Here is a 71,359-nt window from a genome sequence, read left to right as displayed (position 1 = left end):
AGACGGGCGAGAGACGGGGCGAAGAGACGGGGACGGAGACGAAGAGACGGGGCGAAGAGACGGGGCGAAGAGACGGGGCGAAGAGACGGGCGAGAGACGGGGCGAAGAGACGGGGACGGAGACGGGCGAGAGACGGGGACGGAGACGGGCGAGAGACGGGGCGAAGAGACGGGGACGGAGACGGGCGAGAGACGGGGCGAAGAGACGGGCGAGAGACGGGGCGAAGAGACGGGCGAGAGACGGGGCGAAGAGACGGGGACGGAGACGGGCGAGAGACGGGGCGAAGAGACGGGGCCAGGGCGAGGGGCAGAGACGGGGACGGAGACGGGCGAGAGACGGGGCGAAGAGACGGGGACGGAGACGGGCGAGAGACGGGGCGAAGAGACGGGGACGGAGACGGGCGAGAGACGGGGCGAAGAGACGGGGACGGAGACGGGCGAGAGACGGGGCGAAGAGACGGGGACGGAGACGGGCGAGAGACGGGGCGAAGAGACGGGGACGGAGACGGTGACGGGGCGAGAGACGGTGACGGGGCGAGAGACGGTGACGGGGCGAGAGACGGTGACGGGGCGAGAGACGGTGACGGGGCGAGAGACGGTGACGGGGCGAGAGACGGTGACGGGGCGAGAGACGGTGACGGGGCGAGAGACGGTGACGGGGCGAGAGACGGGGACGGAGACGGTGACGGGGCGAGAGACGGGGACGGAGACGGTGACGGGGCGAGAGACGGGGACGGAGACGGTGACGGAGACGGTGACGGGGCGAGAGACGGGGACGGAGACGGTGACGGGGCGAGAGACGGGGACGGAGACGGTGACGGGGCGAGAGACGGGGACGGAGACGGTGACGGGGCGAGAGACGGGGACGTGGCAAGAGACGGTGACGGGGCGAGAGACGGGGAGGGTGACGGTGACGGGGCGAGAGACGGGGAGGGTGACTGTGACGGGGCGAGAGACGGGGAGGGTGACTGTGACGGGGCGAGAGACGGGGAGGGTGACTGTGACGGGGCGAGAGACGGGGAGGGTGACTGACGGGGCGAGAGACGGGGACGGTGACGGTGACGGTGACGGGGACGGTGACGGGGCGAGAGACGGGGACGGTGACGGGGCGAGAGACGGTGACGGGGCGAGAGACGGGGACGGAGACGGTGACGGGGCGAGAGACGGGGAAGGTGACGGTGACGGAGACGGTGACGGGGCGAGGGACGGTGACGGGGCGAGAGACGGTGACGGGGCGAGAGACGGTGACGGGGCGAGAGACGGGGACGGAGACGGTGACGGGGCGAGAGACGGGGACGGGGCGAGAGACGGGGACGGAGACGGTGACGGGGCGAGAGACGGTGACGGGGCGAGAGACGGTGACGGGGCGAGAGACGGTGACGGGGCGAGAGACGGTGACGGGGCGAGAGACGGTGACGGGGCGAGAGACGGTGACGGGGCGAGAGACGGTGACGGGGCGAGAGAGGGGGACGGGGCGAGAGACGGTGACGGGGCGAGACGGTGACGGGCGAGAGACGGTGACGGGGCGAGAGACGGTGACGGGGCGAGAGACGGTGACGGGGCGAGAGACGGTGACGGGGCGAGAGACGGTGACGGGGCGAGAGACGGTGACGGGGCGAGAGACGGTGACGGGGCGAGAGACGGTGACGGGGCGAGAGACGGGGACGGGGCGAGAGACGGTGACGGGGCGAGAGACGGGGACGGAGACGGTGACGGGGCGAGAGACGGGGACGGAGACGGTGACGGGGCGAGAGACTGGGACGGAGACGGTGACGGGGCGAGAGACGGGGAGGGTGACGGTGACGGGGCGAGAGACGGGGACGGTGACGGTGACGGGGCGAGAGACGGGGACGGTGACGGGGACTGTGACGGTGACGGGGCGAGAGACGGAGACGGAGACGGAGACGGGGTGAGAGACGGGGACGGAGACGGTGACGGAGCGAGAGACGGAGACGGTGACGGGGCGAGAGACGGAGACGGTGACGGGGCGAGAGACGGAGACGGTGACGGGGCGAGAGACGGGGACGGAGACGGTGACGGGGCGAGAGACGGGGACGGAGACGGTGACGGGGCGAGAGACGGGGACGGAGACGGTGACGTGGCAAGAGACGGTGACGTGGCAAGAGACGGGGAGGGTGACGGTGACGGGGCGAGAGACGGGAGGGTGACTGTGACGGGGCGAGAGACGGGGAGGGTGACTGTGACGGGGCGAGAGACGGGGAGGTTGACTGTGACGGGGCGAGAGACGGGGAGGGTGACTGTGACGGGGCGAGAGACGGGGAGGGTGACTGTGACGGGGCGAGAGACGGGGAGGGTGACTGTGACGGGGCGAGAGACGGGGACGGTGACGGGGCGAGAGACGGGGACGGTGACGGGGACGGTGACGGGGACGGTGACGGGGCGAGAGACGGGGACGGTGACGGTGACGGGGCGAGAGACGGGGACGGAGACGGTGACGGGGCGAGAGACGGGGACGGAGACGGTGACGGGGCGAGAGACGGGGAAGGTGACGGTGACGGAGACGGTGACGGGGCGAGGGACGGTGACGGGGCGAGAGTCGGTGACGGGGCGAGAGACGGGGACGGAGACGGTGACGGGGCGAGAGACGGGGACGGGGCGAGAGACGGGGACGGGGCGAGAGACGGGGACGGGGCGAGAGACGGGGACGGGGCGAGAGACGGGGACGGAGACGGTGACGGTGACGGGGCGAGAGACGGGGACGGAGACGGTGACGGGGCGAGAGACGGTGACGGGGCGAGAGACGGTGACGGGGCGAGAGACGGTGACGGGGCGAGAGACGGCGACGGGGCGAGAGACGGTGACGGGGCGAGAGACGGGGACGGGGCGAGAGACGGTGACGGGGCGAGAGACGGGGACGGGGCGAGAGACGGGGACGGAGACGGTGACGGGGCGAGAGACGGGGACGGAGACGGTGACGGGGCGAGAGACGGGGACGGAGACGGTGACGGGGCGAGAGACGGGGACGGAGACGGTGACGGGGCGAGAGACGGGGACGGAGACGGTGACGGGGCGAGAGACGGGGACGGAGACGGTGACGGGGCGAGAGACGGGGACGGAGACGGTGACGGGGCGAGAGACGGGGACGGAGACGGTGACGGGGCGAGAGACGGGGACGGGGCGAGAGACGGGGACGGAGACGGTGACGGGGCGAGAGACGGGGACGGAGACGGTGACGGGGCGAGAGACGGGGACGGAGACGGTGACGGGGCGAGAGACGGGGACGGAGACGGTGACGGGGCGAGAGACGGTGACGGAGACGGTGACGGGGCGAGAGACGGGGACGGAGACGGTGACGGGGAGAGAGACGGGGACGGAGACGGGCGAGAGACGGGGCGAAGAGACGGGGACGGAGACGGGCGAGAGACGGGGCGAAGAGACGGGGACGGAGACGGGCGAGAGACGGGGCGAAGAGACGGGGACGGAGACGGGCGAGAGACGGGGCGAAGAGACGGGGACGGAGACGGGCGAGAGACGGGGCGAAGAGACGGGGCGAAGAGACAGGGACGGAGACGGGCGAGAGACGGGGCGAAGAGACGGGGACGGAGACGGGCGAGAGACGGGGCGAAGAGACGGGACGGAGGCCGGCGAGAGACGGGTCGAAGAGACGGGCGAGAGACGGGGCGAAGAGACGGGGACGGAGACGGGCGAGAGACGGGGCGAAGAGACGGGCGAGAGACGGGGCGAAGAGACGGGGACGGAGACGGGCGAGAGACGGGGCGAAGAGACGGGGACGGAGACGGGCGAGAGACGGGGCGAAGAGACGGGGACGGAGACGGGCGAGAGACGGGGCGAAGAGACGGGGCGAAGAGACGGGGACGGAGACGGGCGAGAGACGGGGCGAAGAGACGGGGACGGAGACGGGCGAGAGACGGGGCGAAGAGACGGGGACGGAGACGGGCGAGAGACGGGGCGAAGAGACGGGGACGGAGACGGGCGAGAGACGGGCGAGAGACGGGGCGAAGAGACGGGGCGAAGAGACGGGGCGAAGAGACGGGCGAGAGACGGGGCGAAGAGACGGGGACGGAGACGGGCGAGAGACGGGGCGAAGAGACGGGGACGGAGACGGGCGAGAGACGGGGCGAAGAGACGGGGACGGAGACGGGCGAGAGACGGGGCGAAGAGACGGGGACGGAGACGGGCGAGAGACGGGGCGAAGAGACGGGGACGGAGACGGGCGAGAGACGGGGCGAAGAGACGGGGACGGAGACGGGCGAGAGACGGGGCGAAGAGACGGGGACGGAGACGGGCGAGAGACGGGGCGAAGAGACGGGGACGGAGACGGGCGAGAGACGGGGCGAAGAGACGGGGACGGAGACGGGCGAGAGACGGGGCGAAGAGACGGGGACGGAGACGGGCGAGAGACGGGGCGAAGAGACGGGGACGGAGACGAAGAGACGGGGCGAAGAGACGGGGCGAAGAGACGGGCGAGAGACGGGGCGAAGAGACGGGGACGGAGACGGGCGAGAGACGGGGACGGAGACGGGCGAGAGACGGGGCGAAGAGACGGGGACGGAGACGGGCGAGAGACGGGGCGAAGAGACGGGCGAGAGACGGGGCGAAGAGACGGGCGAGAGACGGGGCGAAGAGACGGGGACGGAGACGGGCGAGAGACGGGGCGAAGAGACGGGGCCAGGGCGAGGGGCAGAGACGGGGACGGAGACGGGCGAGAGACGGGGCGAAGAGACGGGGACGGAGACGGGCGAGAGACGGGGCGAAGAGACGGGGACGGAGACGGGCGAGAGACGGGGCGAAGAGACGGGGACGGAGACGGGCGAGAGACGGGGCGAAGAGACGGGGACGGAGACGGGCGAGAGACGGGGCGAAGAGACGGGGACGGAGACGGTGACGGGGCGAGAGACGGTGACGGGGACGGAGACGGTGACGGGGACGAGAGACGGTGACGGGGCGAGAGACGGTGACGGGGCGAGAGACGGTGACGGGGCGAGAGACGGTGACGGGGCGAGAGACGGTGACGGGGCGAGAGACGGTGACGGGGCGAGAGACGGTGACGGGGCGAGAGACGGGGACGGAGACGGTGACGGGGCGAGAGACGGGGACGGAGACGGTGACGGGGCGAGAGACGGGGACGGAGACGGTGACGGGGCGAGAGACGGGGACGGAGACGGTGACGGGGCGAGAGACGGGGACGGAGACGGGGACGGGCGAGAGACGAGGACGGAGACGGTGACGGGGCGAGAGACGGGGACGGAGACGGTGACGGGGCGAGAGACGGGGACGGAGACGGTGACGGGGCGAGAGACGGGGACGGAGACGGTGACGGGGCGAGAGACGGGGACGGAGACGGTGACGGGGCGAGAGACGGGGACGGAGACGGTGACGGGGCGAGAGACGGGGACGGAGACGGTGACGGGGCGAGAGACGGGGACGGAGACGTGACGGGGCGAGAGACGGGGACGGAGACGGTGACGGGGACGGAGACGGTGACGGAGACGGTGACGGGGACGGAGACGGTGACGGGGCGAGAGACGGGGACGGAGACGGTGACGGGGCGAGAGACGGGGACGGAGACGGTGACGGGGCGAGAGACGGGGACGGGGACGGTGACGGGGACGGAGACGGTGACGGGGACGGAGACGGTGACGGGGACGGAGACGGTGACGGGGCGAGAGACGGGGACGGAGACGGTGACGGGGCGAGAGACGGGGACGGAGACGGTGACGGGGCGAGAGACGGGGACGGAGACGGTGACGGGGCGAGAGACGGGGACGGAGACGGTGACGGGGCGAGAGACGGGGACGGAGACGGTGACGGGGCGAGAGACGGAGACGGTGACGGGGCGAGAGACGGAGACGGTGACGGGGCGAGAGACGGGGACGGAGACGGGCGAGAGACGGGGCGAAGAGACGGGGACGGAGACGGGCGAGAGACGGGGCGAAGAGACGGGGACGGAGACGGGCGAAGAGACGGGGACGGAGACGGGCGAGAGACGGGGCGAAGAGACGGGGACGGAGACGGGCGAGAGACGGGGCGAAGAGACGGGGACGGAGACGGGCGAGAGACGGGGCGAAGAGACGGGGACGGAGACGGGCGAGAGACGGGGCGAAGAGACGGGGACGGAGACGGGCGAGAGACGGGGCGAAGAGACGGGGACGGAGACGGGCGAGAGACGGGGCGAAGAGACGGGGACGGAGACGGGCGAGAGACGGGGCGAAGAGACGGGGACGGAGACGGGCGAGAGACGGGGCGAAGAGACGGGGACGGAGACGGGCGAGAGACGGGGCGAAGAGACGGGGACGGAGACGGGCGAGAGACGGGGCGAAGAGACTGGGACGGAGACGGGCGAGAGACAGGGACGGAGACGGGCGAGAGACGGGGCGAAGAGACGGGGACGGAGACGGTGACGGTGACGGGGCGAGAGACGGGGACGGAGACGGTGACGGGGCGAGAGACGGGGACGGAGACGGTGACGGGGCGAGAGACGGGGACGGAGACGGTGACGGGGCGAGAGACGGGGACGGAGACGGAGACGGGGCGAGAGACGGGGACGGAGACGGGGCGAGAGACGGGGACGGAGACGGGGATGGAGACGGGGATGGAGACGGTGACGGGGCGAGAGACGGGGACGGAGACGGTGACGGGGCGAGAGACGGGGACGGAGACGGGCGAGAGACGGGGACGGAGACGGGCGAGAGACGGGGACGGAGACGGGCGAGAGACGGGGACGGAGACGGGCGAGAGACGGGGCGAAGAGACGGGGACGGAGACGGTGACGGGGCGAGAGACGGGGACGGAGACGGTGACGGGGCGAGAGACGGGGACGGAGACGGTGACGGGGCGAGAGACGGGGACGGAGACGGTGACGGGGCGAGAGACGGGGACGGAGACGGTGACGGGGCGAGAGACGGGGACGGAGACGGTGACGGGGCGAGAGACGGGGACGGAGACGGTGACGGGGCGAGAGACGGGGACGGAGACGGAGACGGGGCGAGAGACGGGGACGGAGACGGGGCGAGAGACGGTGACGATGCGAGAGACGGTGACGATGCGAGAGACGGTGACGGGGCGAGAGACGGTGACGGTGACGTGGCGAGAGACGGTGACGGGGCGAGAGACGGGGAGGGTGACGGTGACGGGGCGAGAGACGGGGACGGTGACGGTGACGGGGCGAGAGACGGGGACGGTGACGGGGACTGTGACGGTGACGGGGCGAGAGACGGGGACGGAGACGGAGACGGAGACGGGGTGAGAGACGGGGACGGAGACGGTGACGGAGCGAGAGACGGAGACGGTGACGGGGCGAGAGACGGAGACGGTGACGGGGCGAGAGACGGGGACGGAGACGGTGACGGGGCGAGAGACGGGGACGGAGACGGTGACGGGGCGAGAGACGGGGACGGAGACGGTGACGGGGCGAGAGACGGGGACGGAGACGGTGACGGGGCGAGAGACGGGGACGGAGACGGTGACGGGGCGAGAGACGGTGACGGTGACGGGGCGAGAGACGGTGACGTGGCAAGAGACGGTGACGGGGCGAGAGACGGGGAGGGTGACGGTGACGGGGCGAGAGACGGGGAGGGTGACTGTGAAGGGGCGAGAGACGGGGAGGGTGACTGACGGGGCGAGAGATGGGGAGGGTGACTGACGGGGCGAGAGACGGGGACGGTGACGGGGACGGTGACGGGGCGAGAGACGGGGACGGTGACGGGGACGATGACGGTGACGGTGACGGGGCGAGAGACGGTGACGGTGACGGGGCGAGAGACGGTGACGGGGCGAGAGACGGGGACGGAGACGGTGACGGGGCGAGAGACGGGGAAGGTGACGGTGACGGAGACGGTGACGGGGCGAGGGACGGTGACGGGGCGAGAGACGGTGACTGGGCGAGAGACGGGGACGGAGACGGTGACGGGGCGAGAGACGGGGACGGGGCGAGAGACGGGGACGGAGACGGTGACGGGGCGAGAGACGGTGACGGGGCGAGAGACGGTGACGGGGCGAGAGACGGTGACGGGGCGAGAGACGGTGACGGGGCGAGAGACGGTGACGGGGCGAGAGACGGTGACGGGGCGAGAGACGGTGACGGGGCGAGAGACGGTGACGGGGCGAGAGACGGTGACGGGGCGAGAGACGGTGACGGGGCGAGAGACGGTGACGGGGCGAGAGACGGTGACGGGGCGAGAGACGGTGACGGGGCGAGAGACGGTGACGGGGCGAGAGACGGTGACGGGGCGAGAGACGGTGACGGGGCGAGAGACGGGGACGGGGCGAGAGACGGTGACGGGGCGAGAGACGGGGACGGAGACGGTGACGGGGCGAGAGACGGGGACGGAGACGGTGACGGGGCGAGAGACGGGGACGGAGACGGTGACGGGGCGAGAGACGGGGACGGAGACGGTGACGGGGCGAGAGACGGGGACGGAGACGGTGACGGGGCGAGAGACGGGGACGGAGACGGGGACGGGCGAGAGACGGGGACGGGGCGAGAGACGGGGACGGAGACGGTGACGGGGCGAGAGACGGGGACGGAGACGGTGACGGGGCGAGAGACGGTGACGGGGCGAGAGACGGGGACGGAGACGGTGACGGGGCGAGAGACGGGGACGGAGACGGTGACGGGGCGAGAGACGGGGACAGAGACGGTGACGGGGCGAGAGACGGGGACAGAGACGGTGACGGGGCGAGAGACGGTGACGGAGACGGTGACGGGGCGAGAGACGGGGACGGAGACGGTGACGGGGCGAGAGACGGGGACGGAGACGGTGACGGGGAGAGAGACTGGGACGGAGACGGGCGAGAGACGGGGCGAAGAGACGGGGACGGAGACGGGCGAGAGACGGGGCGAAGAGACGGGGACGGAGACGGGCGAGAGACGGGGACGGAGACGGGCGAGAGACGGGGCGAAGAGACGGGGACGGAGACGGGCGAGAGACGGGGCGAAGAGACGGGGACGGAGACGGGCGAGAGACGGGGACGGAGACGGGCGAGAGACGGGGCGAAGAGACGGGGACGGAGACGGGCGAGAGACGGGGCGAAGAGACGGGGCGAAGAGACGGGGACGGAGACGGGCGAGAGACGGGGCGAAGAGACGGGGACGGAGACGGGCGAGAGACGGGGCGAAGAGACGGGGACGGAGACGGAGACGGGCGAGAGACGGGGCGAAGAGACGGGGACGGAGACGGGCGAGAGACGGGGCGAAGAGACGGGCGAGAGACGGGGGGAAGAGACGGGGACGGAGACGGGCGAGAGACGGGGCGAAGAGACGGGGACGGAGACGGGCGAGAGACGGGGCGAAGAGACGGGGACGGAGACGGGCGAGAGACGGGGACGGAGACGGGCGAGAGACGGGGCGAAGAGACGGGGCGAAGAGACGGGGCGAAGAGACGGGGACGGAGACGGGCGAGAGACGGGGCGAAGAGACGGGGACGGAGACGGGCGAGAGACGGGGCGAAGAGACGGGGACGGAGACGGGCGAGAGACGGGGCGAAGAGACGGGGACGGAGACGGGCGAGAGACGGGGCGAAGAGACGGGGACGGAGAGGGGCGAGAGACGGGGCGAAGAGACGGGGACGGAGACGGGCGAGAGACGGGGCGAAGAGACGGGGACGGAGACGGGCGAGAGACGGGGACGGTGACGGTGACGGGGCGAGAGACGGTGACGATGCGAGAGACGGTGACGGGGCGAGAGACGGTGACGGGGCGAGAGACGGTGACGGGGCGAGAGACGGTGACGGTGACGTGGCGAGAGACGGTGACGGGGCGAGAGACGGGGAGGGTGACGGTGACGGGGCGAGAGACGGGGACGGTGACGGTGACGGGGCGAGAGACGGGGACGGTGACGGGGACTGTGACGGTGACGGGGCGAGAGACGGGGACGGAGACGGAGACGGAGACGGGGTGAGAGACGGGGACGGAGACGGTGACGGAGCGAGAGACGGAGACGGTGACGGGGCGAGAGACGGAGACGGTGACGGGGCGAGAGACGGGGACGGAGACGGTGACGGGGCGAGAGACGGGGACGGAGACGGTGACGGGGCGAGAGACGGGGACGGAGACGGTGACGGGGCGAGAGACGGGGACGGAGACGGTGACGGGGCGAGAGACGGTGACGTGGCAAGAGACGGTGACGGGGCGAGAGACGGGGAGGGTGACGGTGACGGGGCGAGAGACGGGGAGGGTGACTGTGACGGGGCGAGAGACGGGGAGGGTGACTGTGACGGGGCGAGAGACGGGGAGGGTGACTGTGACGGGGCGAGAGACGGGGACGGTGACGGGGACGGTGACGGGGCGAGAGACGGGGACGGTGACGGTGACGGGGCGAGAGACGGGGACGGAGACGGTGAGGGGGGGAGGGGCGGGGGCGGAGACGGTGACGGGGCGAGAGACGGGGACGGAGACGGTGACGGGGCGCGAGAGGGGGACGGAGAGACGGTGACGGGGCGAGAGACGGTGACGGGCGAGAGACGGTGACGGGGCGAGAGACGGTGACGGAGACGGGACGGGGCGAGAGACGGAGAGACGGGACGGGGCGAGAGACGGGACGGACGGGGAGACGGTGACGGGCGAGACGGGACGGAGACGGAGACGGTGAGACGGGACGGGACGAGAGACGGTGACGGAGACGGAGACGGGCGAGAGACGGTGACGGGCGAGAGACGGGACGGAGACGGTGACGGGGCGAGAGACGGTGACGGGGCGAGAGACGGTGACGGGGCGAGAGACGGTGACGGGGCGAGAGACGGTGACGGGGCGAGACGGTGACGGGGCGAGAGACGGGGACGGTGACGGGGCGAGAGACGGTGACGGGGCGAGAGACGGTGACGGGGCGAGAGACGGTGACGGGGCGAGAGACGGTGACGGGGCGAGAGACGGGACGGACGTGACGGTGACGGGCGAGAGACGGGGACGGAGAGACGGTGACGGGGCGAGAGACGGTGACGGGGCGAGAGAGAGACGGTGACGGGGCGAGAGACGGGGACGGGGCGAGAGACGGTGACGGGCGAGAGACGGGACGGAGACGGTGACGGGGCGAGAGACGGGACGGTGACGGAGAGACGGTGACGGGGCGAGAGACGGGGACGGAGACGGTGACGGGGCGAGAGACGGGGACGGAGACGGTGACGGGGCGAGAGACGGGGACGGAGACGGTGACGGGAGAGACGGTGACGGAGACGGGAGAGACGGGAGGGTGACTGTGACGGGGCGAGAGACGGGATGACTGTGACGGGGCGAGAGACGGGGAGGTGACTGTGACGGGGCGAGAGACGGGGAGGGTGACGTGACGGGCGAGAGACGGGGAGGGTGACGACGGGCGAGAGACGGGGATGGTGACGGGGCGAGAGACGGGACGGTGACGGGGCGAGAGACGGGGACGGAGACGGTGACGGGGCGAGAGACGGGGTGACGGCGAGAGACGGGGACGGAGACGGTGACGGGGCGAGAGACGGGGACGGAGACGGTGACGGGCGACGGAGACGGTGACGGGGCGAGGGACGGTGACGGGGCGAGAGACGGTGACGGGGCGAGAGACGGTGACGGGGCGAGAGACGGTGACGGGCGAGAGACGGTGACGGGGCGAGAGACGGTGACGGGGCGAGAGACGGTGACGGGGCGAGAGACGGTGACGGGGCGAGAGACGGTGACGGGGCGAGAGACGGTGACGGGGCGAGAGACGGTGACGGGGCGAGAGACGGTGACGGGCGAGAGACGGTGACGGGGCGAGAGACGGTGACGGGGCGAGAGACGGTGACGGGGCGAGAGACGGGACGGAGACGGTGACGGGGCGAGAGACGGGACGGAGACGGAGACGGTGACGGGGCGAGAGACGGGAGGGTGACGGTGACGGGGCGAGAGACGGGGACGGTGACGGGCGAGAGACGGGACGGTGACGGAGAGACGGTGACGGGGCGAGAGACGGGACGGAGACGGAGACGGAGACGGTGCGAGAGACGGGGATGGAGACGGTGACGGAGCGAGAGACGGAGACGGTGACGGGGCGAGAGACGGAGACGGTGACGGGGCGAGAGACGGAGACGGTGACGGGGCGAGAGACGGGGACGGAGACGGTGACGGGGCGAGAGACGGGGACGGAGACGGTGACGGGGCGAGAGACGGGGACGGAGACGGTGACGGGGCGAGAGACGGTGACGTGGCAAGAGACGGTGACGGGGCGAGAGACGGGGAGGGTGACGGTGACGGGGCGAGAGACGGGGAGGGTGACTGTGACGGGGCGAGAGACGGGGAGGGTGACTGTGACGGGGCGAGAGACGGGAGGGTGACTGTGACGGGGCGAGAGACGGGGAGGGTGACTGACGGGGCGAGAGACGGGGAGGGTGACTGTGACGGGGCGAGAGACGGGGACGGGTGACGGGGCGAGAGACGGGGACGGAGACGGTGACGGGGCGAGAGACGGGGACGGAGACGGTGACGGGGCGAGAGACGGGGACGGAGACGGTGACGGGGCGAGAGACGGGGAAGGTGACGGTGAGGGAGACGGTGACGGGGCGAGGGACGGTGACGGGGCGAGAGACGGTGACGGGGCGAGAGACGGAGACGGGGACGGGGCGAGAGACGGGGACGGGGCGAGAGACGGGGACGGAGACGGTGACGGGGCGAGAGACGGGGACGGAGACGGTGACGGGGCGAGAGACGGTGACGGGGCGAGAGACGGTGACGGGGCGAGAGACGGTGACGGGGCGAGAGACGGTGACGGGGCGAGAGACGGTGACGGGGCGAGAGACGGTGACGGGGCGAGAGACGGTGACGGGGCGAGAGACGGTGACGGGGCGAGAGACGGTGACGGGGCGAGAGACGGTGACGGGGCGAGAGACGGTGACGGGGCGAGAGACGGTGACGGGGCGAGAGACGGTGACGGGGCGAGAGACGGTGACGGGGCGAGAGACGGTGACGGGGCGAGAGACGGGGACGGGGCGAGAGACGGGGACGGGGCGAGAGACGGTGACGGGGCGAGAGACGGGGACGGAGACGGTGACGGGGCGAGAGACGGGGACGGAGACGGAGACGGTGACGGGGCGAGAGACGGGGAGGGTGACGGGGCGAGAGACGGGGACGGTGACGGGGCGAGAGACGGGGACGGTGACGGGGACTGTGACGGTGACGGGGCGAGAGACGGGGACGGAGACGGAGACGGAGACGGGGTGAGAGACGGGGATGGAGACGGTGACGGAGCGAGAGACGGAGACGGTGACGGGGCGAGAGACGGAGACGGTGACGGGGCGAGAGACGGAGACGGTGACGGGGCGAGAGACGGGGACGGAGACGGTGACGGGGCGAGAGACGGGGACGGAGACGGTGACGGGGCGAGAGACGGGGACGGAGACGGTGACGGGGCGAGAGACGGGGACGGAGACGGTGACGGGGCGAGAGACGGGGACGTGGCAAGAGACGGTGACGGGGCGAGAGACGGGAGGGTGACGGTGACGGGCGAGAGACGGGGAGGGTGACTGTGACGGGGCGAGAGACGGGGAGGGTGACTGTGACGGGGAGAGAGACGGGGAGGGTGACTGTGACGGGGCGAGAGACGGGGAGGGTGACTGTGACGGGGCGAGAGACGGGGAGGGTGACTGTGACGGGGCGAGAGACGGGGAGGGTGACTGACGGGGCGAGAGACGGGGACGGTGACGGGGCGAGAGACGGGGACGGTGACGGTGACGGGGCGAGAGACGGGGACGGAGACGGTGACGGGGCGAGAGACGGGGACGGAGACGGTGACGGGGCGAGAGACGGGGACGGAGACGGTGACGGGGCGAGAGACGGGGAAGGTGACGGTGACGGAGACGGTGACGGGGCGAGGGACGGTGACGGGGCGAGAGTCGGTGACGGGGCGAGAGACGGGGACGGAGACGGTGACGGGGCGAGAGACGGGGACGGGGCGAGAGACGGGGACGGAGACGGTGACGGGGCGAGAGACGGGGACGGAGACGGTGACGGGGCGAGAGACGGTGACGGGGCGAGAGACGGTGACGGGGCGAGAGACGGTGACGGGGCGAGAGACGGTGACGGGGCGAGAGACGGTGACGGGGCGAGAGACGGTGACGGGGCGAGAGACGGTGACGGGGCGAGAGACGGTGACGGGGCGAGAGACGGTGACGGGGCGAGAGACGGTGACGGGGCGAGAGACGGTGACGGGGCGAGAGACGGTGACGGGGCGAGAGACGGTGACGGGGCGAGAGACGGTGACGGGGCGAGAGACGGTGACGGGGCGAGAGACGGGGACGGGGCGAGAGACGGGGACGGGGCGAGAGACGGGGACGGGGCGAGAGACGGGGACGGGGCGAGAGACGGGGACGGAGACGGTGACGGGGCGAGAGACGGGGACGGAGACGGTGACGGGGCGAGAGACGGGGACGGAGACGGTGACGGGGCGAGAGACGGGGACGGAGACGGTGACGGGGCGAGAGACGGGGACGGAGACGGTGACGGGGCGAGAGACGGGGACGGAGACGGTGACGGGGCGAGAGACGGGGACGGAGACGGTGACGGGGCGAGAGACGGGGACGGAGACGGTGACGGGGCGAGAGACGGGGACGGAGACGGTGACGGGGCGAGAGACGGGGACGGAGACGGTGACGGGGCGAGAGACGGGGACGGGGCGAGAGACGGGGACGGAGACGGTGACGGGGCGAGAGACGGGGACAGAGACGGTGACGGGGCGAGAGACGGGGACGGAGACGGTGACGGGGCGAGAGACGGTGACGGGGCGAGAGACGGGGACGGAGACGGTGACGGGGCGAGAGACGGGGACGGAGACGGTGACGGGGCGAGAGACGGGGACGGAGACGGTGACGGGGCGAGAGACGGGGACGGAGACGGTGACGGGGCGAGAGACGGGGACGTGGCAAGAGACGGTGACGGGGCGAGAGACGGGGAGGGTGACGGTGACGGGGCGAGAGACGGGGAGGGTGACTGTGACGGGGCGAGAGACGGGGAGGGTGACTGTGACGGGGCGAGAGACGGGGAGGGTGACTGTGACGGGGCGAGAGACGGGGAGGGTGACTGACGGGGCGAGAGACGGGGACGGTGACGGTGACGGGGACGGTGACGGGGCGAGAGACGGGGACGGAGACGGTGACGGGGTGAGAGACGGTGACGGGGCGAGAGACGGGGAAGGTGACGGTGACGGAGACGGTGACGGGGCGAGGGACGGTGACGGGGCGAGAGACGGTGACGGGGCGAGAGACGGGGACGGAGACGGTGACGGGGCGAGAGACGGGGACGGGGCGAGAGACGGGGACGGAGACGGTGACGGGGCGAGAGACGGGGACGGAGACGGGGACGGGGCGAGAGACGGTGACGGGGCGAGAGACGGTGACGGGGCGAGAGACGGTGACGGGGCGAGAGACGGTGACGGGGCGAGAGACGGTGACGGGGCGAGAGACGGTGACGGGGCGAGAGACGGTGACGGGGCGAGAGACGGTGACGGGGCGAGAGACGGTGACGGGGCGAGAGACGGTGGCGGGGCGAGAGAAGGTGACGGGCGAGAGACGGTGACGGGGCGAGAGACGGTGACGGGGCGAGAGACGGTGACGGGGCGAGAGACGGTGACGGGGCGAGAGACGGTGACGGGGCGAGAGACGGTGACGGGGCGAGAGACGGGGACGGGGCGAGAGACGGTGACGGGGCGAGAGACGGGGACGGAGACGGTGACGGGGCGAGAGACGGGGACGGAGACGGAGACGGTGACGGGGCGAGAGACGGGGAGGGTGACGGTGACGGGGCGAGAGACGGGGACGGTGACGGGGCGAGAGACGGGGACGGTGACGGGGACTGTGACGGTGACGGGGCGAGAGACGGGGACGGAGACGGAGACGGAGACGGGGTGAGAGACGGGGACGGAGACGGTGACGGAGCGAGAGACGGAGACGGTGACGGGGCGAGAGACGGAGACGGTGACGGGGCGAGAGACGGAGACGGTGACGGGGCGAGAGACGGGGACGGAGACGGTGACGGGGCGAGAGACGGGGACGGAGACGGTGACGGGGCGAGAGACGGGGACGGAGACGGTGACGGGGCGAGAGACGGTGACGTGGCAAGAGACGGTGACGGGGCGAGAGACGGTGACGTGGCAAGAGACGGTGACGGGGCGAGAGACGGGGAGGGTGACGGTGACGGGGCGAGAGACGGGGAGGGTGACTGTGACGGGGCGAGAGACGGGGAGGGTGACTGTGACGGGGAGAGAGACGGGGAGGGTGACTGTGACGGGGCGAGAGACGGGGAGGGTGACTGTGACGGGGCGAGAGACGGGGAGGGTGACTGTGACGGGGCGAGAGACGGGGAGGGTGACTGACGGGGCGAGAGACGGGGACGGTGACGGGGCGAGAGACGGGGACGGAGACGGTGACGGGGCGAGAGACGGGGACGGAGACGGTGACGGGGCGAGAGACGGGGACGGAGACGGTGACGGGGCGAGAGACGGGGAAGGTGACGGTGACGGAGACGGTGACGGGGCGAGGGACGGTGACGGGGCGAGAGTCGGTGACGGGGCGAGAGACGGGGACGGAGACGGTGACGGGGCGAGAGACGGGGACGGGGCGAGAGACGGGGGCGAGAGACGGGGACGGGGCGAGAGACGGGGACGGGGACGGTGACGGGGCGAGAGACGGTGACGGGGGGAGAGACGGTGACGGGGCGAGAGACGGTGACGGGGCGAGAGACGGTGACGGGGCGAGAGACGGTGACGGGGCGAGAGACGGTGACGGGGCGAGAGACGGTGACGGGGCGAGAGACGGTGACGGGGCGAGAGACGGTGACGGGGCGAGAGACGGTGACGGGGCGAGGGACGGTGAGGGAGCGACAGACGGTGACGGGGCGAGAGACGGTGACGGGGCGAGAGACGGTGACGGGGCGAGAGACGGTGACGGGGCGAGAGACGGTGACGGGGCGAGAGACGGTGACGGGGCGAGAGACGGTGACGGGGCGAGAGACGGTGACGGGGCGAGAGACGGTGACGGGGCGAGAGACGGTGACGGGGCGAGAGACGGTGACGGGGCGAGAGACGGGGACGGGGCGAGAGACGGGGACGGGGCGAGAGACGGGGACGGGGCGAGAGACGGGGACGGGGCGAGAGACGGGGACGGGGCGAGAGACGGGGACGGGGCGAGAGACGGGGACGGGGCGAGAGACGGGGACGGGGCGAGAGACGGGGACGGAGACGGTGACGGGGCGAGAGACGGGGACGGAGACGGTGACGGGGCGAGAGACGGGGACGGAGACGGTGACGGGGCGAGAGACGGGGACGGAGACGGTGACGGGGCGAGAGACGGGGACGGAGACGGTGACGGGGCGAGAGACGGGGACGGAGACGGTGACGGGGCGAGAGACGGGGACGGAGACGGTGACGGGGCGAGAGACGGGGACGGAGACGGTGACGGGGCGAGAGACGGGGGCGGGGACGGGGACGGAGACGGTGACGGGCGAGAGACGGGGACGGAGACGGTGACGGGGCGAGAGACGGGGACGGAGACGGTGACGGGGCGAGAGACGGTGACGGGGCGAGAGACGGGGACGGAGACGGTGACGGGGCGAGAGACGGGGACGGAGACGGTGACGGGGCGAGAGACGGGGACGGAGACGGTGACGGGGCGAGAGACGGGGACGGAGACGGTGACGGGGCGAGAGACGGTGACGGAGACGGTGACGGAGACGGTGACGGGGCGAGAGACAGGGACGGAGACGGTGACGGGGCGAGAGACGGGGACGGTGACGGGGCGAGGGACGGAGACGGTGACGGGGAGAGAGACGGGGACGGAGACGGGCGAGAGACGGGGCGAAGAGACGGGGACGGAGACGGGCGAGAGACGGGGCGAAGAGACGGGGACGGAGACGGGCGAGAGACGGGGACGGAGACGGGCGAGAGACGGGGCGAAGAGACGGGGACGGAGACGGGCGAGAGACGGGGCGAAGAGACGGGGACGGAGACGGGCGAGAGACGGGGCGAAGAGACGGGGACGGAGACGGGCGAGAGACGGGGCGAAGAGACGGGGACGGAGACGGGCGAGAGACGGGGCGAAGAGACGGGGCGAAGAGACGGGGACGGAGACGGGCGAGAGACGGGGCGAAGAGACGGGGACGGAGACGGGCGAGAGACGGGGCGAAGAGACGGGGACGGAGACGGGCGAGAGACGGGGCGAAGAGACGGGGACGGAGACGGGCGAGAGACGGGGCGAAGAGACGGGCGAGAGACGGGGCGAAGAGACGGGGACGGAGACGGGCGAGAGACGGGGCGAAGAGACGGGGACGGAGACGGGCGAGAGACGGGGCGAAGAGACGGGGACGGAGACGGGCGAGAGACGGGGCGAAGAGACGGGGCGAAGAGACGGGGACGGAGACGGGGCGAAGAGACGGGGCGAAGAGACGGGGACGGAGACGGGCGAGAGACGGGGCGAAGAGACGGGGACGGAGACGGGCGAGAGACGGGGCGAAGAGACGGGGACGGAGACGGGCGAGAGACGGGGCGAAGAGACGGGGACGGAGACGGGCGAGAGACGGGGCGAAGAGACGGGGACGGAGACGGGCGAGAGACGGGGCGAAGAGACGGGGACGGAGACGGGCGAGAGACGGGCGAGAGACGGGGCGAAGAGACGGGCGAGAGACGGGGCGAAGAGACGGGCGAGAGACGGGGCGAAGAGACGGGGACGGAGACGGGCGAGAGACGGGGCGAAGAGACGGGGACGGAGACGGGCGAGAGACGGGGCGAAGAGACGGGGACGGAGACGGGCGAGAGACGGGGCGAAGAGACGGGGACGGAGACGGGCGAGAGACGGGGCGAAGAGACGGGGACGGAGACGGGCGAGAGACGGGGCGAAGAGACGGGGACGGAGACGGGCGAGAGACGGGGCGAAGAGACGGGACGGAGACGGGCGAGAGACGGGGCGAAGAGACGGGGACGGAGACGGGCGAGAGACGGGGCGAAGAGACGGGGACGGAGACGGGCGAGAGACGGGGCGAAGAGACGGGGACGGAGACGGGCGAGAGACGGGGCGAAGAGACGGGGACGGAGACGGGCGAGAGACGGGGCGAAGAGACGGGGACGGAGACGGGCGAGAGACGGGGCGAAGAGACGGGGACGGAGACGGGCGAGAGACGGGGCGAAGAGACGGGCGAGAGACGGGGCGAAGAGACGGGGCGAAGAGACGGGCGAGAGACGGGGCGAAGAGACGGGGACGGAGACGGGCGAGAGACGGGGCGAAGAGACGGGGACGGAGACGGGCGAGAGACGGGGCGAAGAGACGGGCGAGAGACGGGGCGAAGAGACGGGGACGGAGACGGGCGAGAGACGGGGCGAAGAGACGGGGCCAGGGCGAGGGGCAGAGACGGGGCCAGGGCGAGGGGCAGAGACGGGGACGGAGACGGGCGAGAGACGGGGCGAAGAGACGGGGACGGAGACGGGCGAGAGACGGGGCGAAGAGACGGGGACGGAGACGGGCGAGAGACGGGGCGAAGAGACGGGGACGGAGACGGGCGAGAGACGGGGCGAAGAGACGGGGACGGAGACGGGCGAGAGACGGGGCGAAGAGACGGGGACGGAGACGGGCGAGAGACGGGGCGAAGAGACGGGGACGGAGACGGGCGAGAGACGGGGACGGAGACGGGCGAGAGACGGGGACGGAGACGGGCGAGAGACGGGGCGAAGAGACGGGGACGGAGACGGGCGAGAGACGGGGCGAAGAGACGGGGACGGAGACGGGCGAGAGACGGGGCGAAGAGACGGGGACGGAGACGGGCGAGAGACGGGGCGAAGAGACGGGGACGGAGACGGGCGAGAGACGGGGCGAAGAGACGGGGACGGAGACGGGCGAGAGACGGGGCGAAGAGACGGGGCCAGGGCGAGGGGCAGAGACGGGGCCAGGGCGAGGGGCAGAGACGGGGCCAGGGCGAAGGGCAGAGACGGGGCCAGGGCGAGGGGCAGAGACGGAGCCAGGGCGAGGGGCAGAGACGGAGCCAGGGCGAGGGGCAGAGACGGGGCCAGGGCGAGGGGCAGAGACGGGGCCAGGGCGAGGGGCAGAGACGGGGCCAGGGCGAGGGGCAGAGACGGGGCCAGGGCGAGGGGCAGAGACGGGGCCAGGGCGAGGGGCAGAGACGGGGCCAGGGCGAGGGGCAGAGACGGGGCCAGGGCGAGGGGCAGAGACGGGGCCAGGGCGAGGGGCAGAGACGGGGCCAGGGCGAGGGGCAGAGACGGGGCCAGGGCGAGGGGCAGGGCGAGAGAGGGAGCGAGCGAGCGAGAGACAGACAGAGAGACAGACAGAGAGACAGACAGAGAGACAGACAGAGACACAGACAGAGAGACAGACAGAGAGACAGACAGAGAGACAGACAGAGAGACAGACAGAGAGACAGAGAGAAACATATTGATGAGAAAATGGACACATGGTGCTTCACACACACAACAGGCACAGAGTCGGTGTGCCATGGTCAATGGAAACAAAATCACTTCTAAATGGAAGTTGTCGCAACTATTTTATACAGTTACTCTCGTGGAAGGGCAGATGGTAGGGGAGGGAAATAACGAGGCAGGGGTAGAGTGGGAACAGGAGCTTGGGAGTGGTGGACATGAAGCGAGGGTGGTGGTAGAAGAGGAAAAAGTAACTCGAGAGTGGTGAGAGCAAGAGCTATGATGGTGGTAGGGGTTGTGGGATGTCAATTGTGGTGGGAGCAAGAGCGAGGGAGTGGTAAGTTGGAGGTAGCAATTTTATGTTTTCTCCTTTTTAAAGAAACAGACAACTGTGTTGTTCAATTTGTTCACAACAGACACTTCAGAAGCTTCTCACCCATGCGTTTAAACTTCTGGATGATTGTACATCCAAAGTTTTAGAATTCAACATCAACATCTCAAGTACACAATGCAATTATGTGGGCTGGCTTCTCAGATTAACCATTTGGAATCCAATGTTTTTCTCCCTCGAAGTGAGAAGCACAGATCACCCCACAGGCAACTGTCAAGGTTAAAGAAGCATGCCCATGGCAGTGACTCATTTCGAGTGGTTTCTGACCCTGCCATTATTGGATGGATGTGAAGCTGGGCGTCCCATCTGCAAGCATTAGGGAGCGAGCATTAAAGATCCAGCGGTATCTTCCGTGAAGAGTCGGCAAGTTATATCTGGCACCTCAAACAAATTACAAATTCCTGTTCGTTTGTGGAAGACTTGAAGCAAAAATTTTCCACAACTGACCCCACAAGAAGAAGGGGGGGGGAGGAGGTCGAGGGCTATCTGGCTCACAGTCAAGTGGGCAACTTATCAAGATATTGTTCAGGATACTGAACAAAATGACCAAGGAGGACATAAGGGTTGTTGGTGGAACTAAACAATCAACTTGTAACTCATTTTCACATCCAGAATCAAATGTAGATTAAAGGATTGATCCCATATAACAAGGACTTTCAAAGAATCACCCCCACCTCATGAGAAATTTAATAATTACACCTTTAAAAAGAGATGCAGCTCAAGTTGGCGGTGTAATGGCAAACCAAATGCAAAATAAGCAAGTCGTGACGTCAAAATTTAATTTTGTCTACAAGTACAGCATGTGTGTTTGTCATGCAAACAGCAAGTACCAGGCACCGTACGATACAACACTTATAAAGCGAGAGTGTGACCGATCGAACACCTACAGAGCGCGAGTGCAATGGATTGAACACCGACACAAGGCCATAATTGATTGCACATCAACAGAAAGTTCCCATTCCCATCAAATCCTTTCCGTATAAAACCTGTGATCCAAGTCGCTGAGCAGACCAGGAAAATGCCATTGTACGAGCACGGGTACAATTCCAACAAGGAATCCTTGGGGGGGGGGAAGGGGGTGGTGGTGAGAGCAATCATCACTAAAGGGGAAACAATAGATAATCACAGGCCCAAACTCAGCTCACAATGGCACTCATCTTGAGATGAGGTCACGAGACCCCCGTGGCAACAGGCTCATATTTTATAATGCTGATAAATCTCACTCTCTCCAACAGTCGATTTGTCAATCTTCCTTTACCTCATCATGTGACACAACCATTTCTTTCCACAAGTCTTATGACAAAACAAACAAAAAAAAAGGATAAAAACCTCAAACTCCACTCCAGATTTGGTGCCTTCCAAATATATTTTTCGGACACCATCCATGGCCATGCCCAAGTCTTTCACCACATCCATCACCCCAAACCCTACTCCCACTCTGTTACGAAGCTTAAAAAGCATTGTTAGCACAACGCCTCCATTATCGGTCCCTTTCTCCAAAACAGAACTCGAGGTGAACACAGCTTAACGGAAATGCACCAGTGAGTGGGTTTAAAGTTACGACTTCTTTGCTCGAAGATCGATTTTAAAATTCATTTGAAAACATGGTGATCAATCACCATGGACACCACATTCAAAATGCACAGTTCAGAAAACAACCTCCATCCAATTTGGCCTCAGCCATGGTGATATGGTTATAACATCAGACATGTACCACGTTGTCCTGGATATTCAACTATCACAATGATGTCGACTGGGAGGAGGCAGAAGAGAAGGATCCACAGATTGTGACCTCACTTGAATGGTTCCACCCTCCGTCCAACCTTGCTCCGCCTGCCCAGAGTACAATGTCGTTTCATAGGAGCCACGCTTCAACAGCGGCACCTTGTCGCGTAAAAACCGCCGACCAAAGCAGCCCCATGCATGGCAAGAAGCAAGGCCAAAAGGGTTAGCTACGGCCGGGAGGCTGCGGAAGGCCTCGGCATTCGCGAGCGTGTCGGGAAGTGGACGCAGACGGCTTTCGGGCAGGAACATTACGCTGAGTAAGCCGACGAGGGAAAGAGCTGCAAAGATGAGGCGTTGGAGGAAGGTTCCTTGGTGGGGGAGAAGTTGAATGAATGGAGAAGTCGCTTTGCCAAGACATGTGCTGGCCAACACCAGACCAAGCACTGCTGCCCTGCAATGGGGGAGGGGGGGAGTGGGTTACAGACAGTGTGATGATCATAAACGTTAATCTGCGTGGTACGGGGTTAATGGAAAGTGACTGTGATGCTCAGCTCTGAAATACTTTTGAAGCAAAGGGAAAGGTTTTGATTGAAACAGGGCGAGGGGAAGCTTGAAGCAACAACATATTGTTTTTAACTATGGGGAAGAAAGGGAAACCATTGATCAATTTAGATCAGGGCCCTTCCTGTAAACCACAAAGTGGAGAAATTTTCACAACTGGTATGTACTGGACAAAGTGGAGAGTCATTTTACAAAGAATGAAGAACTCGTCTTGCTGGTGAAGGCCCAGTGTCGATCTGTGCCGGACGGGTAGACCGATGGATGCAATCAAAAGGACATTGATCGAGGTATGCTAACCACCATGGGAAGCGAGGAGAAGCTGACGTTTGACATGAACCTTTCGGCGGAGCAATGAAGCAAGCCTTCACCAGCAAGTCCAGTTCTTCATTGTACTCTTATTAGTGATTAGTGGATGTTACACGCACGTGTTCTCAAATCAAACAAACGATAGCATCATTGTGGATTCTCATGCAAAAGCCGACAAATGATATGTAGTGGGAACTCGAGGCCTGCTTGAATAGGGAGGCCCGATAATTCTCCAGCAAATAGGAATCTCACCTGAGTGCCGTGGGAGAAACCTCAGCAGCAATAAAGGCTACCAGGCCACCAGTGGCATGAGTGCCGAGGATCCCAAGCAGAGATAGGGGAACGGATAGTAACACCACTGCTCCTGAAAGGGATAAAAAAATAAGCAAAAGCTATTGATGGACAAAATGAAAGAAATGGGGGGGGGGGGTCAGAAAATGGGAGCAATCTCTTTAATTTTGAAGGAATAAAGTGATGAGCAACAAGAAACTGAGTACCATGGGGCAAAGCAAGCAGGAGAAGGCTGGCCAGGCCAACAACCACCAGCATACAGAGGAGGAAGGGACGGCGTCCGATACGGTCGACGAACAGGCACATGAGCAGGCACCCCACCGTACCAGCTCCAACCGCAGACAGGTAGGAAGCGTGGAAGGCAGGCAGGCCTTGAGAGAGCACCTCACTCAGGTCGACGAGAAGTCCACCGCTCAGAAAGCTGTCTTACAAAGAAATCAGACAGAGATGAAATCGTTCAAGGCCCAAAATCATAAAGCTCACACAAGGAGGCTCCACACCAGGAGCACAGGAAATTCGGATTTGATCCAGAATGTGTGCAACCCAAGGTGACAGAACATGCAACGGCTCACTCGAGTGGTGGCCGGATTTTAAAGATTATGAAGATTCCTGGATAATCGAGGAAATGCTACAAAATGGCCCCTGGTGAAGTGAAGCAATTAATGAGGATGTATAACGTTCTGGTAGATCCACAGCTTTGTCCTTGTGAGATTAGACCTCTGAGCCCTGCGGGAAATTCTCACTATTCCATGGGGCATCGAGGCTTACGTGGGAAATTCTTACAATTCTTGTGAAAGATATGCAAGACAACAATGTCTGTATGAATGAACTCGGCTCCTGTTGTGCGGAGACACCCGAAGTATGTACACAGGTATTACACGACGCTTTCCCACAGCCAAGGATCACCGATCTCGCTCAATCATAGTTGGTATTTTCAAACTTTTCTTTCATGGGGTTTCCATATAAATGACAGAGTTCATTTTGTCCCCAACTATATGACCTAAAAAAGGGCAAGTTTGTAGTTTGTAACCATGTAGCACGTCAATAAAGGGTTCGTGCACTCGAATCATCGTACTTACGCGATGAGGCAGAGAATGGCTGCATTCTTGCCAATATTCCTGCTCGCCAGAAGGTCTGCAAATCCAAAGAACCGAGGGCATGCCAAACACTCCAGGGACTTCTCAATCTCTGGAAGACAAAATTCCATGAAAGATGTTATATTCTGTTTCCTCAGTGCCCACAGGCTGGTAAATATACATGCTCAATACAAAGGGGGTGGGGAAGGGAATGGGGGATGGAGATTCACAAAGCATTTCTATATAAATAAATAAAGCAAGTAATCACAACAGACCATGGAAGACCTCATTGCGTTGGGTACAAAACTCAGGACTGGTAGCACCATTCTCCACAGCAAGGGCCTCGACTGCAGTACGTGCTGCAGCGAGCTGTCGTGTGGAAAGCAACCACCGGGGCACCTCTGGGAGCTTCCTGGAAAGGAAAGGTCGTCAGTGGGGGACGTGGGCAAGGGGGTAGCGAAGGATGACGTACCAGCGAAGGGGTGAGCAAGAGGAAACCTACCATGCAAGGGAAAGGGTGAGTGCAAGTGGCAGATTGAGGATGGCTCGAAGCACGTGCCAGTCGGTCGCAACGTAGGCAAGAACTGGCAGGAACATCTTGCCAGCCATAATCATCAGCATGGTAAACATGGCAGCCATCATTCTGCCCTGAGGTGTGCGAAGCTCCACCTCTAGAAAAAAAATAAACAGGTGAAGGATCGCTCCTCAATCACCGACCTGTTCAGGTTCTTGAGGGAGGAAAAGAATGCGAGGGTCAGTCATCCACAAATGGATAGGATGTGCATGTTCAAAAGGAGATGCATAAACCCTAAATTTCTCCTGAGATCTTATAGAAAATGAATGGAGATTCCAGCACATCAGGGCCATAGTAATAATGCAAGTCATTCTTTCCACAAGCAAGACATCAATAATAATCTGAAACCCAAATTCATTTGAACTCTGGAAACTGCAATGAGCTGCCTTACAAGATGAATACACAATCTTTGGAAGAGGGTCTTCATCGGAACGTCCTTGCCCTTGAAGTAACCTGCTGCGAGTATCGGTTTCATTGCTCTCCAGGTGCAACAGCCATTTCCAATGCTCCCAAAGACTACCAGGAAGTGAGTCTCGAGTACCACTTGACAATGACGTGCAATGCTGCCAAGTCTGCAGTGGACCTTCCTCTTCACATGGACAATGTTGAATGCCTGAAATCGGCAACATATGCAAGACAGGATCTGAAAGCAGGCGAGTCAGCATGATGGAGGATTCGTCGGTGACATTGTCCATTGTGTAATTGATGGCTACTTGATTAAGGTTTTACATAGTAATAGGTTAGTATTCCCTAACGAGTGACACAAGACTTCCAGTGGAAACTCCACGGCGCGGTTGGTATTGAACAGTTTTTCCGCACGACAGTTTCAGCACGCATGTACAGTTTTGAGGGTAATTTGATTCCGGAGGAGAACAACTCCGAGGCATCTTGCTTTAATAAATAATGGGAATGGGACACAGTAAGGAAGAAGAATAAAAAGGTTAGAGAAACCGATTGGCATGCTCAACCTTGACAGTAATAGCTTTCACAGCTATTCTTCATAGTTAAACTCGTCCAGGAACACAGGACGAACGCAAGAGTCGACGGCGGTGTGTGTGGCATAGGCATCTGCGGTCTTCCCTGCAGTGAGCATCGGGAGGCGAGACGCGAGCTGGCCTCACAGGCTGGGCAGAGACACCAAGGCGCTTTGCAGCAGGCTCGCCCTTCAGACCCTTCACCGGTTTTGTGTGTCTTGTCTGGCGTGTCTCAGTCTGTTGCATCTCCCTGGGTTTCTCATGCTCACACTGTGGCATCTCTTGTGCATGCGAGGGTCACTGCCTTATATAGACAGCCCTCCCCGACCCCGAACGCCCATGGAGCTGTCTCTCTCCTGCAGCACTGAAGTGGCACACGTGGATGCGCAATCTCTCCAGAGGATGCGTGGGTGGTCTTACCAAGCTCATATGGACACCATGTTGAAGTGTAGTTGTACGATATGAAGGGATAATTGGATTAGTTGAGCAAACACAGAGGGAAAAAGAGGGAGAAGACAGGTTGGGGGCGGGAGGAGGGAGGGCTGCCTCGACATCAAATTGGGGTTACAAACACTTGTTTCAACATCAAGTGATTACTGATGTGCAATGAACCCCCAAATAATTTTTGAAACAATATATTATTTCTCTGGCTCAATACTTTCCTCTCAAACTTTATTTTCCGTTTAGTCACTTACACAAGGTGTTCACAATTGCATGGTATTTGCTTGCGACAGAACTCATGTTTGAAACCCAGCAGTGGGATGGAAATGAAATTAAATAATCATTATGTCCCAGACTGGAAGAGAGAATGGCAGAGGTGGTGCAGTGCTTACGGTAAAGGTAGAGAGATATGTAGACAGGAGGCAGACAAAGGCCCTCAAGAAGGTGCAGGATTGTAAACATGGTGATGGAAACCGATAGAGAGAGGAATAGGCCCAGAAGGCAAGAAAGCAGCAACGTGATGAGGAGAATCAAACGACGTCCCCATCTGCACTCCAGGGCACAGAGTGCAACAAAAGTGTCAAATGGTGATGTGTCTACACTCCCAGTATCTCAACCATACACGGCGTACCATGTACACACACACCAGACACACACACAGTTCAGTACCACGGTCACATTTCCCTTAACCACATTTCATTCCACACAATTCCTTCTCTTTTCTCAAACTGGCCTCTCCCCAAACCCCGATGCCCTCAATTTGGCCTCCCTGTGTACGCAAATACCCCATCAACAGGTGAGTCACATATTAAATTATTTTTGCAGACACTGTTGTACAAAGCCTGGTGTCGGCTTAGTGGTTAGGGTGGTGGCTTGGGATCCCAGGGTCCTGAGTTCAAGCCCCGTTGGGCCACTGAATTAATACACCAGGGGGTTGACTCAGCCTGTCATCCTTCCGAGGTCGGCGAAATGAGTACCAGTGTACTGGTCCCGGTGTATGCCCCGGTAAGAATAGGTGTACCATATCCCTGTGTGTCGTAAGAGGCGACCAGGGTTGGCGTCAGGAAGGGCATCCGGCCATAAAACATTGCCTCAAGAAAAAGCCAAACCCCTGCACAGCAGGGAAAAATGGCTGTAAAAACGGTCATTTATATATTTAGACACTGTTGTACAAAATCATCACAAATCCATTACTTTCACGGGAAATCACGCTTTCAATCTGAAAGACACAAACACTCCGTTGTTGCCGATTTCAAGAAAAAAAAAATTCAGCAATTTCTTTCATTGGTGGGAATGGATGCCCCCAAAAAAATAAAATAATCATAATCATAAAAATTATAATAATTTTAAAAAGCGACACTTTTAAATTCCTGATTCAATTGCTCGTTACCATCGATGTGGATAAACACAGCGGCCACGTCCCCCGATGGGAATAACTACATGCCATGCTCAGAAACACAACCGAAGTGGCCATCTCGTGACATCATAATGGAGAGGTGACTTCAAACTAAATACGTCATTACAAGGGTTCACAAGATCTCGAGGAACACTGAAGGGTACTTTTGTCATTGGCACAAGATACAGCAAAGCAATCCGGGTATTGAACGGCAGACGGGTGGCAATCTCTACACCTTCCCTCCGTACCTGTCCATTAGGGTTCCGAACGCAATGGCCCCAGCAGCAAAGCCGAGGAAGAAGGAGAGGTGTTGGACTTGCACGTTCCATGCTTCACTGCACACCAAGTCCCACTGGTGGAAACAAGACGACTATCAAAGCCATGCACCGCAACACCGGAGAAACAAACGCAAGGAGCGGGCTTCGGAAGAGGTGGGAGGGTTCAAGTGAAGCATCACGTGGTCGAGAGGAGGAGAACGCATGGCACTGATAAAGAGAAATGTTTGTTGAACACGATGATTTCAACAACTACATGTTTATATACAAGTTGCAATTCGGACTGTAGAGTACGAGTATGGTGTATTTTTTTCTTTACCTCGGTCACAACACTTCCCCGCAAGCCAGTGTGGAGTTTGCTATACACCCAGGCCTTGCACGGTCGGTTTTCAACCCTCAGGTTATCTATAATCTGGCTGTTGTTAACCACAGACTTGTTAGCTGGCCAGTAGTTCAAAGGCCGACAGCGGGCAAGAGCCACATCCTCCGCTTTGACTCCCAGTTCATCCTCTCGAGCGAGCAGCGCGGCCCAGACGTGCTCTTGCGAGGCGTTGCGAAGGAACCGAGGAAGTTGTGCCGGAGTACAGCGGTGGTCGGCTGGCAATGCCACCATAAAGGCATTCGAGGCCAGCAAACAGCCAAGGAAGAAGAATGGCAAGAATGCGAGTCCCAGCAAGTAGCGTAGTGATCGGCCTGGTGGCCCCATGGCTGGCTGCAACAGCAGGTCGTAGGAGATGCCAACATTATCGATGAGTGGGAATTGACTTGCCGGAGGAGTTGGATTGTTTACATTAGCCATGGTCACTGAAAAAAAATTAAAAAAAGACAGGTGGGGTGGGGAAGGTAAACAAGAAATGCCAAAGTAAGTATGTAAAGAGGTGAGGGGAAAAATGGACGTACAAATACAAAGTGAAGGACGAAAGTCATAAACCCAATATTCAGTGAAGCAGCCATCAAGCACAGTGGTCATCAGAGGAAGGGCAGGAGGTCACCACACTGGCACAACTCTTACAATGAATCAAGATGGTGGTCTCTCAATGAACAATTGTGCCTCATAATGGAAATGTGACATCACCATACAGTTTGGGGTCCCCTGTGGACTTCAGGTGTCACCGTACAACTCTGAGGTCCCCTGTGGACACCGGATGTTTCGTCACAAATGACGGGAGGACCCAAGCATAGCAAACAAAGTTATTTTTTTGAACTGCCTGTGCATCTTATTTTGGCTCAAGTCTTTCACAAACCGGCTGGCCAGGTCCAACATATGAATAAAGCTTGGTTGATGAGAAATAAATTTGTTCAGGGTACTGGTGACAAATCGCCAACTCTTCATGAAAGCCAGCTCGGGATCCATAACGGCCACACACAACCATTGCTGGCACATAGGTCCTCAGCCTCAGCATTCCGCCGATGGACGAGGCACACATTGATGTCCTGCTTGGGAAATTCCAGAGTGGTAGTTTACAGCTGGGTTGAGAGTCAAACCAAAGCAAGACGGCTCAGAGTTGAATGCACGCATCTTCTGCCACGACATAAATCACCAAAAGTTGTTGGAACCTCAAATAAAATTCCCAGAATTCCAAGGATCAGCTCAATTTTAAATGGACCTGAATCCAGACCTTACCCATGAATCAGAGGGGGTCGTCACCGACCAAACTCATCCGCAGCCGTTTAAGATATCATGCCATACAAAGGTTTTTGGCCCCATCTCTCAAATGGTGAAGAATCAGTGAGGAAATAATGAAGAAGAAAAAAAAATTATCCTTTACAGATCTTCACCAAAATCTAATCAATCAGTCCTTGGTCACACACATCGTCACAGAAAGACAGACGTGCATGCAGACAGCCGCAGCAACAGAAATACAGGAGGCAGACATAGTTTGACCTGTTCACCAAGTTTTGTCCGAATCCGTCCTTTACCTCGTGAGACATCCCACTCACAGACAGAAACAAACAAACAAGGCTGAAAACATAACCTCCGCCCAGCTTCGGTAAAGGAAATGACGATGACGACGACGACGACTGCTCTTCAGCATTCTTCCATCAAGTGCAGCGTGGACTCGTCACAACACGTGATGCGGGAGCAGTGAAAAGATGCATCACCAAGAGCACGCTGCTTCTACTACACCAACTTCTTCTTTTCATAGCAGCACAAGGCTTTGGGGTGGCATCATTGCCCGAGCGTGCAGCTGTGCCACTGATGCAGTGCCCTCTGGAGGTTCGGGCAGAATTTGTCATTTGTTCATGACCGACGATGGCTCGCCTCCGTTCACAAAGGAACTACACCAACGTAGAAACGCCTTCGGTGGATGAAGGTTGTGTTTTTCACCTGTCTGTTTGTCTGCAGGATATCTCAAAAAGTTATTGATGGGTTCAGATGAAACTTGGTCGACAGGTTGGGTGTGTGACGAGGACGAATCCATGAGATTTTGGTGAAGATCCGAATCCGGATCTGGATTTATCTCAGTTTATCTCCCAACAAAGATAATCTATATGGGGGGGGGCAAGACTCGAGGCTTCATCCCACCCCCCCCCCCCAAATCAGAGAAAATCCAAACGAGACACTTGAGGGTTTATCCGCAGCCAAAGCTTATCCATATGAAACAGACGCGAGGGTCGATCTCCAATCGGAGCTTATCCGTACGAAACGAACAGACCCCCCCCCCCCCGGGAACGGGCCAGGATAAACAGACGCCACGTGAAGCTTGCGGAATAATCTGCTCGGGCAAACACGAGAGAAAGATTCTCAAAGCACATCATCATCAATGCTTGGAACAAACAACCTACTGCAGTAGCTGAAGCAAACACAATGACTGGCTTCAAAAACAATTTGTCAACTACCAATGAATCATCAATGTGTGGGGGTTAACGGAGTTCAGGTTCTCTCCACCATCAACCGCTGAGTTCTGAGTGAGACGACATGGATCACGGTGTGAAAAGGAGTGATGAATACGGACGAGGCTCAGTGAAGAGATCATGAAAATCAAAACCTGACCCGAACACACAAAATAATGAAAAGTTTCCATCCCTTGCTGTTGGACAAACAGCTGAGATGAACATTCACAGATCTGTTGTCCAATACCACAATTTATGTTGCTAAGTGTTCCAGACAGACTGTCCCAGCAAGACAGACAGACAACTAACCCCAGCAACAAACAGACACAGACAGAGGGTGACCGATAGCTCCAGCAGTAGAGACAGAAAGACAGAGGGGGACAGATAGCAGTAGAGACAGAAAGACAGAGGGGGACAGATAGAAGTAGAGACAGAAAGACAGAGGGGGACAGATAGCTCCAGCACTAGTGACAGAAAGACAGAGGGGGACAGATAGCTCCAGCACTAGTGACAGAAAGACAGAGGGGGACAGATAGCTCCAGAAGTAGAGACAGAAAGACAGAGGGGGACTGATAGCTCCAGCAGTCGAGACAGAAAGACAGAGGGGGACAGATAGCTCCAGCAGTGGAGACAGGAAGACAGAGGGGGACAGATAGTTCCAGCAATAGAGACAGAAAGACAGAGGGGGACAGATAGTTCCAGCAATAGAGACAGAAAGACAGAGGGGGACAGATAGTTCCAGCAATAGAGACAGAAAGACAGAGGGGGACAGATAGTTCCAGCAATAGAGACAGAAAGACAGAGGGGGACAGATAGTTCCAGCAATAGAGACAGAAAGACAGAGGGGGACAGATAGTTCCAGCAATAGAGACAGAAAGACAGAGGGGGACAGATAGTTCCAGCAATAGAGACAGAAAGACAGAGGGGGACAGATAGTTCCAGCAATAGAGACAGAAAGTCCCAGCAGTAGAGACAAAGACAGAGGGGGACAGATAGCACCAGCAGTAGAGACAGAAAGATAGAGGGGGACAGATAGCCCCAACAGTGGAGACAGAAAGACAGAGGGGGACAGGCAGCCTCAGCAGCAGAGACAGACAGAGGGGGACAGATAGTTCCAGCAATAGAGACAGAAAGACAGAGGGGGACAGATAGCTCCAGCAGTCGAGACAGAAAGACAGAGGGGGACAGATAGCTCCAGCAGTCGAGACAGAAAGACAGAGGGGGACAGATAGCTCCAGCAGTCGAGACAGAAAGACAGAGGGGGACAGATAGCTCCAGCAATAGAGACAGAAAGACAGAGGGACACAGATAGCTCCAGCAGTAGTGACAGAAAGACAGAGGGGGACAGACAGCTCCAGCAGCGGAGACAGAGGGGGACAGATCGCTCCAGCAGTCGAGACAGAAAGACAGAGGGACACAGATAGCTCCAGCAGTAGTGACAGAAAGACAGAGGGGGACAGATAGTCCCAACAGTAGAGACAGAAAGACAGAGGGGGACAGATAGCTCCAGCAGTCGAGACAAAGACAGAGGGGACAGATAGTTTCAGCAATAGAGACAGAAAGACAGAGGGGACAGATAGCCCCAGCAGTGGAGACAGAAAGATAGAGGGGGAAAGATAACCCCAGCAGTAGAGACAGAAAGACAGAGGGGGACAGATAGCTCCAGCAGTGGAGACAGGAAGACAGAGGGGGACAGATAGCTCCAGCAGTCGAGACAGAAAGATAGAGGGGGACAGATAGCTCCAGCAGTAGAGACTGAAAGACAGAGGGGGACATATAGTTCCAGCAATAGAGACAGAAAGACAGAGGGACACAGATAGCTCCAGCAGTGGTGACAGAAAGACAGAGGGGGACAGACAGCTCCAGCAGCGGAGACAGAGGGGGACAAATCGCTCCAGCAGTCGAGACAGAAAGACAGAGGGGGACAGATAGCTCCAGCAATGGAGAGAAAGACAGAGGGGGACAGATAGCTCCAGCAATGGAGACAAAGACAGAGGGGGACAGGCAGCCCCAGCAGCAGAGACAGAGGGGGACAGGCAGCCCCAGCAGCAGAGACAGAGGGGGACAGGCAGCCCCAGCAGCAGAGACAGAGGGGGACAGGCAGCCCCAGCAGCAGAGACAGAGGGTGACAGGCAGCCCCAGCAGCAGAGACAGAGGGTGACAGGCAGCCCCAGCAGCAGAGACAGAGGGTGACAGATAGCTCCAGCAGTCGAGACAGAAAGACAGAGGGGGACATATAGTTCCAGCAATAGAGACAGAAAGACAGAGGGACACATATAGCTCTAGCAGTAGTGATAGAAAGACAGAGGGGGACATATAGTCCCAGCAGTAGAGACAGAAAGACAGAGGGGGACAGATAGCTCCAGCAGTAGAGACAGAAAGACAGAGGGGGACAGATAGTTTCAGCAATAGAGACAGAAAGACAGAAGGGGACAGATAGCTCCAGCAGTCGTGACAAAGACAGAGGGGGACATACAGTTCCAGCAATAGAGACAGAAAGACAGAGGGACACAGATAGCTCCAGCAGTGGTGACAGAAAGACAGAGGGGGACAGACAGCTCCAGCAGCGGAGACAGATCGCTCCAGCAGTCGAGACAGAAAGACAGAGGGACACAGATAGCTCCAGCAGTAGTGACAGAAAGACAGAGGGGGACATATAGTTCCAGCAATAGAGACAGAAAGACAGAGGGACACAGATAGCTCCAGCAGTCGAGACAGAAAGACAGAGGGGGACAGATAGCTCCAGCAATGGAGACAGAAAGACAGAGGGGGACAGATAGCTCCAGCAGTTGGGACAGAAAGACAGAGGGGGACAGAAAGACAGAGGGGGACAGACAGAGGGGGACAGACAGAGAGACAGAGCGCGTCCTCGCAAGTCCGCTCACCGCTCAGCTGGATCCTCGTGAACAACCATGTGCCAAACACAGCACAAGGATTTATAAACCAAACGTGTCATTGTACCCCCCCCCCCCACCACCAAGGATCCAACACCCATATTTCACCATCCATTCCGTTTAATCCCAGGAAAGTTTTTCAAGAAACGGAAAAGAAACAAAAGCTCTTCAAACCACAAGTCACATGAACAAAACGCATTCCGAGAGCAAACAAGTTGTTGTCCGAGAGAGAAAAATCCAGCGCGGATGTGGTCCGTCCCCGACATGAACACAAATCTTACCCAAAACGATAGCCCGACATTCGACATCAAGGCTTACCTCGAGATCCCGACGCCGACTCGACTCGGCCTCACCTGTTTCACATCACACGTTGCATCTCCGAAGGGTTTTCAAACTGGTGTTTTCAAAGGACCTGCTTAAACATGAGGCGACTCGTCACAACATCGTGTCACTTCAAGTGAAGGGCGGAAGTGTAAACCTGCTCATCATCATCATTTGTTTTTTTTTCTTATGACTCATGGTATTTGTCCATGACGTATATTCCCCTCTTGGGGGTATATTTTAAATGACGAAGGTGGCACTACGCAGTCATATTTAATCGATCATTTGATTTAAATGCCGATTACAAAAAAAAACCATCACCCAGCATATAACCGTGATTTATACACCACCGTCGCAAGTCAATATTAAAGTGAAGAATTGATGAACTCGTATTTGTGGAAGAGAAACGGGAATTGTTTTTTTTTTTTCAGAAGAAACCACGTGAACACCTCGTAGGCTATACACCGCCCAAGCCTAAACGTAATCGTCGCAATTTAAACTTGACTTAAAAAAAAAAAATTATCACCGCGATAAGATATGGACTACGGAAAAGTAGAATGGCGATGGTTAATTAGCATATTATACTTTGTTCATAATTAAATTGATGGAATATTGTAATATATTTTGGGTCGTCGTTTGATATCGAAACAAGGAATCGTTTTTCATTCAATCCTTACCGAAAGGATTTACGGAGCGGTGTTTGTCGCGCTGGTCCTGCAGTTCTGGGCCGATTCCGTCCAAACTCGCTCCGTGAGATCAACATGCCCCCCAAATTATGGAGAGGGACGTGGGTCGAGGTCAATGTGTATCGTGTAGCGCCGCTCCAGGTGGGGGAGGGTATTACAAGTCCCACCCTTTACAGTCCCGTATTCCTGTCCCTTTACAGTCCCGTATTCCTGTCCCTTTGCAGTCCCGTATTCCTGTCCCTTTGCAGTCCCGTATTCCTGTCCCTTTACAGTCCCGTATTCCTGTCCCTTTACAGTCCCGTATTCCTGTCCCTTATTCCTGTCCCTTTGCAGTCCCGTATTCCTGTCCCTTTGCAGTCCCGTATTCCTGTCCCTTTGCAGTCCCGTATTCCTGTCCCTTTGCAGTCCCGTATTCCTGTCCCTTTGCAGTCCCGTATTCCTGTCCCTTTGCAGTCCCGTATTCCTGTCCCTTGCAGTGCCGTATTCCTGTCCCTTGCAGTGCCGTATTCCTGTCCCGTTTTCCAGTGGAATGAGATGTTTTGGATGACACGATTCCATAAGGATTTAATAACATAACCTCCCCCCCCCCCCCAAGGCCGCTCCCTTCGAGAATGGGTGCTCCTAGTTGTTAAAATCTGGAAGCGGTGAGCCGTGAGAGAGATATTGAGATCAGAGGTCTTGATATCACAAGGGTTTAATGACAAGTTGACCTTGAAAAGCAGCAAAAGGCAAACAATAAGATGAAAAGTTCAAAATGTAACCCTCAAAGCACAAGTTCAATGAAACTCCAAACAAAATGAATCCAACCTGCAAACGATGGCCCCCACGTTGTACCTTGCGATGTGGAGCTTTGAAAGATTTCACTTAACACCTGCAATTTGTTTGTCACCTGTCCGACCAGGGTTAGCATATTTTGACTTTCAAAAAAAAAAAAAAAGGGACACTTTTCTTTTCAAGAGTCTCCTTCAATCGTATCGGCAATCTCGTTTGGTGTGTTCGGGACCTCGCCATTCTTCCAGTCGAAATATTGAATGATTACTGGAACCATTGTGCTTGTCTGAGTCCACATGAGCTTATAAATCAATAATACCTTTATTTTTCCACAGAGACATTCGTACCGGCTCAACAATACCAAGCACTCAGCTTCCCATTCTTCTGGACCACTTCGAAAACGCAGGAATTTTGTCTTTAGTTCTGAAGTGAATTGACACTTTCGTTTTGGCATTGTAATGATCGAGCTCTTGTAGAAAGTCAAACAGGTGTGTACGGTACGGACTCAGGAAACACACTGAATCACAGAGTGAGCACCCACAATGGACTCTCTCTTAGTGGGGCAGATAACAGCAATTTTTGAGAGAAATCGTGCAAATGATGATACAAGCATCAAATTTGGCACATTTGTTCTCCAGGGGATTCTAATCAAATCTGCCTGATTGGCCATTTGAAAATCCAAATTTTTCAAAATTTGAAAAAAAAATTAAAAACTTCAAAAAAGTCAAGATCACGAATCAATGTCGGATGCTGGCTGAGATTGGTGAATGTTTCAGAAACATAATCAAAGACGTTCCAAGTCTGCCATGCAGTTTTCTTCCTTTTACCGCGGAAGGCAGACACGACGTCACATCCAGTGAACGCATGGAAGTATGGGATCCCTCGAGCTTTCTCAGGCCCTATTGCAGAAAATACTTCATGGACTGGAATCCATCGCACCTTGGCTCCTTGGCCAAAGGCAATCCACATGTTCTCAAGACCTCGTTCCTGTCAGGATGGCAGTACAGATATTGCTATTACTGGTACGTCCGTGTCATTGGCCTTAATGATAATGGACTTGCTACCATCCGTCGTTGCATCCCTGGCGTGTACAAATATTCGAGTGTCAGCTTCTTCATGACAACATGGAGACACAGCATCCGGTGACTTCCTTGTGGTGCTAATGGCATCTTCTCCTTTTGTGACAATGACTGTGCTTGTCATCTGTGCTTCACACATCTTTTCCACAAGGAAGTGAAACAGCTCAGTCTTGTTGGTGTCATCTCGAAGAAAGCTTCTCCAGTTACTTGGGGTCTTACTGGTTCCTGTCACTCTTCTTCTGATTCCTTGCCCCCTTTTCGACCTTGCCTCGGACTTCAAACTTGACTTCTTGTACACAAACACTACGTCCACCCTCTCGTACCCGGAATCATAGGATTCCAACTTTGGGATGATGTCTTCTTTTGCATAGTCATCAAATATCTTTGAAGTGCGTGGAGGTAGGGCATTGATAAGTGCTGAGCCATCAATGATGACTGCATCTCCCCTTGGTTCTCTGACTGGGATGTTCACTTGTGCTTCAAGAATTTCAGCCAGCTGTGACTTCAAATTTTTTTGAATTTTTTTTTTATTTTCAAATTTTTCAAAATTTGGATTTTCAAATGGCCAATTGGGCAGATTTGATCAGAAAGCCCTGCAGAACAGAAATACCAAATTTGATGCTTGTATCATAATTTGCACGATTTTTCTACTATCTACTACACTATCTGAGGTTGGATAGGAAGAGGATGCGCGAGTGTCGATGTTCGAACACGTCCATTACGCCGTGACGGTTGCAGTGCAGACTTGTACCAAATTGTCCTGATCCAAACATGATGTAAGCCGCATTTTATCACCGTAAGAAAATGTACAAAAATGATTTAACCATTTAAAGAAGATTAAAAAAAAATTTAATCCCTTTTGAAAATGGAAAAGCAAAACAAAAAAAATAAAAATAAATATTCATAAAAACGCAAAATCCTGGCTATTTCTAGATATCTAAAAATCCCGGTCGTACGGAGATTTCAGGACCGAAAGGGAGGACTTCTCCAGAGAAAACAGGATGTATCCCACACATTACCCACAGCGACTTCACCCATACTGGTGAGTCACACTGCTCAGGGATCATCGATTCCCCTACATCGGGTAATGTTGATCAACCCGCATGATGGCATTTGAAAATAAAGCGCGCCGGAATGAACGAAATACTCCTGGACATTCAAAGTGTCATCATTGAGGTGACTTAAAGAAAACGCACCCAGGTAAAACAAAATGATCAATTAATTTGTACTTTATACACAGGTAAATTAAAACTTCTTGACGGTGACAAAAACAAACTTTCACAAACGCACGTGGTTTGGAAGAGTATTTTTGAATTCTCTGTCACACGTGCTGTAGCAATCAGGAAATACATAAAGCTAATTGTTGGCCTCCACCTTGTACTGACCGCGATACTGCTATGGCGTATTGTGCTCTCGACTCGCCCCAACCACCGGCCTGGTGACCGTCAGGCCCGAGGCACGAGTTACCCCAGTTTAACACACTGCTTCAACTGGAGGGGGAGCACTCGGTAGAGTGCAAAACCTCCGCCGCCAATACTGCTCGGTCACTTAAGTGAACCTGATATCCTATTCATTGTAGGTCAAAACGGATCAGACTCTACTGAACCACGATTGAATAAACTAAACTAGATTGACACGCATGTAGAAATGGCAAAAAAAAAAAATCAAAATTTTTTTGAAATAAAAGTTGCAAAATTTGTTTTTTTTCTCTAAAAAAATTTTTGGGGGTTGGAAATCACTGAAAACAGGTAGAAATGCAAAAAAATATATATATTTTTCAAATAAAATCGAATTTTTTTTGAAAAAAAAGTTGCAAAATTTGTTTTTTTTCTCTAAAAAAATTTTTGGGGGTTGGAAATCACTGAAAACAGGTAGAAATGCAAAAAAAAAAAAAAATTAAATATTTTTCAAATAAAATCGAATTTTTTTTGAAAAAAAAGTTGCAAAATTTTGTTTTTTTTCTCTAACAATTTATTTTTTTTTTTTGGTTGGAAATCACTTAAAACATGTAGAAATGCAAAAACAAAACTTCAAATATTTTTTCAAAATGGCCGCCATAGCGGCCATATTGGACTTTTGATCAAGTCCAAAATCTAATGGTATGATCCTTGGACCATACCTCATCTCCCCACCAAGTTTCGTCGAAATCCGTCCAGGAGTTTTTCCGTAATACTGTTTACAAACAAATAAACAAACAGACAGGGGTGAAAACAGTAACCTCCGTCCATCTTCGATGGCGGAGGTTAACAAAAGCTTTCCTGAACAATAACGAGGAGCAATGTTCCAACACTGTATTGATCTTTGTCCAATCAACCAACACACCTGGATATTTATCATTTTACATTTATGTATTTATCAGTGTTCAGAATCATGGCATGTGAACGGTTTGAGCCAAACAGACCAAGAGGCTTTGATCTATTGTGCCAGTAGCTCATTTTCCTCGAGTTCCCCCTCACGGATCAGCAGGACCTCCATCAAATCAGCAAGCGGCGTTTTCCCAAGAATAAACTTTTCTAGGCGCTGTTCCAAAGGCCAAGGCTGCCGAGAGTGCAAGTCACACAGCCGCACCTTCTGTGGAAGAGAAACAGCAGCATTTATAGAAACAAATGTGATGCAAACACATCCGAGGATCTCACCTGAACTGTGATGCAGGAACATCTCGAGTTTCTTACCTGATGCACTTCAGGCAAACTGAAAATACAAACATGATAATTGCACTTTGATAACAAGAATAAACGTTTCACCTTTGGGCACATCAAAGCCACATTGATAATAGGGATTTGGCTCCCCATCTGACCCAACTTTTGCATATGTAATACGAGCAGGGGCTACCGAGGGTAGGGGAAGAGATACCTGGCACTGCCTGGCTGGATGAGCTTTTCCTGGTGGTGGTTTCGGGATGTGTTGGGCATTGAAAAACTATGAAGTCATTGGCCTCATGGTGGTTAACTTTTACCTGTGGGCCGGCGGCAGCATTGCCTGACCCACATCTCAACATGCACTTTTTCGCAGCCCATGGAGGCCTCAAAATGGATGTCAAGGCCAACGGGTGGTAGCTTAAAACCTTGCACAGATTCTGAAATTGCTACACAAGATTTAGGGCATCTATGTAGGTGCTACGATTCGGCTGTGAAAGAATAACGTACCAATTAACAAAAAAACATTCCAAAATATTTATATAGTAGATGTAGAAGGGTCCTTAAGATCCAGTGAAATACTGCATGAAAGACCACAATGAATAAAAAATGCGATTTTATCCATTAAGAGAACCAACTGCATCTGCATCGCCAAAGATGTCAACGTGTTGATCGAATCAAGAAATAACACCGACTTGCCTGTGCACCCAGCAGATGGTTGTCACTGTGGACTTTTGCCGCAGTGATTACAGAGTCCAAAACCTTCCCAACGGTCCAGTACTTTGAGACAAACGCTGGCAACTGGTCATTCCGCCCATCCAGAGCCACGTGTACATTCAGGTAAAACCGCTCTTCCTGGATCCCACACACACAGGTACAACCGCTCTTCCTGAATCCCACACACTCATACAACTGTATGCCCCGGACCCCATGAACAGGTGCAACCATTCATGTTTGTCAAATTCAACAATATTATTTATGTGTATCCAAATCAGTGTGATGCCAAGCAGCTTGCAAAGCGAAGCAAATGGTTGATTAATAAGCCTGGGTGTTTGTTGGTGGACATGTACACCTGTGGTAGTGGGGGTACACACCTCTGGTGGTGGTGAACACACTTTTACAAGGAAATTATGCACAGGAGGAGGCCATTCGGCCCATCATACTTGCGTCAAACCAATAAGAGATTTTAATAAATCCATCAATTCCCCTTCCCTTCGTGTGCAGCCTTTTTTTGGCTGCTGGTTGCATCATTGGTTAGGGGCACGGATATGCCGCTGATGCAGTGCCCCAATTATCAGTACACTGGTGCTCATTTTGCCGACCTCGGAAGGATGACAGGCTGAGTCAACCTCCTGGTGTTAATTCAGCGGCCAATGGGGCTTGAACTCAGGACCCCAGAATCCCAAGCCACCACCATAACAGGTAAACCAACACCAGGGTTAATGTGATTGTGGACCTGTGATAGTGGACATGGTACCTGTGGAATGGACTTGCTTCCCACAGCTTGCTGCTTTACCCGCATCAGTGCCACCTTAGCAGCCACCTGGGGATTCTGTGCACCGCGCCGGCCCGATTTTGTATCTTTAACCTGGATGATGCTGGACTTCTTTACTCGACCATCTTTTGGAAAATAAGGAAATATAAATAAATAAAAAATTGTGTGTTGATCAATTGATAAAACGTCAGTAATATCGTAGAAACAAACCATTATTACTTTTATTATTAAACATTACTGCAGTGCCATTGACTCCAACTGACCAGGAACAACCACTCCTCCTCTGGGAGTACTCCTGCCAAGTGCCTGGTGTAAATGGACACAGTCATGGTCTGAATGGTGACGATGGCTGACAAGATGAAAGAATAAGAATTAATTGAGTGAAGGCAAAGCAGTAAGGGTTAAATGATTAGGATAACGAACAAGAGAAAGAAAGTAAAATTGTAATCACGCCACTTACCGGAGACACAACTGCTGTTGACAGTGAGTGCAGGTGATACAAATGGCAACCTTCTGGCAACACGACTTCACAGAACAGCTGTAGAGCTCTTTAGGCAGCTCAGCAGAGGAGACATGGAGATTTTTCTCTGACTGAGCAAGGGAGGAGTATGGGTACGGGTGGAGGAGAGAGGGGAGTCTTGGATAGGTTTCGGATAAGGGGAAAAATAGAATTAACAGAGGTCAGGTCTGGTCAGGTATGGGAGCTTGCAGCGCCGGAGCAGCACGTCGCTGCGTCCACTTTCTGCCGATACTCCAGGAGGCATCCCATCTGGCCATCCCCCAGGCAGAGGCCTGGCCCATCTCAATCTCCTCGAGATGCTGATCAACCTGCTGTTACCACGACGCACGTGGTCGGCCCATTGGCCTCCTCCACTCACGAGACTCCCTCGCTGAGAGAATCTGGTGAGCAGGATCAGCATCATGAAAACGAGCCACGTGTCCATACAGCCGTAGCTGACGATCACGGACTGGACAGGTAACAAATTTTTTTTTTATTTTTTTATTTTTTGTATACCTTGGTCGAGGCTCATATGAGAGCGAACACACAACTCACAGCAAGGAGGCATGAGACAAGAGGGGCGGGAGTGGAAGGGACAAAACAGTGGGGAACAGACACATTAGGTGAACTGTGGAAGGGAGAGGGATGGGGATGGGACGGGGAACGTGGCGAAGAGAAGATGGACATTTCAGGGACTTTCAGGAAGGAAAGCAGGAGAAATGAAGGAAGTGGGCTTGGGTGGATTATCGGGGGTAGAAAAGATCGAGGATTTGGATGGGGGAAGATAAGAGGTGGTGGTGAACAGCTGTTTTGAAAGCCTGGAGGGAAGAATGGGAATGAATGAAATGAATGAAATCTCATTTGAGTCTCTCTCAGCAACTGCTCGTTGGACACAAAATCTGACCAGCGATAGCCAAGGATTCTCCGAAGAGATCTGGTACCAAAGGAATTAAGTCTGCGTCTCAGATCCCTGGTCAGAGTCCAAGTTTCAGATTCATCGAGCAAGACTGGAAGCACCAAGGTCCTGAAGACATGGAATTTCGTCCTCCTGCACATGTAACGACAGCACCACACCCCATTATCCAGTGAATGCATGACTCCCCAGGCCCGACCCAGACGTCTATTGACCTCTGGCTCACACCCAGCGGAGACAATGATATCACTGCCAACATAAGCGAATCTCTCCATGACTTCAACATCCTCGCCACAAACAGGTACAGACAAGATAGCAGCATCCAATATGTCATTGAAAGCCTGGATCTTAGTTTAGACCCAGGAAATCCGTAATCCCAGTAGCTCCGACTCTTCATTCAGGACCTCGAGGGCCCCAGAAGGATATCTGGAGTCTCCGCAAAGATGACTGCATCATCTGCGAAATCAAGGTCAGAGATCTTGACATTCCCAAACGATGCACCGCAGCTTCATCTCTCCGACATCCTCCCAATAATTCAGTCCACACAAGCGCTGAAAAGTGTGGGGGCCAGTACAGTACACACCCCTGATTAACTCCAGTAACAACTGGAAATAAGTCAGACATGGAACCACCACACCTCACAGCACTCTCAGTACCAGATTCCAGTTCAGACATCAGATCGATCAGTTTTGGTGGCACCCCACGAAAACTGAGAATCCGAGAAGACTGAGAAGAGAGAGAGAAGGGCATCCTGATTCACTGAATTGAACGCTTTGCAGAGATCAGCATAGGCTGCAAGCAGCCCCCTGCCAAAACTCTCGTCTGCGTTCGGTGAGGACCTGAAGAGCAAGGACATGGTCAATCGTTGACCTCTTTGGTGTAAAGCCTGACTGCTCTGGATGCTGGTGCTCAAGCAGATGGTGACGAACCCAATCAAGGATTATCCGAGCAAAGGCCTTGCCCGCCAAGCACCGAGAGCAGCGTCACCCTCGGTAGTTGTTACAGTCCTGGCGATCACCTTTACCTTCCCAAGAGGATTGGCCCATTTTAACATTTCAATCCGAACCCGTGGCTCATGATGCTGGGAACGCTGGATTCAAATCCCATGTACTCAGTGTGTTTGTCATCCTGGTGTTGGCTTAGTGGTTAGGGTGGCCGCTTGGGATCCGAGGGTACTGAGTTCAAGCCCCGTTGGCCGCTGAATTAAAATACACCAGGAGGTTGACTCAGCCTGTCATCTTTCCAAGGTCGGCAAAATGAGTACCAGTGCACTGGTAAGGGGGACACTGCATCAGCGGCAGAGCCACGTCCCAACCAATGATGCAACCAGCAGCCATAGGCTGCACTCGATAGAGAGAGAGTGTGTTTGTCCATTGTCTACGAATGTCCTTGTAATTCATGCAGGAGTATACTCATGCTCCCTCTTTAACGGTACTAATTGTTCTCATTTTCTTGCGAGGTCGGCAAGGGAAAGTTTATGGCCCTCATCTTTCATGAACTGGCTCACCTGGTCTGACATTTAACTGAAAGCGATTTGAGCAGGAATCTGTAATTCGATCAAGATGCCGGTGACAACTCATCTACTCTTCATCGAAGGACACCTTAGCATCTTTAGCGTGCACCAACTAATGCTGACGGATGGGATGCCTGGCTGAACGTCTATATGAGCGACGGCACACTTTGTGATCAAATGCATGTCCAGCAAAGAACTGATACAACAGTTTACAATCAGTTCGGGAATCCAACTCAGGTAACAACTCAAAGGTAAGTGCGCTACCTCTGCACCACCCAGTCATCTACTTGCGCCATCATCCTGCCCGTGACGTTCAAGTCCTCCATGAGCTTCATATCAAGGGTCGGAGTCGGACACAAAGTCAAGGTCACACAAAGAAAACGGCAATGTGAGATACGTGTCGTGAAAGCATGGCGTAGCGTAACAATTCCAATACAACACAATAAGATAACATCACCACACAAGTTTATTAGGTGGTATTGGAATGACCGAGGGTGCCGAGAGACGGGGGAAGTAATGCAGAGGGGTGTTTATAGGACGTTGTTGACAACTGAGCGCGTGGCTGACATCACAACAGATTGAGAATGAGAGAAATTCAAAAACCGAGCAAAATATGAAGACTTCAATGAGGTAAAGCATTGGAAAGAGCTGCAATGAATCGGAAGTACGGACAAAGGCCATTTTGTCCATTCTGCCTGTGCCGTGACTCAGAGGGATCATCTATAGTGAAGGAGTGGGACTGTGCTGCCTTCAGGGAAAGGTGAACAAAGGGGTACATCGAGGGTGAACGTAGAGGGAAATGAGAAGTGTAAAATCAAACACGTGTTAAAGCATTCGCTATTAATTACCCCAGGCTCGAAGGAAGGTACATTTTGTACTTTTGATTTATGTGACATCCACTGGATTCGGATATCCAAATAATATGGCTCATCTTGTCCACCACTTTCATTCGCCTTCTCGTAATCCATCGTTGTCAATTTGATTGTCGAAGACAGCAAACCATTGTGGTCAATGTCATGGAAACGGCTGTTTAAGTCATATACCATGCAGACATCCTCAAAGGGCAAGAACATGAAAAGGCAACGGGTCGACCAATTACCCAAATGAACCTGAGTGAAGTGATTTGATTGGTCACTGAGGAGAACCTCAGAAATTCCCTTTTAAACCCCAAGTGGTCTATATTGTTGCGATATTTTGTCCCATCAAATAGAATGAGGAACAAAACAACCGGTGTAAATCTACAACTTGTAGAGCACCGTGTCCACCTTCAGAGTATTCCATCTTCGACATATCTATGATACCAGCAAATCACACCTGTTGATTCACTGACAGGAATACGAAGAGAGGAGGGGACAGAGACAGGGAGAGAGGGATAGGAGGGGGGAGGGGAGAAGGAGGATGGGGGAGGGGAGAGTGAGGAATGGGGGAGAGGAGAGTGAGGAATGGGGGAGAGCGATGAGAGGTGAGGGGGGAGGAGAGCGATGAAGGGGGGGGGAGGGAGAGTGTCACTTCACCACACGTAACTATACACTCTGGGAGGTAGGGGGTGGAAGCGAAAAGGATGGGGGAGCAAGGAGGGATACTTGGGGAGAGGAAGGGAGTGTTCTAGACTTGCATTTGGGAGTGGGACTTGAGGGGAAGTGAGGGGGATGGTTCCGTCTGCTGACATTAGTACCGGATTGAATGAAATTGGGTACATTAATATTGTTGCGTCACTGTCAAACAGCACATACCATTCTTAAAGAGATTATAACATCGGCTTCCCTTGAGGCATGCAACTCGAACTGCAGCTGCCACCCTGTTTACCTGTTCTGGAACTGGATCTCTCTGAGGGAGTCACAAATCCACATTATAATCACAACCACTTGGAGTGCCAAAGAACGTGCCAACCAGACAAACTAACACCCCTCCAGCAGCCGGACCCCCCTGTCTAGCCAACCAAGCAGTCCAAACTTACTGAAAATCCCTGTCGTGAAAGGACCTGAAAGTCCCTGTCGTGTAAGGACCTGAAAGTCCCTGTCGTGTCCATCTTGTTTACCCTGTGTAGCCCACCCCATCTCTCTCCCTTCCACAGATCTCATGTCTCTGTTCCTCACTGTTTTGTCCTTCCCACTCCCGCTACTCTTGTCTCATACCCCCCTTGCTGTGTGTTGTGTGTTAGGTCTCATACGAGCCTCGACAAGGTATACAAAAAAAAGGAAGCCTAATTCAAGGAAATGTCATGAAATAAAAGTTTTAGAAAATGGTCAATTTAGTGGGGGTTGAGCTATTCAGATATTGAAAATATTGAATACTTTGGGCGAATTCCTGGGGAAAAAGGAAATTGAAGAGAAAATTTATTTTGGGAAAATATATTGTTCCCCACAAAAATTAAATTGCAATTCAAACAAGTGCATCACAATGCCAAGGGAACGAGCCAAAAGCAGCTAAACAAGAAAAAGATTGGATTCCACTCATCAGAATGCAATACAGTGAGTCAACATGAGATTGCCCGGAGGGTGGGTACTCTGCTGGTATTGCCAATGTTGCAGTATTCCCAGTCCTTCATACCTTGAAAAAAACAAAACTTTGGAAAACCCACCTGCCCTGTCGGATTTCCGTGCAAGTTTCTTTTATTTTAACGAATACAAACTCAAGTATGACACTTTTGAGCGTTACTCCATCGGAAAATATGATTCACAGTGCGGTACAAAATATACTAAAAAAAAAAAAGACTCGTTTCATGATGCATTGCCCATCGCAAAACCTCCGCAAATGCTGCACTTGTTCCCAAGTAATGTGATCGAAACCGCAAATGGTTATGAGAGCGCGAATCTCTTCGACGAGCAAAGAAGACGCGTCTGTTAAGTCAACGATGCAGGATAGCTGTACTTTGCTACCTGCCCCCCACATGAGTAATCCACAGTATAGAGTAAGCATGCATTCATTACCAACTACGTTATGGCTTGAACCGTCGGGGATACGTGGTTCAGATACGACAAGCATGTCAAGGATACATCTCAGCATCGAACCCTCGCCCACGCAGCACTATCCATAATCAAATCCTCGTGTTCTTTTGTTATAGTTTAACTAATGCATATTTTGCCATTCTCGTACTATTACTATTACCGTTATCTTGTATTCATAAAGCATTCAGATCATGTGCCATGCTCGATACAGATCGTCGGTTGTACCGAAGCAGTTTATTGGCTCGAGTCACAATCCAGGATGGGTCGCCACTCCGATGCAGGAAGTCAGGGCAGGAATTGGTAATTTATTTGGGGGTGTCGACGATACCTCAACTACTCTTCACGACGGACACCGTGGGATCTTCAACGTCCACCAACTAATGCTGGCACACGGGGCGCTCAGTTTGACATCCGTCCGAGGGACGACGCACACATTGATGAATCACCCTGTCTGTGAAACACCAGGATGACATTTTATAGTCTGGGCCGGATTCAAACCCAGGCCAGACAGCTTAGAGGCGAGTGTGTGTAATAAAGCATTGCAACATTATTTTCAAATTATTGCAGCCAGATGACTGATTGCTTTTCAAAAACATTTGCTTTGTCTTATCTTTGTGCTTACATCTAACACAACTCCTCTAAATAAAACTTTTTTTTTCTTTCAGGATCTTAGGCTCGTTGTGGAGCTGCCACACAACCATCTCACACACATGGACATACAGAAGAATACACGAGACACAACACAGGACTGTTAGATGAGACACAAATATAGCCACAGAGCTTGGGGCAAGTGCTGTCACTTCCTGGGGGCACTCTGGATACCAGTGATGGCACACAACAATGGCGCCGCCTTTCTCACCACACTCAGCGGGGCATTTCCAAAAGAGGAATTTCCTCCTCCCCATGGATGCCAACCTATGGTTGTGTATGCATGCTTTTATCTTTTTAAATGCTGAGCATTGAGCAAGTGAGCAGCAAGTACTTACTTTTTTAAAGTCTTTGGTATGACTTGGCCTGGGTTTGAACCAGACCTTCCAGACTCGGAGTGGACACATGAACCATACACCACCGAGTCTGATGAACCTGATGATAAAACCTCTGATTCCCATAACCCAGAAGGTTCTGATCCATCATTTAGCTTAAACCAAGGATACACAGTCTATCAACAGTAAGCACACTGAGTATGGGTCACCTGGGCATATCGGGAATGGTACACACATCTTTGCGGTCGCATTTGCAGTAAACAGGTGCAGGTGGTGCGTGTTCAGGGTGTTGTGAGGTCGGAGCGCGTTTGCAAATTATCATGCAAAGCAAGTGATGACAAGCCGTCGGAATGACCTTGTACGAACCTCTGCGCAGCCATGATCATCCTTTTTCCGATGTGCAAGACTAGAGGAAAGATGACACACGTGGGGATTAATCACACTTGCGATCAGGAACTCGAGTTTGTGACATTAATGGAATGTGAAGGATTTACTTAGAATCTCGACGGAGTGAGTTTATGCAGCAGCTGAGCCTGGAGAAGTAGGGGTATTAAGGGAGGGGAACTGAATGTATGATGACCTCGAAATTTCTCATCAATGATTAATAAAACCTAAGGTAAGCAGAATTGGAAAATCATATCTGGAGCAAAAAGGCAAATAGTCATGACCGCCACCACAGAAGTTGGATGGGGTTATGTTTTCACCAATGTCTGTTTGTCTGTCTGCAAGCAAGACATCGCAAAACGTTATGGACGGATTTGGGTGAAAGTTTGGGGACAGGATGAGGAGGTGACAGGAACAAGCCGATTAGATTTTAGTTGAGGTCCGGCTACAGATCCGGCCTATCAGTGAGATCCAAAATGTAAACTGATCAGCATGGCAGAGGTATGCGATCTAGCGAGTGCTGTTGTAGTTATACATATGCAAACCATTACCTGCAGAGAATTCCAAGCACATTTTAAATCCTTTACCAAGCAGATCACCATCCGGAATCTCCTCCACAATAATTAGGATGTGAATCATAATTAGAATACATCACTGAGGACTTTTTACAATCATTCATTCTCGTCATCCCATATCACGCACGCACGCAAGCACGCACACACACACTTGTTTTTTTCTCCTCCTCTTATTCCTTTTATAATGGGTAAGGACCGATGGCACCAAGCTTCTGCCCTGCCTTGACGACAATGCTTTACCTCCCTCTGTCCTCTGCCAACTGGCTCCACTCTCCAATCACCCCCACCTTATGGATATCCCTCCTCACACACAATCCTCCCATCTCAACTGCGGTCTACCTCTTTTCCTCCTACCTTGCTCCCTCAACCTATCCGCTCTCTTCCTCATTCTCCCTTCTCTCATCCACACCAAGTGTCCAGCCCACCTCAGCCGGCATTTCACAAATCTCCCGATCAAAAACTCATCTGCACACCAATCTCCTCCTTCAATTTATCCATCCTCCTTCTATCCACCCTCTTCACTCCTGCAATCCTCCTGACCTGCAGCCTTCTCGCAAACCTGCAGCCTCTGTTATAGTCTCTCTGTCAGTGCCACCATTTCCAGAATGTAAAGGTAGGCCGGCATTACACGTGACATGAGAACCTTCCCTTTCAATTTTCTTGATATCTTTCTGTCTGCTGTCACTCCCTCCACACATTCACACCCACCTGAATCCTCCTCCGCACCTCTGCCTCGAACTTACCATCCCCAGTCACTGCTACCCTCCCCCACTCTCCCACCCTACCCAGATACTCAAACCTATTTCCCTGCCTGATCTCCTTCCCCTCTAACCTGATATTCATTTATTTTCTCTGCTGCCTGACCTCAGTCTTCTCAATACTCATCTTCAGCCCATACTTCTCAAATGCCTCATTCCACTCCCCCAGTACTTCCTGCATCTCCCACTCACTCAACACCACAACAGCCAGATCTTCTGCATTTAAGATCCTCCCCATGTTACCCCTCAAACTCAGCATCCTGCTTAACAGTTCTATCATCATGATAAATATAAATTGGTAGAAAGAGCTTCCCTGCCTCAAACCGATGTTCACGCTGAACTCATCAGACATCCGAGGCCCAACCAAAACTCTTAACTTTGTTCCCTTGTACATCCCTTCCACAAACCTGACTTCTGCTTCTGGCACTCCCATACATCTCAGTGTCACCATCACCATCTCTCTCAGGACAGTGTCATAGGCCTTCTCTAAGTCCACAAATCCCAATGCCATCTCACCTTGCACCTCAAACCTCTTCTTCACCAGCTGTCTCAGCAAGAACATCCCATCCATTGTCCCTCTACCCTTTCTAAACCCCTGCTGCTCTTCTCCGATCTCCAAATCCACACACTTCTTCATCTTCCCATCCAGAATCCTCTCCAACACCTTCATTACATGACTGAGGAACGTAATGCCCCTGTACTTCCCCGGATTTTGAACATCGCCCTTCCCCTTCCATGTCGGCACAATTAACCGTGCCCCACTCCTCTGGAAATGAACCCTCTCTCATACATACATCCAACAGCCTCTTCGGCTGACTGACTCAGACTTCTTCCGCTGCAATTATCATATCTGTACACACCTCATCAATGCCTGGCACTCTTCCCTTCTTCATCATCTTCAATGCCATCCGTACCTCCTCCTCTGTAATCTCCACCAAATCGACTTTCCCCTCCACATAACACGGTAGCTCCAGCTTTCCGTTGCTTCCTTCCCGGTTCAACAGCTCTTTGAAATACCCTCCCACACCTTCAATACTGCCCCCCTCTCTGTCACTAGCCTCCCACCACCATCCTTAATCACCCCCCCCCCACCTCCCCTTCATTTCCTTACAATCTTCATCCATATCATTCCTCGCCTTATCCACAGCTCTCCTTGCTGCTGTTCATTCAAAATGATTCTTAAAGTATACGGAAGGTGGCACAAACTTGGTGGAACAAAGCAACTCTCAGAATACAAGGTATTCGCATCAACTTCCCCTCGTAGCAGTTTTACGCTTCCATTACAGACAATTCATTGCAGCTCCAGAACACCTCAAATCCAGTTCTCAAATGAGAGATACAGAAGTGAGCAGGTGTGTAACGTGTGTTGTAAGTGAATATGTGCGTAACTCTCACCAGAATACATGGCCACAGTAATCACATGTGAAAGGCAGAAAATCTGAAACAGATGAACAACGTATGAGGCAATGATAAAAATAGGACCACCTGTCCTGAAGCTTGGATAAATAGTTTCTGAGAAGAGCAAATACCTATTTTGCGGGGTCAAAACCCACCCGTAGACACCCTTGATGAGCACAGATTTTCATGCGGGCGATATACTTTGGTACATCATGGGTGATGAAAGTTGTGATCAACTTTCATCAAAATCAAATCTGTAGTTTCGGAGAAAAGAACAAATAGCTATTTTGGGGGGTCAAACCCTCCCCCATAGACCACCTTAATGAGCACAGATTTTGATGCAGTCGATAAACTTTGGTATAACACTTGTGATAAAGGTTGTTGTCAAGTTTCATCAAAATAATGCATGTAGTTTTGGAGAAAAGTGCAATTACCTATTTTGGGGGGTTATAAAAAAAAATCCACATTGACCACATTAATGAGCGCAGATTTTGATGCGGTCAATAAACCTTCGTAAGGCATCAGATGTGAAGCTTGTGGCCAAGTTTCATCAAAAGCATGCGTTTGGTTCAAGCAATAATAAATGAAGCGTTTACGAACTGACTGATGACTCACTGACCTATGGACACCGCTCGATCGCATCTCACCTGACAAAAGTCCAGGTGAGATCAAAATCATTGGATATTTTAAATACAGTACATCAAAAACTAAATAGGGCTTCTTTCATTGGATAAGCCACACTTCGGCTTCCAAAATCAAATAAAACTAGAAGGGCACTTGGTGGAGCGCGTACCTCCACCACACAATGCATGGTCCACAAGAACATATCAGGCCAATTACATTATTTAAATATCATGCTATACAGAACTTTATCGTTTTTGACCGTCTTTCAATGGTAAGAATCACTATCAAAATTAACAGATCCGGATCCGGATTCAGATCTTCAACAAAATTGTATCAATTCGTCCTTGCCACACACCCAATGTGTCCACCAAGTTTCATCTGAATCAGTGCACAACTTTTTGAGATATCGTGCTATTGTTACGAATTTGGAAGCTTACTGCACACAACAGCCAGGTCCGAAAGATCAGTTGTATCGGTAAGTATGTGTTTCTAGGTAGGGTCCCGTCCTATGTTTAATGGGTGATTAAGTGTACGTGCGCTGCGCAGTTATTTTCTTAGCTCTAGAATTTATATCCACAACAAGGACAAATGTGTCCAAGAGCCACGTCCAAAAGGCAATAACAACAACAACTTCCGATACTTCGCCACGTGCCTTGATAGAGCCAATAGTGAGACCCATCATGGAGGCTCCTGTTCATGATGAGAAAATCGTGTACAGTAAGTCCTCGCTTTTCGCAAGGGTTGCGTTCCTGGAAAACCTTATGATAAGCGAAACTGTGTTAAACAAAACATATTTTCCCATAGAAACCAATGTGTTAAAGGGGGGATGTGTTTTTGGCTCGGAATTTTTTGGACATAAACACAAATAAACAAAACACACTCCTCGAGTCGTGGAGACTTACCCCGAGGCTGGAGGAACGGAGTTGATTGCGGTGGACAAGTCACACTTGCGGAGTGGCAGAATCGTCCCCCTCTTCACTTGACACTGTGCTGTCACTTTCTTCACCAGCAGGAACGGTCTCTTGGCAGCTGGTTGAAGGAGCATCCTGGATGGTGGATGGAGTTGGTGCTGCATCTTTTGGCTTGAAAAATGCATGGAGAGTGGGCTGGATGGCTTTCTTTTTCTTTGCTGCATAACATTCCTTGTAGCAACAAAGGGCATCATAAACAACACAGCTAAAATCAGTGCTCCTTTCAAGATTTGGATCTTGCTCGATAACAAATTCTGTGGCACTTTCAAACGAGCTGAGGATTTGGCTGAGGTTTTTCATGGTGAGATGCTCGGATGAAGGTGTCACAGCATCTTCTTCTTCCTCAAGAGCCCACTGCTGTTCCAACTCCATAAGATCTTCATTGCTTAAGGGTTCTGCATGAGACTCCAGTAAGTCATCCACGTCATCTTCGTCAACCTCTTCAAAACCAGCCTCCTGCGCCATGTCTACAATTTGACTTGTAATCAACGGAACATCAGCAAACCCCGTGAAATTGTGGACACACTCGGGCCACACTTTCTTTCACACAGCGTTCATTGTGGAGGCACTCACCTCCGCCCATGAATCCTCAATGTTTTCCAAAGCCATTTTTATGTTGTATGTTCGCCAAAACTCCTTGATTGATAGCTTGTCCTTATCAGTTTTTTTGATAAGCTGCAGCATGGTATGCTTAACATAATAGGCTTTAAAAGCAGCAATAACTCCCTGATCCATAGGCTGTAAAAGTGAGGTAGTATTTGGTGGTAAAAATACTACCTGCACGTTTTCACACCAGTCTTCCATTTGCTGAGGATGGGCAGGAGCATTGTCTACAAGCAGCAAAGATTTGTTGTCAATGTTGTTCTCCTTGGAGATACTTCTCAACATGATTGGAGAAGTAATTGATCACGTAATCGTGGGTCAATGCCCTAACAAACGACGCGCTTTTTCTCGTATCACAGCAAGAGATAAAGGCATGCGACGTTTAGTTTGATCTTCTATCCACACACATAATAAACGCTTCATGTTGTGCATGGCACCATCTCTCATTCTCGTTAGTGTCGTTGCACTCGAACTGGTCACAATCTGTGATATTTTCTTTATCTTTGCCGGACTTTGAACGATCGAATGTACAGTCGATGCAGCGATTGCATGCGCGCAGCCGATTTCCGTTGTCCCTTCACCTCGTTCATGTCTTTTAATTATATCCAATTTCACCTTCAATGTGACAGCCTTTCGTTGTTGCTTGAAACGAGGTGTGCTCGGCAAAAGACTTGCGGGTCGCTTGGGATTCATACTGGAAGGTATGCAGGCGAGCATGAAGATAATACGTACAGTACAGCATACAGTACATGCGCAGTAAAGTGAAAGTGTGTTTATGCGCATCCTGTGTGATTGTTGTTTTTTGCAGGCAGTTTGAAACTTTTTTTTGCGTTTTTCCTTGCAATGACATTACGATAGGCATAAAATGTTTGCGATAATTGAAAAATTGGTCATTAAAACTAAATTACGAAAAATAGAAACTACGATATGCGAACTTCCGGTTAGCGAGGACTTACTGTATTTACGAAATTACAACACATTAAATGGAATAATCTTTAAATAGTAACGTGAACTTTTCGAAACTTTAAAGCAAATGTCCAAATATATTTAAAAGTTCATGATAGATACTCTCAAAAGGCACCCTCAATGCGAGGATGTGTACAGGTGTTTAGTATTTAAGGAGATCTGGATCCAGTATATAAAAGAGCCGAGTCCTAAAGTTCTTGTCTTCACCAGAAGAAGAAGAAGAAGAAGAAGAACAAGAAGAAGAAGAACAATGCGGAGCTCTCTTAGAGCCAGCGTTCGCTACGCGAGACGCGGCTAAAAATAACACTATGGGCCATTCCCAATACGAAGGCGTGTCAAACACGCGTGTGGGCGGAGTTCCCTCGGTCACCGAAGTTCTGACTCCACGCTTCGGCCAATCGGAAGGGTGCGAGCACGTTTCCACCTGTCAGCCAATGGGCGCAGAGCGAGCTCCAAGAGAAGCAGTCTCTTTGGGGGGGGGGCGGGGGATCGAGACGCCCCGACACGCCCTCCGACCAATCACGGGGAGACGACAGATTTCCCCTGGCAAATGAGGGGTGCGGTAACGTGAGACACGTCCCCCCCCCCCCCGCCGTCCCTGGAGGGAGAAGGAATAGACGGGACGGCGCGGTCATATCGTGGCTGGTCTCATCCTGTCGCTGGGCTCGTCTCATCTTGTCGCTTGGCTGGTCTCATCTTGTCGCTGTGCTGGCCTCATCTTGTCGCGACGCTGGTCTCGTCTTGTCGCTGTGCTGGTCTCGTCGCAGTGATCCCTCACCTCATCATTATTCGAGCTGGCTGGCGTCCGTGGCTGAATCCTTGGTCCCTCGGTGCCTGGTATATCGGCGCAGGTTTGAGTCCTGCCACTGAACAAGATCAACGTTACCGCACGAGGCGGGCAGGTGCAAGAACAGGCTCTTCCCTCAACTCGTCTTCCCTCCCGAGTTGAAGGGCACAATAAAGTGAAACCGGGCCCATTTCGTGTGTGTGTGTGTGTGTGTGTGTGTGTGTGTGTGTGTGTGTGTGTGTGTGTGTGTGTGTGTGTGTGTGTGTGTGTGTGTGTGTGTGTGTGTGTGTGTGTGTGTGTGTGTGTGTGTGTGTGTGTGTGTGTGTGTGTGTGTGTGTGTGTGTGTGTGTGTGTGGCGCCAGTCCGATAAGTAGACATTGCTTAAGTATCTCGCCCTTGTACATTGACTGCATATTCGTGATAACTCTGCTCTGTGTTCCCCTCCCCGATTATTGTTGTAAATAAATTCCCTCTTATTGAATGTACCAGCTCGTTCTTTGTCATTTCTGCCATTGGTTTGCCATGGTGCGTAATGGGGATAAGGAAAGCCGTTGCCGTAGTTGTGCATTTGGACCGACGGGCCTCGGTAACTATCCGCTCGGGTTACGCACGGTAATGGCTCGTTCCGCTCGAGGCCTGCAGAGGGTGTGAATTCCCCGGTAAGCTTTGCCGCGTGGGTACTTAGGTATTTTGAAGTCAGCAATTAACCCTACTCCACGCGGTCGAATTATTGGCAATTCATGGTCCTGTAAGGGACCAGTACCTTCGGACTTATCCGAGGGTCACAACCTAAATTCCAGTGGAGCCGACTCTACTGCTCCCCATAGCGGTCATGCTCGCCACCGAGACCCAGCCCCACAACACTATTTATCATATTTGGACCTATCTCTCAATGGTTCCCATTGTGTGCTGCCTTTTTGATTGTTGGTTGCATCATTGGTTAGGGGTGCAGCGATGCCGCTGATGCAGCGCCCCTATTACCAGTATACTGGTGCTCATTTTGCCGACCTCGGAAGGATGACAGGTTGAGTCAACCCCTGGTGTCAATTCAGTGGCCAGCGGGGCTCGAACTCAGGACCCCAGGATCCCAAGCCACCACCCTAACTGCAAAGCCAAAACCAGGCTATCTCTCAATGGTGAAGAATCACTTTTTAAAAATTCCAGTAGTCTGATCCGTATCTTCACCAAAATCGAATCAGTTCGTTCTTGTCACACATCAAACCCGTCCACAACTTTTTGAGATATCCCATACACAAACAGACAGACAGAGAGAAAGGGGTGAAAACATAACCTCCTTCACCTTCGGTGGTAGAGGTAATAATTCTCGTATGCAGATATGGATTCTGATCTTCACCAAAATTGAATCAATTCTTCCTTGTGGCACTCCAAACCTGTCCACAAGTTGTGTGAATCCACCCATAACCTTTTGAGAGATGTATATATATATATATATATATATATATATATATATATATATATATATATATATATATATATATATATATATATATATATATATATATATATATATATATATATATATATATATATATGTATATGTATACAGTTTTTGGAACCATCTCTTAATGGTGAAGAATCACCTGAAAAATTCTCGAATCCGGATCCGGAATCAGATCTTCACCAAAATCCAAACAATTCGTCCTTGTCACACACCCAACCTGTTCGCCAAGTTCCATCCGAATCCGTCCTCAACTTTTTGAGATATCAATCAATATCATTTTAACCCCCATCTATCAAAGGTAAAGAATCAGTTAAAAATTAAATAACTCTCGTATCCAGATGTGGATTCGGATCTTCACCAAAATTAAGCGTTGCTGTCCTTGGCCGGTCACATAGACACACACAAAATTTCAGAACGATTGTTTGAAAACTGTGGCCAAAAAATCGTGTGACAAACAGACAAACGGACAAACAAACAGCCAAACATACTCGACAAAAAACCAGTGTTTTCACCAATTAACAACAAGACAAACAAACAAGCAGACAGAAAGGGGTGAAACCATAACCTCCTTTACCTTCGGTGGATGAAGTAATAATAGTTTATGAACAAACTCGAAACTGTCATCCTGGTGTTTCACAGGCAGCGGTGATTCATCAACGTGTGTGGGTCGTCCTCATGGACGATAAACTGGGTATCACCGTTTGCTAGCACTGTTGGTGTACGTTAAAGATCGCATGCTGTCCTTCATGAAGAGTCGGTGAGCTCTCGCCGGCACCCTGAACAAATTACAAAATTCCTGCCCTCACCTTAATCGAACGTCAGGGCCTGGCCAGCCTGTTCGTGAAAGACTTGGGCTAAGCCTCACCCGGTCACAAGAACGTGGAAAGTGTCCGATTAAGACGAAGAAGTTTAAGGCCAACAACAACAACAACAACAATCTTCAAAACCAGATCCTGGTATGCTGAACAGGTTACTCTGTGTGTGCCACTGATCGGGGTGAGGAGATGATGAAGAGAAAATGGAAACAAAAAAAATAAAAATAAAAAAACAGGAAGTAAAAGCTTGTGAAAATAAAATGTCACACTTTCCACCTCGGAAACATCACACTTTCCACCTCGGAAGCGTCACACTTTTCACCTCAAAAACGTCACACTTTCACCTCAGAAACATCACACTTTTCACCTCAAAAACGTCACACTTTCACCTCAGAAACATCACACTTTTCACCTCAGAAACGTCACACTTCACCTCAGAAACGTCACACTTTTCACCTCGGAAACGTCACACTTTTCACCTCGGAAACGTCACACTTTCCACCTCAGAAGCATCACACTTTCCACCTCAGAAGCATCACACTTTTCACCTCAGAAACGTCACACTTTTCACCTCAGAAACGTCACACTTTTCACCTCAGAAACGTCACACTTTCCACCTCGGAAGCGTCACACTTTTCACCTCAAAAACGTCACACTTTCACCTCAGAAACATCACACTTTTCACCTCAAAAACGTCACACTTCACCTCAGAAACGTCACACTTTTCACCTCGGAAACGTCACACTTTTCACCTCGGAAACGTCACACTTTTCACCTCGGAAGAGTCACACTTTTCACCTCGGAAGCGTCACACTTTTCACCTCGGAAGCGTCACACTTTTCACCTCGGAAGCGTCACACTTTTCACCTCGGAAACGTCACACTTTTCACCTCGGAAACGTCACACTTTCCACCTCGGAAACGTCACACTTTCCACCTCGGAAACGTCACACTTTCCACCTCGGAAACGTCACACTTTCCACCTCGGAAACGTCACACTTTCCACCTCGGAAACATCACACTTTCCACCTCGGAAGCGTCACACTTTTCACCTCAAAAACGTCACACTTTTCAGCTCAGAAACGTCACACTTTCCACCTCAGAAGCATCACACTTTTCACCTCAGAAACGTCACACTTTTCACCTCAGAAACGTCACACTTTTCACCTCGGAAACGTCACACTTTTCACCTCGGAAACGTCACACTTTCCACCTCGGAAACGTCACACTTTCCACCTCGGAAACGTCACACTTTCCACCTCGGAAACATCACACTTTCCACCTCGGAAACGTCACACTTTCCACCTCGGAAGCGTCACACTTTTCACCTCAGAAACATCACACTTTTCACCTCAGAAACGTCACACTTCACCTCAGAAACGTCACACTTTTCACCTCGGAAACGTCACATTTTTCACCTCAGAAACGTCACACTTTCCACCTCAGAAACGTCACACTTGAACTCGAACACATTCTATTCATGGCCCGACATTCAAACCCACCAAGCTGTTTACAGCTCGACAAGCTGCACTGCCGTCCTACGTCCAGTTCGCTCATTCTCCGCCGCCACGACCTCCTCTATTCTGGTTCATACATCGTTCTGTTAAATTTGTTGGAGGGTGTAAAGAACCACAGAAATCACACGCAGCATAAGCATCGAAACAAAACGTCAAACCCGGAAGTGATATTAAACTGAGTAACCAGTTGTTCTTTTTTTTCATAATACACCGCAAAATAAGCCCACGAGCCCTGCGGTTGTATCACAACGTCAATAATTGCCATATTTCGCCCTTCCTTCATAAATAACTACCTTTCATACATGACGTACGGGGTAGGGCAAATAAACTCCAGGAAGAGAACATGAAGGTACCGACACAATGGCCTGTCCTTTTCGAAGCATTCACTGGGAGTGAAATTTTTTTTTTAATAACTGCGAAAAGGTCACTAGTTCATTTTAAAAAACGATGCAACTGTCAGGGTGTAATAAGTGCGACTGATAATAAAAAAATGAATGTATCCACTGATCGCATCCGTTTTGGTTTCCTCGAAGTATGTCACGGCCTCGGAAGGGAGTGGGCTCGCGTCATGACGCAGACGTGGGAAGTTGGACGTGTCGTGACGTCACATCATTAAACCTGAGAAGTGATCTGGGTTTAGCTTCAGCCTTGGTGTGAGGATTTATTTTTTCCCCCTTTGTTGGTTCGTGGGTAGACTCGACGAGACATCCGATCAACATGTTGAAGAATCTGTTAGGTATGGGGCATAAGAAACAGCAAGGCCCGAGCGCCCAAGAAGGCTTACAGAAGCTGCGTGAGACTGAAGAAATGTTAACGAAGAAGCAAGAATTTTTGGAAGGGAAGATCCAGAAAGAATTGGAATCAGCGAAAAGGAACGGGAAGAAGAACAAACGAGGTGTGTGTTTCCTACTTGGGGGTGTTTGTGGTGGTGGTGGTGATGCTACTTGGGGGTGTTTGTGGTGGTGGTGGTGATGCTACTTGGGGGTGTTTGTGGTGGTGGTGGTGGTGATGCTACTTGGGGGTGTTTGTGGTGGTGGTGGTGATGCTACTTGGGGGTGTTTGTGGTGGTGGTGGTGATGCTACTTGGGGGTGTTTGTGGTGGTGGTGGTGATGCTACTTGGGGGTGTTTGTGGTGGTGGTGGTGATGCTACTTGGGGGTGTTTGTGGTGGTGGTGGTGATGCTACTTGGGGTGTTTTTGGTGGTGGTGGTGCTACTTGGGTGGCGGTGATGCTACTTGGGTGTTCTTGCTTGTAGGGGGTCGTAGTGGAGGTGATGTGTGTGTGTGTTCGTTCGTGGTGGTGGTGGTGGTGGTGGTGGTAATGCTCCATGGGTTGTTCAAAATGTTTTGGTCATGAGATGAAAAAGTCCAAATGTGTCGACTAATATTTTTATTCCAGTATCTTGCTCCTTAATTTTGATGTACTTCATCCATTTATCCTTGAACCTCTCCTCCTTCAGTCAAGTTTTGGTTCCTTCGATCAGATCCTCGGCGGCAGCCATGCAGGTGCGACTCCAAATGTTAAAGCAGGTAACACAATCACAAGGGGCCAGGTCCTGCCTGTGCAGTCATTGTTCCACCTCCTCAAAGCCTCGGACATATCTGTTCGTCTTCACAACACGGACTTCTTGCACGGACTTGTTGGCGTGAAGGGGGAGCACACACCATGCATCTGAAACTTTTGTGCAAAGGTACCACCTCATGAGGAAGGTGGACCCTCATATTCTACATCAGTCAAATGGATGTAAGTCACGTGAAGACGACCCCAGCCAGGACGACTATCAGATGTGACCGACCCAAAAATTGCTGTCTAGAATCTAGATTGAGGAATTGATCATTGAGGATCACCCTATCAAGGTCCACCAAGAAGGCCACAGTTTTTCAAGGCAATATCTTCAACAATATGCAGGAACATTTGGGCATGTCCATGGTCTCAGCAAATCACGCACCCCAAAATCTCGGCACTCGTGATGACCGGCAACAGCTGGCATGCTATTCCGAACTTCTGGAACTCGATAAACTCAAATCCGGCCGACATCGTTGTTGGTCGAGTAATTAGTGACCAAATATGCGTTCCACCACCAGGAGCTTGACGACCATGGAAATGTACGGGATCACCCCCACTCAAGAAGTTTTGTGTCGAACCTTCATCCAGCAAAATCACAGCCTCAATTTTCTGGGATCCCGAGGGAATGATATCGGATGCCTCACAAGGGAGTATTGCAGCAGCCTCTTATCATGACTGCTGATGGACAAACACCTATGGGTGTTGTCCAGAGGCATGTTCTCCTTCACAACGATATATCTATGAACAAGATCCATGTCGCACATTCCACCATTCGTGACTGCATTTCAAGCATCCGTATCACGCCACCCCCTCCCCGCTCCCAATTTCCATACCCCTTCTTACCTCCACCTCCCTGAATACACGAAACGTGTCTACCAGTGATGAAGTTTTGACATTGGAAGTCCCATTTGCGTAGCCACCAATTCACTGTTGAGAAACTGACTGACGTAGTCGATGTGGCAGAAATCTTAAATAAAATTTATCGTGTCTGTCTGTTCGCATTTTTTGCAATGACTGACAACCACCACATTTGGCTGGGTGTCCTCTGGCTTTCAATAGGAATTAGCCACTGTGGCTAATCCAGGTTTAGTATGATTAGCCACAGGAGAAAGGAAATAGCCACATATTTTATTCAAAAGTTTTTTTTTTTTTAGCAATATGAAATGATAAGTTAATTTTAAGGCGGATGTGTGAGTTTAATGGGTGAGGTTGGTTGGATGAGTGAGTTGGATTGTTCAGATTGGTTGGATGAGTGAGTTTGACGTGTGAGATTGGTTGAATGAACGACCATCAGGGGAGGTGGTGATTGTGAGGGATGGTAGTAGTGGTGGTGTATGTATGTGTGTGTGTGTGGTCATTGGCCCTTTAGTAGGTGGTAGTGGGTGATGGGGTGGTTGTGGACCAGGATTGGACCAACCTCATGCCAGTCAAACTCGCTCATCCAACCAATCTCACCCAACAACTGCACTCATCCAACCAATCTCACACATCAAACTCGCACTTCCAACCAATCTCACCCAACAACTTCACTCATCCAACCAACCAAAGTCACCCATCAAACTCACTCATCCAAACAAACTCGTACTACTACTGATTGTGTCGAAACTCACCTGGCAACCACTGACCCAACGAAGCACGTTGCACCGAATCATTCCAGAAAAAAATAAAATTTTGAGATGAGAATCATGGGAATCATGCGTAATTTCAGTCGGTTTTTTTTTTTTTTTTTTAAACTATAAACTAGTTTAAAACTACTAAAGTTAGTATATACAAGCCGAAACCCCGTCACAGACGGGACACAAAATTGGTCCTTCAGTATTAATTTTGATTATCTGTCGAATGGCGTTGGTCCCGTCTCAATCGGATGAAATTGAGAAATTGAAGTTACCCGGTGACCTTGACCCCTTGACCTTGAACTTGACCCCCCATGTCCGTTCTCATGTCCCAAGGATCACTCATGCCAAGTTTCATCTCATTCCATCCAATGGTTCGGCCGCCTATAAAGGACGAACAAACACACACAGAAACATACAAACAAACGTTCTATTTTTTTAGTATAGTAGATAAGCTTGTACGAAATCACGCGTGATTCCCGTAATCAAAACATACAAAATTACGACCGTCTCAACGAAGGTTGAATTCTGTGCTAAAATCACCCAAAATTCGTCTAAAACCAGTAAAAAAAAAAAAAAACCACGAAATCATGGATTGGCTAAATCAATCCTGGTCGTGGCTAATGGGTGGTTTAAAATATTAGCCACAGGCAAGGGGGATTCGCCCTGTGGCGAGCGGCAGCGCACACCCAGTTTGGCACACAGACAAAGTTCGACCCAGGGATTATTCTCAGGGTGTTTTGATCCACCACCTCAGCCTTAAAACACCCTTTAGTTTTGATCCTCTATGACCTCAAAGACTCCTCAGACCCTTTAACACCTCAAAGACGCTTTGAGACCATTAATACTCCGTCCGTCCGTCAAGCCATGTGACTGTGCCAATTAATTACTGTGAATGTCAGTTGCACCCTAACTACACGTACGTCTAATTGTGTACGATTGGAATGTCCCTTTTCAACCTTTTCGACCCCTTAGACATTTGAAGACCCTTTAAGACCTCAAGACCCTGAAGACCTTCAAGACCCTTTTTATCTTGCCAAACCGAAGTTTTTGCAAGATATGTTAGTCAGCTTGTATGTTTTTTATTTATTGTCTGTAATCACGTAACGATCACTCTGCAGAGCAGTTATCATTGGAAATTTTTGTAACTTCGCATATCAGAGGCCTATAGAGGTCCCTTTCAGCGCATAAAATTTTGAAGGTCAAGGTCAAAGGTCAAGGTCACTTTGTAGCAAATCAAGGGAGTCGACGAAACCCTTATTTTTTGAGTAATTTTGATCGGATCGTCTTCAAACTTCATGGGAATATAGTTCATGGTCTGGCGCTCAGCTGATTAATTTTTGGTGGTGATGGGCCTTGACCTTCATGGTTAGCGCTGGAGGTCAAATTTTGAAATCTTACATACGATATCGAGTAATACCTCATATGAAAGCACTTGATAAGTGCTTTCCAGATCTGTCAAAAGTTTGACGCTATGACGTCATGACGAAAAAATGGATTTTTCATGAAAATTTTATTTCCTCAGTTCTCATCAAAATCTCTTTATTTCATGTACAACGGTCCTGGAGAGAGACCATTAACCGTACGAAAATATAAAGGTCAAGGTCACAAAAAGGTCAAGCATCAAGGCCGACGAAACCCTTATTTTTTGAGTAACTTTAATCGAATAAATAAGTCGCTCATGTTCACATTTTGGCAAGATACTGGTCACCCTGGGGGTGACATTGGTTTTATTTTATCTTTAAGACCCTTTCATCACTTTAGATGCCTTCATCCTTGGACCTGTTATGGGTACTTCCATGTAAAAGTGGACACTGGTTGAAAAAAAATAAAGTGAACCATATACTATATTTTTAATTTATCTGTTGGGAAACATCCCCAGGTTCTGGCCCGTTTGAGTGACCTCGACCTATTGGCAACAAAACAATGATCAGATTCTATCCTAAAGTACATAGCAGTCATCTATAAACTGTAACTTGAGTTACACTTTTTCATCGTTATACAAGTTACATGTTGTAGTTCACTTTTGATTCTTTCTAAAATTCAAGTATGGACCCTCAGTCATTAAACGTAACTGGCCACTCCGTAATTCATATGTCTGTTTAAGGAGAAACAGAGTTAATAAAGTTTAGTTGTTTTTGACCAGGTCCATTTGTAACATGAGTTACCATGCCTAAAAAGGCCATGCTCCACCACACATTGAAGACATTCATCATCAGACCATACCACAGAATAGGTTCAATATCAATGCTAGCCTGACCAATAATCTGGATCATTGCAGTTGTTAGCAATGCTGTGGGGGACTAGATACATTCTCATATGACCTTCAAATGTAACGTGAGTTACCATGGAAGTCACCATATACCCTTTAGACCATCGATAACCTTTTAAGTGCACGTCACACAAACAAACATTGATTGTCTTCTTGCAAAACACATCTCGGTATACTTCTTTCTTTTCTTTTTTTTTCCAGCAAGTGATGCATAAACATCCAGATCGAGGATTGAAACTCTGCTCTCATATTATATAATATGTATATATGAAAGTTTGTTTGTTTATGCATTCGGAGCCTGTAGGAACCAGTGTGACCAAACTTTGCACGGCCTCCTCTTTCATCTTGGTTGAGGGATTTCATTTTTGCATGGTCGAGGGCTATGTTTGGATTAAAAAAAACAAATTGACCCTAGATAAAACCAGATAACTGGCCTTCTGGCCTCGATCAGGTCTTGTCCTTCTACACTGCTTGCGTTTTTGTCCCCCCCCCGTTGCGTTTGAGTATCATTCCAAGAAGTATGTGAACACCCCTCGTGCACGTTCCTGCATGAATCCTGGACTGCACAAAAATAACTAGAGGGGGAGCACTCGGGAGAGTGCAAAACCTCCGCCGCCAATACTGCTGGGTCACTCAAGTGAACCTTTTATCTTATTCATTAAATATGATGTCAACAGTGCTGACAGAGTTATAGTTCTTTTCTCCAAAAAATTTTTTTTGGGGGGGGGGGGGTGGTTGGAAATCACTCAAAACATGTAAAAATGCAAAAAAAAAATTTTTTTCTTTTTTTGGTGGGGGGGGTAACAATTTTTTTTGGGGGGGTTGGAAATCACAAAACATGTAAAAATGCAACAAAAAAATTTTTTTTCTCAAACTTTTTTGGGGGGGGGGTTGGAAATCACTTAAAATATGTAGAAATGCAAAAAAAAAAAATTCTTTAACAATTTTTTTTGGGGGGGTTGGAAATCACTTAAAACATGTAGAAATGCAAAAAAAAAATTGGAGGGGGGGTTGGAAATCACTTAAAACATGTAGAAATGCAAAAAAAATAAATTTTTTCTCTAACAATTTTTTTTTGGGGGGGAGACCAACTCCAAAATTTAATGGCATGATTATTGGACCATACCTAACCCCCCCACCAAGTTTCGTCCAAATCCGTCGAGGAGTTTTTCCGTAATACTGTTCACAAACAAACAAACAAACAACAGAAAGGGGTGAAAACAGTAACCTCCATCCATCTTCGAAGATGGCGGAGGTTAACTAGAGGGGGAGCACGCGGTAGAGTGCAAAACCTCCGCCACCAATACTGCTAGGTCTCTCGAGTGAACCTGATATCCTATTCATTCAATTTGATGTCAACAGTGCTCACAGAATTATAGTTTGCAACTTTCCCTTTTACTTTTAACTTTTACATACTCAATTCATTCGTCATAACTAGATTCCTTGAGACAGAACTTCATTTTACGTGGGTATATCCACCTGAAGTTCCAAAATCAGCCACAATAATAATTTTGGCATGTTTTTTGTTGGAAATCACTTATAACATGTAGAAATGCAAAAAAAAAAAAGTTCAAATTTTTTTTTAATGGCCGCCATAGTGGCCATATTGTATTTTGGACCAAGTCCAAAATCTAATGGCATGATCCTTGGACCATACCTAATCCCCCACCAAGTTTCGTCGAAATCCGTCGAGGAGTTTTTCCGTAATACTGTTCACAAACAAACAAACAAACAGAAAGGGGTGAAAACAGTAACCTCCGATCTTCGATGGTGGAGGTTAATAATGCAGTTGCTTTAAGTATTTCTCCTCCTCCCCCTCCTCTGACTTTAACCTCCTCAATTGCAGCTGCACTTCAAGCCCTGAAGCGGAAAAAGATGTACGAGAAGCAGCTGGGCCAGATTGATGGGACGCTGTCCACGATTGAATTCCAACGGGAAGCGCTAGAAAACGCAAACACGAACACGGAAGTGCTCAAGACCATGGGTGTCGCAGCGAAGGCAATGAAGTCGGCTCATCAAAACATGTGAGAGTTGGAGTGGGCATTTGGGAATTTAATATTCTTCTGTAAATGAGGAATCTATGTGCCATGCTCCTTTTGCTTCTTCCTGATTGTGGAAACTGCACGTTTGTCTCTCATCCAAAACCCAAGGGACATAGACAAAGTGGATGATCTCATGTCGGACATACAAGAACAACAAGATCTGGCACAGGAGATCTCGGATGCCATCTCACGTCCCGTCGGTTTTGGGCAGGATGTCGATGAGGTACGGCAGATCACTTGGTGCCTGCAGCATCAAACGACTTCTATCAAATAGTATAAATCTGGAGGTCTTGTCACAATTATAATCCAAGTATTATCTAATGTGTGGAGCCCTCTATATGGTGTACCGTGGCATCAGTGTGGATTGTTTGGCAGGATGAGCTACTCGCTGAACTGGAAGACTTGGAGCAAGAGGAATTGGATAGGGAGCTGCTCCAAGTTGGAGGCGAAAATCTGCCTTCTATTCCCACTGCGCCTTTACCAAGTAGCAAAGGTATTTTTCTCCAATGTTACATGTGCACAAAAGTTTTTTTTGTTGTTGTGTTTTTTAAAAACAATGTCTTTTTTTTTTTTTTTCCACCCACACTCAGATATCTTTGTTAGTGACACTCACGGGTACCTCTGCTGCTGGCAGGTGCCTCTTTGGGGTTTTCTTTTTTTGTTTCAAATAGAAATGCTCAAGAAAGAGCACGGTGACCAAAACAGTAAAGCAAGACACTGAACACGAACCATGATGAGGAAAGCGATTGTCTTGCGCAGATGGTGTACTGGAAACCAACGAAGCCATCGCTAAATTAAAACAATGCAAAATACAAAGCATCTCCAGTGAGCAGGAGAAGGAAAGCATGAGACAAAGAAAAATGTATCTTGGTGAACCTTGATATACATGCGTTAAATTGTATCAAGTGCGGGAGCAGCGTGGCTCCTATTGTCATGGTTATGCTCCGTGGCTCGTTTGCTTTCTGATGCAAATACTCCTTCCTGGGAAGCCTAATATCAGATGTGACAGACGTGTGCCAATGGACATGTATTCCCACTTTTTCTTTTCTTCTGCATTGGTCATTATAGAAGTTTAATAAATAAAATATCTTTTTTGAGAGGCTACTGGAACCAACCCCACCCCTCCCCCACAATTACATATGAATGGTCACATTTAAACCTTAAAGTTTTTTTATTTATTTATATTTTTCATGAACCGTACTTTCTACAGTGTTGGTGCTGCCGAAGCAATTTCTTGGCAAAGGTTATATTGGGTGGTTTGCCATTGCCTTCCCAGCATTGTTTGTCCGTGCTCTATCATCTTAAAGGCTGAGCATCAAGCAAGGAAGCAGCATGTTCCATTTGTAGTCTTTTTGAATATGACTCTGCCTAGGTTTGAACCACCGACTTCCCAGATTCAGAACGGACACTATTAGCATTATACCACTGAGACTGGTTCTTCAAAGCTCAGTTTTGCTTTTATTTAATTTTTCTTTTTTCAGTTTACTCTGGTATGTCTCAAATGCTTTATGCTGATGATATCCTTCCCCCTCCACCCCCATATCCTAACCCTCTAGTCAAACAAAGGGAAGAAGATGAAGACGACTTGAAGGAGTTGGCTGCCTGGGGCTCCTGAGTCGGAGTGCCCTCTGTGAACCCCCAACATCTCACTGGTGATCGACTTGTAGCCACCATCGCAACATTCATGTCGAGCACGAATCCTGCCTATTACAGCGACATTTTCAATTTGTATTTCTGCTTCTGGGAATGAAGGCCTTCAATGTTTATCCATCTCGCCATTCTTGGCCTCCATGTGTTTGTATAACTATAATTTGTCTTTATTCAATGTCAAAAGATAGATAGTTTTGTTCATACCACAAATATTTGAATTGTTTTTTTTTGAAGTTGTTTATTCAAGGCTTTTTTTGTCATACCCTTAGGTTCCTCAGCACAATGGAGTTTGAAATAGTTGACACTGTTTAGCCCACATTGTAAATACACTTGTAAATGTGATTTAACTGACTATTTTCTTTGTGTATACTTTGCACCAAGTTTAAACCAATAGCCACAATTTAATTCCAGGTCGGGGTGCTTATCAGGCACTGCATCAGCATCAACTCCAAAATGGGCTTTAACTACCGGCGAGTAGTTTTGGATTGAGCAGAAAACGAAAATTTATGAATTTTTTTTTTTTAATTTTATTTTCAATGCAATTGTCGTTTGTTCATTTTAGAATGAGATTCAGGAAGGTAATAAATAGCTTGTGCAACAAACATATGTCTGCATGAGTGTAGAACACTTGCTTCACTGCTAAAGATTAAGACTCAGAACGTTCAGCCATGCAAGTACTTTCTACCACCATGGTCCGCAAGTTCCCTTCCTTTACAGTTTTGTACACAGTACACCAAAGGAAAAATGTAAAAATTGTCAAGCCTCATTTTCACTACAAGTATTGATTAGGTTTTCAAAATGTATTTGGTTATTTCTCATAAATCCATGCAAATGTGCCACTCTGAATTCGGAACTTGAAATTTTAGGCTATTGCCCTCCATCTTGAATAAGCATTAACTCCAACCCAAACTTACTGTGGACTCACCTGCACAGTCAAATGGTGAAGAGCAGGTGGCTAGAACTTTGCCGTTCAAGCATAACTCGGTCAGTGACAGCTTGCTTCGGTGGGACTGGTCCGTGCTAACGAACAATCTGAACCAGTGACTCCAGCTCGCCAATCGATTGACCTGCGAACCATCCCATATGATTGTTCAATGTATGAAGCAAATAAACACCACCTTTGATACCAGTTTACCTCCTGAATCTAACTCAGCTCGTACTGACTATTTTATTATGATACCTTTCCTTTTTTTTGGGGGGGGGGGGCACATTCTAAGGGTTCAGTTTGTTCGCTGAAAAGTAACTTCTGAGCTCGACCAACGGCAGATTGCTGCAACGTATTGTACAGCACTGGCAAAAATAGTTTTTGTAGAAAGAAAATATTTTCTTGAATCGAGAAAACCAAGAGAAAAAATTTCTAGCTGTAATAAACATTTTCTCATCGTTCTCTTGTTTAAGGAAGTTTTTTTTTTTTTTTAAAGAAAATTATTTTTGGAAGTGCTAGGGTATGGCCATTATCTCTGACAACTGCACTGTAGCGAGATTTAGCTCTGTAAAAGTCGTCACTCGATACCATTCTGCTGCTGCTTCTCCTTCTCACCTGTATCACTATGTCCTGGTCAAAGCAATTTTATGTTGGTCGGGCTTACGGCTTCCTCCGACTGCCTGTCTTCCCTGGCAAACCGACATTTGCTACCTTGTTCGGTGAGGAGAGCTACGTCACAGATCGATTTCCCTTTCAACTATGAATCATTGGCCCCCTTGCTAGCTGGTCTTTTCATAGAGATGTTGAAGTTGAATGAGATTTAGTGTTGATGGAAGCATTTGTCTCGTGGATAATGGGCCGATATCCTCTCCTGATAGAGACTTCTTATCCCACAGACTAGTGGTAATGAGAACCCTCGGACACTTCAACTTTGTTTCCACCACAAGGTATGATAATCTTCATAAGAAGGTTTTTCAAGTAATTTCATAAGCCATCCATCTACAGTATTTAGCATACATTTTCAAATAGGATGGAATATAACTCCCCCCCTCCCTCTTCTATTTTCTCTATCACCCCTCTTCTCCCTAATTTCTTTCCCTTCTCTTCAATGCTTTCATTCTCCTGTCATAATTTTCCCTTGTCTCGATTTTTTATTTTCTTTGATCTTTCCTTGTGTAGAAAGTAAATAGATAGCCCCTATGTTTAAAGATGAGGGATGTAACACAAATGAACATTTGATGAATAAACTGCTTTTATCTGATCTGTCACATGACCCTGAACATCATTGGGATGCCATACGAGCATTGCTGCGAGTGACAGTAGACCTGACGACGCTCTTCTCCTTGTCTGGTTCAGTTAGGACAGAAATTGGGAGTCGTGAGATTTTTAAGGTCCATCAGCGAATCCTAGCAGATGGGACACCCGGCTTAATGTCCTTTGGCTACCATGTTTAGCACTCGTTGATCCATCACCCTGCCGTGGATAGGGAATAGAACCAGACAACACAGCTCAAAGGTGAGTGTGCTCCCTCTGAGCTGTGCTGTGACAACCGATATCACATGAGCCAATTATGGGTGTTCAAAGTGGACAACATTGTTCACTTTATCAGTTGTACAACCATTTATGGATTCATAAGCATGTTTTTTTTTGTCTTTGTATACACAGTAGAGGCTTCTTGAAAAGTGAGAGGAGAATGAAATTCAGTAAAATGGAAAGGGGGAAACACCAACAGCAGAGTGGAAGTGAGTGAGATCAAGGGGACTGGGAGGACACATGTGGGTGAACAAGAATGGCACTCAGGGGAGCGCATACTTCTGCCAGGCTGAACAGTTTACGTTTTGTATCCCACTGATTGGCCAGATCTGGATTCGGATCTTCACCAAAATGGAATTGGCTTCGTATGGTCACCGAAACAACTCATCCACAACTTGTTGAAATATCATGCTAAATGTACATACACAGTATATATAATGCTCTTTCTAACCACTTCACTGATATTAAAGATCGGTACCTTCCAGGCGACATAAAAAGCTGAAATTTTGTGTGCCGATGCACATCAAAGCCGGTACACCGGGGGAAAAAAATCACAAAATCGTCGGACAACATCCATAAATGAAAATATAAATAAATGGGGGGGGGGAGCGAAATAAAAATAAATTAATGAAAAATCAAATGCAGGTGAGTGACCCGAGACAATGGGGAAGCGCAGTTCGTGTGCCATCACAATGTATAAGCACACCCCGCTCGTGTGTATTGTTGTGGTTGACCAAATTCGCAAACCACCATTCAGGTCCCTTAGGTGAGATATCTCGGTAAGTATATGTGTAGTTAGGCCCAAACCCGTTGTCTAGAGGGAATAAATGTCATTCATGCGTGCTGCGACTCTTCAGGATAGCCGTTTTTCTTTTACTATCTTTATTTTGGACCAGCCACCATCTCTACCACCACCAACCACGTCTCAACAGTCATCACAACATCAACCACCCACCACAACGCCGCTTCACCACAACAGCCACGACCT

At 52.9% G+C, this 71,359-nt stretch overlaps 3 protein-coding genes across 10 annotated transcripts; 1 reads left to right on the top strand and 2 right to left on the bottom strand.

Moving 5' to 3' along the window:
- Positions 1-21,481: 21,481 nt before the first annotated feature.
- On the bottom strand, positions 21,482-34,646 carry LOC147023915 (putative solute carrier family 22 member 31). 4 transcript variants are annotated; one of them, XM_085889910.1, is made up of 10 exons: positions 34,386-34,611; positions 28,658-29,142; positions 28,312-28,415; positions 27,060-27,214; positions 25,181-25,349; positions 24,954-25,090; positions 24,682-24,790; positions 23,809-24,023; positions 23,564-23,675; positions 21,482-22,895 (listed from the first exon to the last, which is right to left on the bottom strand). In XM_085889910.1, exons 2-10 carry the CDS (start codon positions 29,135-29,137, stop codon positions 22,451-22,453), a joined length of 1,926 nt encoding a protein of 641 aa, XP_085746036.1. In that variant the 5' UTR covers positions 29,138-29,142; positions 34,386-34,611; the 3' UTR covers positions 21,482-22,450. The 4 variants fall into 4 exon arrangements, with proteins under 4 accessions (XP_085746036.1, XP_085746035.1, XP_085746037.1 ...); XM_085889909.1 differs by having other exon boundaries at positions 34,421-34,604; XM_085889911.1 differs by lacking the exon at positions 34,386-34,611 and adding an exon at positions 34,059-34,083.
- A 1,104-nt stretch (positions 34,647-35,750) lies between these two features.
- On the bottom strand, positions 35,751-58,963 carry ZFAND1 (zinc finger AN1-type containing 1). 5 transcript variants are annotated; one of them, XM_085889918.1, is made up of 9 exons: positions 58,756-58,963; positions 51,024-51,066; positions 48,278-48,317; positions 41,516-41,646; positions 41,319-41,404; positions 41,038-41,180; positions 40,260-40,415; positions 39,597-39,615; positions 39,359-39,495 (listed from the first exon to the last, which is right to left on the bottom strand). In XM_085889918.1, exons 1-8 carry the CDS (start codon positions 58,808-58,810, stop codon positions 39,607-39,609), a joined length of 663 nt encoding a protein of 220 aa, XP_085746044.1. In that variant the 5' UTR covers positions 58,811-58,963; the 3' UTR covers positions 39,359-39,495; positions 39,597-39,606. The 5 variants fall into 5 exon arrangements, with proteins under 5 accessions (XP_085746043.1, XP_085746039.1, XP_085746040.1 ...); XM_085889917.1 differs by having other exon boundaries at positions 35,751-39,615; XM_085889913.1 differs by lacking the exon at positions 39,597-39,615 and having other exon boundaries at positions 35,751-39,495.
- Positions 58,964-59,317: 354 nt separating this feature from the next.
- Positions 59,318-68,255, top strand: LOC147023913 (charged multivesicular body protein 4c-like). Its single transcript, XM_085889908.1, has 5 exons — positions 59,318-59,665; positions 66,068-66,245; positions 66,372-66,486; positions 66,639-66,756; positions 67,820-68,255. Exons 1-5 carry the CDS (start codon positions 59,488-59,490, stop codon positions 67,876-67,878), a joined length of 648 nt encoding a protein of 215 aa, XP_085746034.1. The 5' UTR covers positions 59,318-59,487; the 3' UTR covers positions 67,879-68,255.
- The last annotated feature ends 3,104 nt before the right edge of the window (positions 68,256-71,359 follow it).

This window comes from Eptatretus burgeri, chromosome 7, assembly GCF_056783735.1.
Source record: "Eptatretus burgeri isolate ZD-2024b chromosome 7, Ebu_testis_v1, whole genome shotgun sequence".
Taxonomy (NCBI): Eukaryota; Metazoa; Chordata; class Myxini; order Myxiniformes; family Myxinidae; genus Eptatretus; species Eptatretus burgeri.
The sequence above is the reverse complement of the archived record's forward strand: the minus strand, read 5'-3'. Positions and strand labels throughout refer to the sequence as shown.

Bases quoted from the DNA above. Each gene is read 5' to 3' on its own strand.
- LOC147023913 (XM_085889908.1), top strand. From the start codon at position 59,488: ATGTTGAAGAATCTGTTAGGTATGGGGCATAAGAAACAGCAAGGCCCG. The intron at 66,487-66,638 runs GTACGGCAGATC...ATTGTTTGGCAG, and splicing joins TTGGGCAGGATGTCGATGAG to GATGAGCTACTCGCTGAACT. The intron at 66,757-67,819 runs GTATTTTTCTCC...CTAACCCTCTAG, and splicing joins GCCTTTACCAAGTAGCAAAG to TCAAACAAAGGGAAGAAGAT.
- ZFAND1 (XM_085889913.1), bottom strand. From the start codon at position 58,810: ATGAGCGAACTGGACGTAGGACGGCAGTGCAGCTTGTCGAGCTGTAAA. The intron at 41,181-41,318 runs GTCAGTTGGAGT...ATTTTCCAAAAG, and splicing joins AGGAGGAGTGGTTGTTCCTG to ATGGTCGAGTAAAGAAGTCC. The intron at 40,416-41,037 runs GTACCATGTCCA...TGTGGGATCCAG, and splicing joins GAAGCAAGTCCATTCCACAG to GAAGAGCGGTTTTACCTGAA.
- LOC147023915 (XM_085889910.1), bottom strand. From the start codon at position 29,137: ATGGCTAATGTAAACAATCCAACTCCTCCGGCAAGTCAATTCCCACTC. The intron at 28,416-28,657 runs GTAAAGAAAAAA...TGTTTCCACCAG, and splicing joins GGGGAAGTGTTGTGACCGAG to TGGGACTTGGTGTGCAGTGA. The intron at 27,215-28,311 runs GTACGGAGGGAA...CCTGGAGTGCAG, and splicing joins TTCGGAACCCTAATGGACAG to ATGGGGACGTCGTTTGATTC.